Source organism: Peromyscus leucopus, chromosome 4 (genome assembly GCF_004664715.2).
Source record: "Peromyscus leucopus breed LL Stock chromosome 4, UCI_PerLeu_2.1, whole genome shotgun sequence".
NCBI classification, from domain to species: domain Eukaryota; kingdom Metazoa; phylum Chordata; class Mammalia; order Rodentia; family Cricetidae; genus Peromyscus; species Peromyscus leucopus.
This window is the reverse complement of record NC_051066.1, coordinates 139,943,418-140,013,178: the sequence shown is the minus strand read 5'-3', so window position 1 is coordinate 140,013,178 and position 69,761 is coordinate 139,943,418. Positions and strand designations below refer to the sequence as shown.

Genomic DNA, 69,761 nt, shown 5'->3' with positions numbered 1-69,761 from the left:
AGAGGGAGGTGAGAGCAGGTCAGATGGAGTGCAGTGATGGGGACAGATGGAAGAGAGAGGGGACAGATGGAGTGCAGTGATGGGCAGAGGGAGGAGAGAGCAGGGCACATGGAGTGCAGTGATGATGGGCAGAGGAAGAGAGAGGGGACAGATGGAGTGCAGTGATGGGCAGAGGGAGGAGAGAGCAGGGCACATGGAGTGCAGTGATGATGGGCAGAGGAAGAGAGAACAGGGCAGATGGAGTGCAGTGATGATGGGCAGAGGAAGAGAGAACAGGGCAGATGGAGTGCAGTGATGATGGGCAGAGGAAGAGAGAACAGGGCAGATGGAGTGCAGTGATGATGGGCAGAGGAAGAGAGAACAGGGCAGATGGAGTGCAGTGATGATGGGCAGAGGAAGAGAGAACAGGGCAGATGGAGTGCAGTGATGATGGGCAGAGGAAGAGAGAACAGGGCAGAGGAAGAGAGAACAGGGCAGATGCAGTGCAGTGATGAGCAGAGGGAAGAGAGAACAGGCCAGAGGGAGTGCAGTGATGAGCAGAGGAAGAGAGAGCAGGGCAGATGGAGTACAGTGATTAGCAGAGGAAGAGAGAGCGGGGCAGCCAGAGTGCTGCAGAGAAAAATGTCAGAGGCAGAAAGGACTCCTTGGCCAACTTGTGGTTGTGTTGTTTCATTGGAGAAGTTTCAGAAAGGGTGAAGAATTATGAATTCAAACCTCAGTGGCGCGTCTATGAGACAAGGCTGGAAGCTGTGGTTGTTCTAGAAAATGTACCAAGGGTAGGGATATGATATGCACCAACAAACAAAAACATTGTTAGAACTTGAAATTTGCCCAACCTAGGAGGAAACGCCAGTCCTAGAAGGCTGGCCGGGAAGGCTGGAATTAGTTGGCAGGAGACAAGTCTTAGGGCAAAGCTGTTTGGTTGTTGTTGTTGATTTGTTACCCTCCACCTTGCTGTGTAGCTGAGGATGACCTTCAGCTTCCAATCTCTTGACTCCAGTCCCTGAACTCTGGGACCACAGGTGTGCACCACCATGCTGGGGTTGTGTAGTGCTGGGACAAACACTCTAACACCGAGCTACAGCCCAGGTTGAGACTATTTGACAAATGCCTGTCACTAGGTGGACAGTCTTGGGGTAGAAGTCTCAGAATCACAAAGGAAGCTTCCTATTCTGTTCCCAGCAGCCCTCACTGCAGAGAATCAGGCAAATGAAAAATGCAGGTCTTGCCAGGCACAGTGGTGCACGCCTTTAATCCCAGCACTCTTGAGGCAAAGGCAGACACATCTCTGAGTTCAAGGCCAGCCTTGTCTATACAGTGAGTTTTAGAATAGCCAAGTCTACACAGAGAAAACATATATTGAAAACCAAAAACAAAACAAAACAAAAAAAAGTGAAAAAAGAAAGGAAGGAAGGAAGAAAGAAAGAAAAAATGCTTGTCTCCCTAGATATCATAGAGAAGAAAGATGTTACTAAGGAAGGAAGAGGAGGCACCTTTGACATGTATCAGACATTTAAGAAAAGGAATTTATAAAGAACTGTAGGGTTGCCCACCACCTGTTTCCCTCTCAACTTTGGGGAGGAATCTTCCCAGGGTCAGGCCTAGCCAGGGGCACCAAAACACTGGGCCAGTTCAGATCCATGGAAGCCTGTTGGATTTGAGCCCAGAGAAACACATGTTGCTGTTACAGTTGCCTTGGTAACTGGAGGGACAGGCAGAACACGGCTTCCCAGTCTTGTAGGGTGCCTCCCCAATCCAATTGCCCCTACAAGAGAACAGGCCCAGGGGGAACAGGATTAGGATACAGGAGAGTTTAGGTGAAACATCCTTCACAGATGTACATGTTTCAGTCCTGGGGTCCACTGCCTATGTGACCTTGAGCTTGGCACCTCTGTAAGCCCTGGTTTCTTCCTCTGTAAACCCAGCAAATTTCTCCTCCATAGGGATGCAGAGAACAGCAGAAAATGCAGCCTGTGCACATATGCACAGCATCACTGTGCTTGGAAAATAGTGACATCTGGTAAGGTTTGGTTTTCTCTCCTTCCCTAGCCTCCCTGGAGGGGGCAGATTTGGGTTCTGGTCCTGAGTTCTCATCCTAGTGACATCCGAGCCACTTCATTTCTTGGGAACTGATATTATCCTTTGGATAAAATAAATGAAACTGTGTCCATGAAAATTATGTGAAATGACCTTTGGGGGAAAACCCTTGTGCTATATGTATGCTGTGCATATGAGAGCTTGAGTAATTAGCTGATGGGGATAAGTAGGCATAAGTGGCCTACTCATAGAGTCTCATTATGGCCACTACCCTCCATATCTTCAAGACTTCACCCTTAATCTAGATATACTGCTATAGAATTACCCTCTCAAAAGACCACTACCTGCCAGGCAGTGGTGGCGCCCGCCTTTAATCCCAGCACTTGCAGAGGCGGGTGGAGCTCTGTGAGTTTGAGGCCAGCCTGGGCTACAGAGTGAGTTCCAGGAAAGGTGCAAAGCTACACAGAGAAACCCTGTCTCGAAAAACCAACAAAACAAAACAAAACAAAACAAAAAAAACCCCACTACCTTTTGTGGAAGGGAATGGGGAGTTATTGTCTAATAGTTATAGGGATTTCTCTGGGCTGATAAAAGGGGAAAGGGAAAAGTTTAGAAGGGATGGGCAAGTGGCTCAGTTGGTAGAGAGCTTGCCTTGCATGTACAAAGCCTTGGGTTCAGTTCCCAGTACCACATATAACGGGTGTGGAGGTCATGTTTATAATTCCAGCACTTGGAGGTGGGGGCAGGGGGATTAGTTCAAGGTCAACATTAGCTAATTAATGAGTTGAAAGCCAGCCTGGGCTACATGAGACCTTGTCTCAAAAGAAAAACAGAGCAGCAAGACGACTCAACACTCAAGGCACTTGCTGCCAAGCCGGATGACCTGAGCCCAATCCCTAGATTGATAGAAGAAGAGAATCAACTCCACGAAAATTTCCTCCGACCTCCACATGTGCACTGTGGTGTGTGGACACCACCCCCACGAACAAATAAATCACTGTAAGATAAATAAATAAATGGCAATGATTGCATAGTATTAGGATAATAATTGTCACTGAATTCTTCACTTAGGAAAGACTCAATGGTATCTTTTATGTTCTTCCTCCTCTGAAAACCTAGTCACCTCCGGCTCTTGCTCTAGGCTACCCCAGTATCTTATCTCTGCCCTTCTGTCAGTTATCGTCAATCCCTAAGGCTCCTTTTTCATACTTTAAGTGAGTGAATACTCCTTATAGCCAGAAATGGAATCTCCTCCTCCCCTAAAAGTAATTGGGTTAGTTTTATGCGTTGCGTGTTTTGTTCTTGCTTTTGAGACAGGGTGTTTTGTAGCCCAGACTGAACCTCACTATGCAGCCTAGGTGGTGACCCATGAACTCTTCTGTTTCCTCCTTCACTGTGCTGAGATTACACCGTGCACCAGCATGACTGGCAAGTGCTCAGGAAAGTATGGACTTCTGAATTCATAGCAGGTCTCATTAACTTCTTCATTCGTCCATCGAGCTCTTCAGAATGTCCATGGATATCAGGATTGGTGCCAGATACTATAAACTGTATTTTTTAAAGGTCCTCTTGGGAGCCAGGCATAGGGTGTTCCTATAACCCCAACAATCAGAAGGTCAAGGCAAGGAGGCCCGGAAGTTCAGTCATCTTCATTGAGAATTTGAGGCCAGCCTGGGGCTATAAGAGAGCCTGTCTTTAAAAAAAAAAAAAAAGACACTCTAGGATAAGGAGGGGTGGAGGTGAGGGCCTGGGTGATAGAATCAAAGAAGTTCTTTGTTTTTTGTTTGTTTAACCACTTGAGGGTAAGTTCTACTTTCAAAAAAGAAGATAATGGCTAAATTGGGTTGTTACCTCCTATTCCCAGCTCTGGGGAAACTGAGGCAGAATGTAATCACTGCAGGTTTGAGGCTACTCTTGGCTAAGCAGTGAGTTCCAGGTCAGTCTAGGTTACAGAGTGAGACCTGTTGGGGGGAGGGGGTGTTTGTTTGTTTGTTTGTTTGTTTTTCATTTTGAGCTGAAAATCTGTAATGTTCATAAGTCTGCATACTGATATTGGATGAGAACTTTTCTTGCCATTTCCCTGTGTTTCCAAGAGATTTGTGTAAAGATGGCTGGCTCCTGATCTGCCTATTGCGGTGATGGGTGAATCTGGGAGAGAGAGCCGTGCGCATGCTCTGTCCGTCTTTGCTCGCCATCCAATCCGCCCTCCTACAGGGGCAGGTGTTCTTAGTTGTCTGTTTCTTGGGGTGAGCTCAGAGGACTAGCACTGCGCCCATATGCTCAGTGATGCCTGGCATTAGTGTGAAAGGCTTGCTTCATGGTGAAATATTAGCACAGCCACTTGGTGGGCAGATGGGCCAATTCAGGCCACAATCCACCCCCCACCTCCCGCCTTTCACCCTCCTCTCTCTTTGGGTACAGAAGAAGGATTATTGGCTAAGGCTGTGACTAAATGGTACAATACTTGCCTAGCTTGTGCAAGACCCAGTCCTGGTGCCACAAAACAAACAAGCAAGCAAGCAAACAAACAAACAGCCTTGTCAATCGACTCTCTTAAACTGCCAAACCAGTCTGGCATTGCACAGGAGGAACCCTGGTGCAGTACTTACTTAATGGCATAGTTGCAGACCAGGTACACAGCCTGCTGCCAGGTGCTGCCCCACACATTGATGCTGCTGCAGGTGTGAAGAGCGCAGCCCAGCCGACTGGAGGATGCCCACACCATCTGTGGAAGCACAGAGACTGAGGCTTGGAGGAGCCCCAGAGCCCTGAGCAGCATGGTTACTGGACCCCATTCCAGCTGAGTACAGTATGTGAAGTCTTGGGGCCCCGGGGGCTGGAGGACAGGAGAAAAGGCCATGTCTGCCTTATCCTAAGGGGTTGGGGAATGGCTTGAGACATTTATTCTGTAATAGAGTGTTTCTCAAAAAAAACATTTTACTGAAACCAACAATAAGTAATATGTTTCATATTGTTACACGGTGAAATATGTGCACAGGGCGCCAAAGTGTGATGAAGGAATCAGGGGTGTTGCTTGTAGTAGAATGCAGGCATGCCTGGCAGTTCTAAGGCCCTGGGTGTACCCAGCATACCAGAGAGCGTTATGTATTTATCTGTATCATGTGCGATGTGTCACTATTGTCTATACCCTTTCATTCATGTTTTCTTAAGATTTTCCTTTTAGTGACAGCCTTTGAAAGTCATTGGAGTGTTGGAGGTTAAACACAAACGTTTGAATCACACACGCTTGAATCAATATTTCAACATCACCTGCTGTGAGATTTTGAGTCTCTGCTCCTCTCTGTGCCTCTGATGGAGGTAATAATGTCCCATGATTTTGTCGAGGTTTTTTTTTTTTTTTTTTTTTTTTTTGAAACAGCCTCATTATGGGTGGTCTGGAACTTGATATATAGACCAGGCTGACCTTGAACTCATAGAGATCTGCCTGCCTCTGCTGCCCAAGTGTTGGGTCTAAAGGCATAAATCACCACGTCGGGCTATTGTTTTGGAGATAGTTGGAAAGGCTGGGTGAACAAAACAGAGAGTAGGAGTTTTGGGAAACCGAAAATACCCAAAACATTCAAAACAGAACAGTGGAAGGGTATGATGCCTGTAATCTCAGAAGGTGAGGCAGGAGGATTTCTGTGAGTTCCAAGCCTGTGAGATACAATACATCTCAATTCATTGTCTGCACCACTTTCCAGGAATATATGCCTTACATAAAGGAAAGCTCACACTGGGAGTGGTGGGCATGTCTGTAGTCCCAGCACTCAGGAGGCTGAGACAGGAGGATGGAGAGTGAGAGACCAGCCTGGGACATACAATGACCCTGTCTACAAAAGAGAAACAAAAGGAAGCCCCCAGGGCCTGCTTGAATTCTCACTCTGCCATCCCCGTTATTCTCTGAGGTGCCAGGGTCTGCGGAGCAGCCTCTTGGCCGACAGAGGGTACCTGGGTATAGTGGGAGCAGACAGGACCGCTGCAGAGCCAGGGGCAGTGTGGGGTACAATCCTTTGGAGCTGGGAATGAGTAGTGCCGCTTTTCCTCAGACCAAGACTTCACGAGATCTACCACAGACCGGTACCTGGGGAGGCCAAGAACATGGAGGAAGGTGAAGAGAGGGTGGGAAAGTCACTCTGTCCCCAATTTGTCTGGTGAATCACTTCATTTCTTCATCACATTCCCCATCTGTAAAATGATGAATTCCCTAGAACTGGAGTTACAGACAGGTGTGAGCTGCTGTGTGGGTGCTGGGAATCGAACCCAGGTCCTCTGGAAGAGCAGCCGGTGCTCTTACCCACTGAGCCAGCTCTCCAGCCCCCGAGCTGCACTTTTTCTGAAGGGAATTATCTGTTAGCTTTCCTTTCCCTGACTGCCCCTTGGTGTTTTACCTTAGTCTCTATCATGATGTTTAACACTCAGGCATAGAGTCAGAAGAGCAGTCAGGAGTGACCTGGGAGTACTCACACTGGCAGTGTGCAACATGTCTGTGTTCTTCAACACCCTTTCTCTGTGAGCTTCGGAAGGGCTGGCCGTCAGGTCACGGACAGGGAGATGGGAAGAATTTCGTGGTAGGAGGGAGGGTATGTGAGCTTGGGGAAGGACCTGGTCACCAAGATCAGCTCTGCTGGGCTCTGAGAGATCATTCATGATTTCCAAGGCTTGGCACTGGTTCTAACTAGCCGGTGACATGCAAAGGTGCAGAAGGGCCCAATGGTCCCAGGAACTTGGTCATCAGACCAACCTTGATCCCTGCTGAGGTCATGGCAAACTCAGCATGGAGAGAGCCATGTTTTCCTAATGACCTTGGTTGGTAGAATAAAAATGTGACATATGACCATCTCTTAAATGTTTCTGTGTATGTCTGTGTGCACATGTGCACACATATGTGTTCATGCGGGGCATGTGTATACATGTGGAGGCCGGAAGTCAACCCCAGGTATCATTCCTTAGATGCTATTTACCTTGTTTTTTGAGACAGTGTCTCTCACTGGCCTAAAATTCAATGATTAGGCTGATCTGCCAGTGATCCCCAGGGATCCTCCGCCTCCATTTCTACAGTGCTGGGTGTGTACCCCTGTGCTCGGCTTTTTATGTAGGTTCTGGGGTTGAACACAGGTCCTTGTGCTTGTCAGACGAACTTTCCCAGCTTCCCCTCAGCCCTTGTTACTGGCTTATGAAACCCACAAGTCTAGCACTAGCTAATCTGCGTCAACAGAGGCCCCAGGTTTTGAAATATAGTCAAAACTTCCTCAGGTCACACATATCAGAACTCAGGCGCCCACACTCTGACTCCGAAGCTGGAATAGTGACAAGAGCCAGGCTGGTGGTTCAGTTCCAGTACATTCCATGTACTCATCTCCTCCCCTCCGCCCTCGCTCCACTCCCCACAGCCCTCATCCCCTCCCTCTCGGAAGCAGCATGGACTCTCTCATTTGTCTACCCTGTTTCGCCTGCATCTCCTAACTAGAGTGCGTTTCTCTGTGTGCAGAGCCTATCCACCCGGTTCATCACAGGAACCACCACTGTGCATAGCACCTGGGCCAGAATAAGGACTTGGCGTACTTTGTCGAATGACTAAATGAAGAAAGGGCAGAGATTCGCCGGGCGGTGGTGGCGCACGCCTTTAATCCCAGTACTTGGGAGGCAGAGGCAGGCGGATCTCTGTGAGTTTGAGGCCAGCCTGGACTACCAAGTGAGTCCCAGGAAAGGCGCAAAGCTACGCAGAGAAACCCTGTCTCGAAAAACCAAAAAAAAAAAAAAAAAAAAAAAAAAAGAAAGGGCAGAGATTCACTCACCGGCCAGAATGGATAGAGAGGTTCTGGCCCACGTATTTCATCAGCTGTGAGGGTCCGTGGGCCCAGATGCACTGGGTGGCCCAGGCTTCCGCAGACCTGGCCAGCTGCTCATCCCAAACCTGATGAAAGAAAGACCGTGAACTCGCCCGAGGGTAAATAACAACGTGACCATGGTGAGGTGCACACATGCCCATTTGCACTGTGCTTTCTCAGTCTCCTGAGATCACCACACCCCCGGAGAGATCAGAAAACAGAGGCTCAAAGGCTTTGACTCCCAGGTCAAGCACAGATCCACAGCTGAGCCAGGGTCTGTGCTCCTGTCTCTGGCCCTGAGTCCCGGGCTCGTTCTTCTCCACTAGACCTTAAACTTAAAGCCCCCAGCTCTGTTTAGAGTCCCAGGGCATCTGTAAAGGCTCTGGGTTTGGTCCTCAGCTTAAAAAAAAAAAATCAAATTCACAACTTCTTTTAAAAGTGTAAAAACACGCAGGGCAGTGGTGGCGCATGCCTTTAATCCCAGCACTCGGGAGGCAGAGCCAGGCAGATCTCTGTGAGTTCGAGGCCAGCCTGGGCTACCAAGTGAGTTCCAGGAAAGGCGCAAAGCTACACAGAGAAACCCTGTCTCGAAAAACCAAAAAAAAAAAAAAAAAGTGTAAAAACATACAAAAAATTAAGATTAAAAATAATAAAAGATTAAAAAATAAAAAGGAAGTGAGCACCTTTAATCCTGGCATTCGGGAGGCAGAGACAGGTGGATCTCTATAATTTCAAGGCCAGTCTGGCCTTCAGAGCAAGTACCAGGCCAGCCAAAGCTACCTAACAGACAGATACTGTTATAAATAAATAAATTAATAATAAATAAATAAATAAATAAATAAATAAATAAATAAATAAAATCAAAAGAAGGCTAAGTGGAGCATTCTCTATCTCTCATCACTCCTGGATTGTCACTTAAGCCACCCTGTACCCTTCCCCACCAGTCTCCAACGGGAGTATTCCCTGTAACCCAGGTATATAGATACACAAATGGCTGTGAATACTCTGTTCTGTACCCAATTCTTCATTTGACAAGATAGGCGGCCCAGCGACCATTCCACATCGGTGCCTAGTAGACCCCTCCTTATCCTTCTTCGTAGTGATAGAAGTTTCCTGTGTGGGGTGAGGGGATATCTCTTAAACAAACAAACACACAAACAAACAAACAAACACTAGTTCCCAGGGCTGGAGAGCACTCACTGCTCTTACAGGAGACCTGGGTTTGGTTCCCAGCACCCACATGGCAGCTCACACTGCCTATAATTTCAGTTCTAGAGCATCTGACAACCTCTTCTGTTTAAGGGAAGCCTGGACTACATGAGGCAGAAACAGGATAGCAAGATAGAGAAAATTATGGGGACGTGGGAAGAGAGACGAGCCCCGTCCCCTCAAAGCCTCCTAGCAGCTGAGACTTGAGGACCGGAACACAGCTAATAACATTTTCCATTGCTGACAAGACCTTGTCTCAAAACCAAGCCAAGGGTAGGAGAGAGATGGCTCATCAGTTAAGAGCACTGGCAGCTCTTCCAGGGGACCCAGGTTCAGTTCCCAGCACCCACATGGAGGTTCCAGGGGATCCAATGCCTCCTTCTGGCCTCCCTGGGCACCAGGCACACACATGGCACATGGGCATCCATGCAGGCCAAACACCCACGCACGCACGCACGTAAAAATAAATAAATAAAATTGTAACCAACAAAACCGCCAGAGCCAGGTTTCCTTCCAACTCTGACTCCCTGGAATCCTTTATGTTAGTTTTTGTTCACTCAGCAAATATTGAACAATATTCCCTGGCACCAAGGACTCAGTCTAGCAAGGAAGTGATCTGTCAAACAAGCATGACTCATGACAACCCCAGGGCATGTGGGAATGTGGAAAGTGACCCAGACCTTCTTGGGGCTTGGAAGAAAAGGGTTCAATGGTGAGGGTTGCTTGGTCTCACCTGGTCTCACCCAGTTCTGTGGGCACAAGCTGCCAAGCAAACAAGAAAGGGAGATGCTAAGAAGCCCAGCCCCCACCCACGCCCCATTGCTGCCTCCCGCTTTTCCAGGGAAAGCAGAGCAAAGAGGGAAGGCAGGAACAAGGTCAAGGCACTGAGACCCTCGCCAGCATTCCCGGAGAGAGTAGCTGGCTGGCTTCCTGCGTTCTATACCAGGCTCAGTAGGTAAACGCCTGTTGGGGCTTGCGCCACCCATACTGCTGGTGCTCAATTAATGTGTCATTTGTTTGGAAACCAGAGACCTTCTGGGTGGCAGTTTCAGTGTTAATAAATGAGTGAGTGAGTCAGCAAACACATACATGACAGCCCACCCTCCCCACCCCCACCCACCCCAGCTCTTATTCTGGCCCCTTTACAATTACCTCCTGACATGTGATATTGGGCTCTGTATCTTGTTGGTGGCCTTTAATTTTTCTTACCCAGCCCCCCAGCCCCCACAAAAGTAGACTTCTTGAGGGAGTAAGCCTTGTTCTCCACAGTACCCAGAAAAGGCTTAGCGCTCTGTCAGGCTCCAAGCAGGAAGTGGCTCATAGGGAACGCTGAAAGGAGGTCACATTTGTTAGGCTGGAGGAGGTCTATCAGCTATCTCTTTTCCTAAAGACGCCTCTGTGGGCCGGCAGCCTGTCTCTCCAGGCTTTGGGGACAATGGTCCCAGGGAGGAGTTGGGACAGGGGATATTCCTCCTCCACACTGATGGTTTTGGTTTCTGGGAGACTGAGCTAAGAGACTCGAGGACGGACTCTTTGAAGAAAACATCCCAACCAGCACTGAGATTCAGCTCCAGGCATTCCTCAGCTCAAGATACCCTGGTCCCTGCCTGTCCTCCACTGGGGCTGGGAATGAATGGTCTGGGTGTGTCAGGCAACCCTCTCTGGTGAGAGACAATAGCCTGGAAAGTCTCCCACCCCCTGCAGGTCCCCAGTGTGGAGGCAAAATTCTTGGACAGCATATTGTGTTAGAGAAAACTCCCACCTTAGCAGACCAGGCTTGCAATCCAGGCTGGAGGACCCAAGGCAAACCTGTCCTCTGACTTAATTCCTTCATTTGGAAAACAGACAAAATACTGTCTTGAAGGAAGAGGGTTATGTGAAGGACCTGGCAGGGTGTTCTACAGATAGTATTCTTTTTTCCCCACCCCCACCCACCTCCATTCACTGAGAATTTATGCCATGGCCTTACTTTCTGTATCTGTAAAATGGATTACTCATGTTCACTGTTTGCTTGGACTAGGCAGACAGATGGTTTATCTCTTCAAAGCCAGCCAGCCACTCCAAGACACAGTGAGCAATCTGGTGTTGGCTGGAAGGTGCACCAGGAAGGCTTGGGACTCACCATATACTCCATGTTGGCAGCAGGTGGGTGTACGCTGGCCCGGATGTGGTTGTGATAATCCAGCAAGGCACTCATGTCCCGGGCAGAGATATGGCGCTTCCGGCGGAACCGGGGCACCCCCAAGCCAGACAGGGACCACACAGCTATGTTCTTGGGTCGGCCCAGGACCAGTGTGGTGTTGGGCATCCTTAAGGCCCCCACTGTGTGGCCTGTCCAGAGGAGAAGGCCTGCCAGGCCCAGGATGCTGGCCAGAAGAGGCATAGCTGTCTGGGATCGTGTACCTGGTGCCGAGAAGAGCTGCTGCTGCCTAGAAGAGGTGGGTGTGAGAATGTCAAGCCCTGAGAGCTCTCCTTGGGCACTGCCAGTCCAGAGAATGCTCCCTGGTAACTTGGCAGAGATCCTCTGACCCAGCTCTGGTCCAGATACTCAATACTTCCGCCTTCCTCCCCACTGGACTCAGTAGCTTAGAGGATGGGAAGAAATGCCCAGACAGTGGCTAATCCAGACCCGGGCTCTGGAGCGGGAAGGTGCTACCACTTCAAAGCCAGGGCTCTGTCACATTTGCCCAGGAGACAGACGGCCATCTCCTCTGGCCAAACACCCTCTTTCCAACCCCATAATGTTGGGCTCAGCCGATGCCCACAGAAGCAGAACAGGCCCTTTTCTCAGTGCGGCAGCCTCAGGATGGAGGGGGTGACATGGGAAGAGCAGATGCCAGAGGGTGACAGAGGCAGAAAGGACATTGGAGGTCAGAGAAAGAGACAAGGGAAACCAGAGGAAGGAGACCGAGACAGGGACTGTAAAGGAAACGGGAGGGAGGGAAGAAAGGAGAGCTGGAATAATGGAATGAAGGAAAGAACACGAAGAAGTAGAGGCAAAGGGAAATAGAACAGGAGAGGAGGAAAGAGGAGAGGAGAAGACAAGAGAGGGCGGGAGAGGCCAGCAGAGACCAGGCATCAGGTTCACTGGGGGCACATACCCAGAACGGGCAGCCCCAGGAGGTGGCCGAGAAGGCAGGGTCTTCTGTACGTGTCCTGGTAGCGCAGTGATTTTAACAGTCCCCGGGAAGCGATGGCATCTGACGTCCCAGCCAGCAGCCCCCTCCTTGTCCAGCCAGCACATTCAGAGAGGGAGGCTCCGCCTGCCTCTCCTGTGGGCTTTACTCTCCAGCCCTCTCCTAGTCCCTTTGCCATCTGGAGTGTGCAGGGCCTGTGGCTAAGCTGCCAGCCGACTGGAGGTATAGCAAAGGGGTAGGAGTCCTGGGAGGACATGCCCATGCACCCAGGGAGATCCCAGACCCAGTGGAGGCCTCTACTTGCCAGACCCTTGCAGAATAAGGCAGCAGGAGAGAGTTCCAACTTCTCCCTAGGAAGCCCTCCAGCCGCAGAGTGGGCAGATATGATGTGAGCTAAGTATGAGCATCTGCTGTGTGCCACACCTTGGGATGAGAGCTCTCTACACACAAGCATGGCCAACATTCAGAGGCAGGTGCCACGACCCCTCCCTGTCCCACTCTGTAGAGGAAGACTCTGAGCCCCACAGAGGTGAAGGCAGAAGGTCACAGTCAACAGAGCCTGGGTTCAAATCCAAGTCTGCCTGCTCCCCAGGGCCCTGTTAGTACAAGCAACTGATGTTCTGTTCTGTATCCAAACAAAATACAGATGCATGAGGTGAGCCCTGGAGAAGGCTTGTGCCACTCAAACAGCGTGGTGTGTGTGTGTTCAGCAAGGGGGTTCGAACCCCTTTCTTCCAGTCACTGCAAAGCGTCCATGAACAACTGGTTGGTGAACTGTTTTAGCCTCACTGGTACAAATGAGAGAAATTAAGGCACCTGCCTCATCAAACTGTTGTAAGAGCAAATGAGTCAATGTTTGTGAAGTTACAACAGCAGCTGCCACACAGTGTGTTTTCTGTGGGTGTGTGCATTCGTGTTCATGCACAACCATGTGCTCCTATTTGACTGTGTACACTTGAGTGTTAGGTGTGTGCCAGTCCTGTTACCTGCACATAGGCATGCGGGCTTCTGTGTCACGTACTTCCAGGTGCATGCGTGAACACATATAGACATGCATGGGTGTGATTAGATCCCAACTGGTCTCTGAGTTGCTGAAATTGTGGGTTTGGCACTCATTTTTCTCCTCTTTGGTTGCTTGTGTTCTGCACAAATAACAAGCATCCCTTTAACACTCGGAGACAAGAAATGTGTAAAAGAAACAAGGATGAAAACCTCCTAGCTGGGGCTGCAGAGTTGGATCAGTGATTAAGAGCACTTGTTGCAAAGGAACTGGGTTCGATTCCCAGCATCCACACGGAGGCTCACCACCTCCTAGGGCATCAGGCACGCATGTGGTACACAGACGTACATGCAGGCAAAACACACATACAGGACGAGGCTGAGTCCCTGCCCAGCTGGTGGTGCAGGGCTGAGGATGGGCTGGGACACTTGAAACCCTAGCTCCAGGCTGCTACCCAGACTGTTCCTCCACAGCCCAGACGATGCAGTCGCCAAAACACACTCCTGCCGCAGCAATGTCCCTGGCCACGGCATCCCCAGCTTGGCCAAATGACCACTGGCAACTAAAGGAGGCTGTGGGAGACTGAGCTCCCTGACCTCAGCAGGACCTTCCCATCCCGTAAGGTAAGGAAAACAGACACAAACAACACTAGCTCTTGGGGACTGAGGACAGTCAAGGCCAAACCCCTCTGGCTGCCCGACCTAGACCACTCCCAGGTGCACTGCCCAAGCCTCACCTCAGAGCTTAGCATCAGTGGTCCCGGTTCACAGGGCATCTCTGAGGCACAGATGGAGACACTCTGCTCCCCTGTGGGCGAGGCTGGCCCCTTTCCATGAGGCAGGTTTTTCAGCAGATAAAATAGCCAGGGTGAGGTAGGTAATAATTAGGGGTGGCCCAAATTAGGAACTCTTGGTTAATGTCTCTCAGTGGATTCTACTCCCGCTGGGTTCAGCTACTGTCTGCTGCCTGCCTTCTCTGGACTTGACCGAGGAAGGGACGTTCTCCCAGAGTGTGGCACTGAGGCTGTATAGATTGGTGGGTCACAGGGCAGGCTGAATCCAGACAGCCTGGGTTGCTGGGCTATCCCCAAGGATTATTGTCTGAGTGGCCACCAACAAACTACTCAATCATTCTGTGCCTCAGTTTCACAGTCTATAAAGTGGAACCACAGGACTAAAGAGAGGGCTTAATGGTTAAGGGTGTGTGCACTGCTCTTCTAGAGGACCTGAGTTTGGTTCTCAGCATGCATGTTGGGTGCCTCACAACTCCTGAAACTCTGCTGGCCTCTGTGGGCACCTTCACACACACACACACACACACACACACACACACACACACACACACACACACATGGAGGGGGGTGTTAAAATAATAAAAATATTGGACTGAGGTCAGGCATGGTGGCACACACCTTTAATTCCAACACCCGGGAGGCAGAAGCAGGCTGTGAATTCAAGGCAAGCCTGGTCTACATAGTGAATTCCAGACCAGCTAGGACTACATAGTGATATTCTGTTGAAAGCAAAACAAAAGAAAAACCTCATTTATCATAGCACACCTGTGATGGTCAGAGGACAATCTGTGGTAGTCAGCTCTCTCTCTTTCTACCATGTGGGTTCCAGAAATCAAACTCAGGTTGTCAGGCTTGGCCACAAGCTCCTTTATCCACTGAGCCATCTTGCCTGGCCCCTGTTAGTATCTTTTTAAGACACTCAATGAAATGCCTGTCATAGTACAAGCTGCCGATACTTATAATAACAGCTAATAATAGCATCGGCAGGCAACATATGTGGACACATGGGAGGTGACAGGTTCTAAATGCTGTACACACCAAGTCTTGTTAAGTCTCATCCCATCTTCATGATACCAGCACCCCTGTTCTCCAGCTGGCAAGGTGGAAGTTCAGAGAGGCTAAGCAGTTTGCCAAGTTCACACAGTCAGCCCCAGGAGAAACGGGATTCTAGGCTAGGTCTCTCCCACTCCTGCGCACGAGGTCATATCTGAAATGAGAGCATGCACCAGGAGACTGCAGCTGGACAGAGGAGCCCCAGCAGTGGGCAGGCCCTCAGAGATCATCTGGGCCCTTCGTCAGTTGAGAAGAGAGGTTCAGAAGGGTTAAACAGCTTGTCCAAGAACAACACACAGCAGCTGGCAGACTCAGGACTGCAGCCCAGGTCTGTCACTCCACATCCACGCAGGAGGAGGGCAGCCATTAGAACAGAAAAGCTATAGGGTTTTTTTGTTGTTTATTTGTTTGTTTTGAAACAGGGTTTTGCTATCTAGCCCAGATTGGCCTCAAAATTGTAGCAATCCTCCTGCTTCAGCCTCCCTACAGTTTTTTTTTTAAATTTTCATTTGCAAAAAAAATAAATAAATAAAAATGTTTATGTGTATGAGTAGTTTGCTCACATGTATGCAAGCGTATCATATGTGTGACTGGTGCCTTCAGAGGTGAGAGAAGGAAGTAGGATCCCCAGGAACTAGGGTTACAGATGGTTATGAGCTTCCATGTGAGTGCTGGGCCTTTTTCAGGAGCAGCAAATGCTCTTAACTCCGGAGGCAGAGCCAGGTGGATCTCTGTGAGTTCAAGGCCAGCCTGGTCTACAGAGCTAGACAGGCACCAAAACTACACAGAGAAACCCTGTCTCAAAAAACAAAACAAAACAAAAGAAGGATTCAAGGCCAGCATCAATTACATAGTAAAGTTTGAGGCCAGCGTGGGCTTCATAAGACCCTATTTTAAGAATCAGCAACAAAAAAGACACACTGCTCACTAGAGATATGACCCAAAGCAACAAAATTATAGAGAAAAACACACGAAAAATAATGTCAATACTAGAAAATAGTCTAAAAATACTGGGGTGGGACATTGAAGGGGCTACTAATTCTTAACTGGATTCATGGTTCCATGAGTGGCTCACCCAGCAATACATCTTAGGCTACATGCTCCACAACTGGTTTAAATTTTTTTATGTTTATTTATTGTGTGTGTGTGTCTGGTCAGAAGACAACTTGTGAGTTTCCTCTTTTCACCATGTGGGTCCTGGGATCAAACTCAGGTTATCAGGGGTAATGGTAGGTGCTCAGTACACAGACACATCTTGTTAGTCCCACACTTGGCTTTTATGTCTTGTTTTGAGACAGTCTCAAGTAGCCCATGAACTCAATATATAGTCAGGGATGACCTTGAACCTTGTTTTTTATTACTATTTTATGTCCATTGGTGTTTGGCCTGCATGTATGTCTGTGTGAGGGTGTCAGGGGTCCTAGAACTTGAGTTACAGACAGATGTGAGCTGCCATGTGGGTTCTGGGAATTGAACCTGGGTGCTTTGGAAGAGAAGCCAGTGCTCTTAACCACGAGCCATCTCTCCAACGGTGACCTTGAGCTTCTGACCCTTCTACTCCTAGTCATGGGCCACCGCTCCCGGCAGCATGTTTGGCGCTGAGCACGTTCGGCGCTGAGGAGGGACCCAGGGATTTGTTCCTGCTATGATAGCACTCAGCCAAGGGCCCAATGAGCTGCACGCCCAGGCCACATTTCACTTTTTGTGTTTGTGTTATGTTAGCAAGCTGAACGATAACAATGACAGTAGTTTCCCAACCACATTTCCCACCTGTCACTGCCTTAGCTATGTACAGGAATTTTAATCTTCTTTTAACAGTGGAGAACAAAGCTTCAAAGAGAGAGGCAACTGCCCGAAGCACTTAGCAAGTACATCTGGACATCAAGATTTGACCTGAAGCCAGGCCTGTGTCCCCAGAACAGCAGAATGGAGAGGCTGCTGGTGACCGTCCCTGACCTAGGGAACGGGGCTGGAGAGGCTCACAACAGCTCAGAGTGGCTGGTGGCTTGGCAAATAAATATACATAAAATACCTCTGGGCCCCAAGGCATTGTTCTTTGCTCTCTCTGCATCCGACACTGCATCGGCTTTTCTGTGGCTCTCTCAGAGGGGAGCAGGATGGTGTAGTGGGTGAGGCCTAGCATTTCAGAGTCCAGAGCTCGGTATGACTCACACCAAGTCCCAGGCCCCCTCTGCAACTCTTTCTCGACTGTGAAATAGGAATAAGAAATCGGTGCTTCCAAGCTGGGGCTGGTGGTAGAGGTCTTGTAACCCTGGCTACTCCGGAGAGCAAGGCTGGAAGATGGTATGTTGGAAGTTAGCCTGAACTTAGTGAGAGCCTCTTTGAAAAAAGGGAAAAGTGGGGTCTGTGGCTAAGGGGGAAAGGTGCTTGCTGCCAAGCCTAATAACCTGAGTTTGAGTCCCGTGGGATCTACGTGATATAAGGAGAGAACTAAGTTGTCTTTTGCAAGTTGTCTTCTGACCTCCCCCCTCAAGCCCCCACACTAAATAAGTAAATGTAATATATATGTAATATATATTTAATGATATATATTATTATATATAAGTATGCATATTTAATGAAAATAGGGCTGGGGATGTAGCTCGGTGGTAGAGCATGTGTCTAGCATGTGGGAGGCCCTAGGTTCAGTACTGGGAAGAGAAAAAGGTGCTTTTTTATTCAGTGTAGAAATTCAGTGAGAATGAGACTGGCTAGCAGCGCAGGCAAGGTCTGTCCAGTGTTAGCCGCAAACGGAACCATTCAAACGAGCCCGTGTGTGGTCCCATGGACTGACCTTCAGGGTGGCACAGTGATTGAGCGTGACAGAGATGAGCGTGCTCATCTTTTGGAGTGCTGGTGCAGAGAAGCAGGAGGGTGCAAAGCTGTTTTCATTGATCACATACTTAAACATACATGACGTGATCTTTTATTTTGAAAAAAATGTGGTGTGGTGATTTGATACAAATATATAAAATATAGAGATCAAAACAGGGTAATTAGCATCTCCATATCCTTGATTATTAATTTTTTGTCTTGAGAGCTGTCCTACTTTGTGTGTGTGTGTGTGTGTGTGTGTGTGTGTGTGTGTGTGTGTGTGTGTGTGTGTAGGTACAAGAGTATGTGTGGAGGCCAGAGGTTGACAATGAGTTTCTTCTTGATTATTCTCTACCCCTTTTGTTTGTTTATTTTTGAGACTGGGTCTCACTGTGTAGCTCTGGTTGGCCTGAAACTCACTATATAGACTAGGCTGGTCTCAAACTCACAGAGATCACCTGCCTATTTTCCCAGTTCTGAGGTTATGGACCTGAGCTACCCTGCTTGGCTCCACCTTTTCTTTTCTTTTTCTTTTCTTTTCTTTTTTTTGTGGTCTGATTGTTCTTTATTTTATATCTAGAATCCACTTATGAGTGAGTACATACCATGACTGTCTTTCTGGGTTTGGGCTACCTCACTCAGGATGATTTTTTCTAGTTCCATCCATTTGCCTGCAAATTTCATGTTTTCATTGTTTTTCTCTGCTGATTACTCCTCCTCCACCTTTTCTTTTGAGAAAGCATCTCTCACTGAACCTGGAGCTCACCATTCAGTTAGACTGGCTAGCCAGGAAGTCCCGGAGATTGTCCTGTCTCTGCCTCCCAGTGATAGGTAGGAGTATAGGCAAGCAGAGCCATGGCCAGCTTTCTCCAAGGGTGCTTAGAGCCCTATCTCAGGTCCTTGTGCTTGTGAGGCAGGCAGGCACTTAACTGAATGTGCCGTCATCCACCCCCAATTCCTTTCTTGTAGTTTTTTGTGTCTTTGTTTGTACTGCTGGAGATTGGACCCAGAGCTGCACGTATGCGAGGCAAATGCTCTGTCTACTGCCGACCTCTCTCCTCAGGCCTTCTCCAGCTCTTCACACAAAGACCGTATGTAATTTATATCATGATCTGGGGAACAATCGTGCTGGTGACTGCATGTAAAAGATTCACCTAGGCCGGGCGGTGGTGGCACACGCCTTTAATCCCAGCACTTGGGAGGCAGAGCCAGGCGGATCTCTGTGAGTTCGAGGCCAGCCTGGGCTACAGAGTAAGTTCCAGGACAGGCACCAAAACTACACAGAGAAACCCTGTCTGGAAAGAGAGAGAGAGAGAGAGAGAGAGAGAGAGAGAGAGAGAGAGAGAGAGAGAGAGAGAGAAGATTCACCCAGTTGTATACAAGATTGGGTTAAAGTTGTTATACCTAGTACAATTTTAAGGATTATGTAAGGTTTTGAAAATCTGTTTAAAAGAATCCTCTCTTGCATTGGCAAGATGACCTGGTAGGTAAAGGCACTTGCTGACAAGCCTGTGTACCTGAGTTTGATCCTTAAAACCCATGAGAGAGAGAAGTAACTCCTGAAAGTTGCCCTCTGACCTCCACATGCATACCATGATATGTATGTATCCCTTCCTTCTGTAAATAAATTAATGTTTACAAAATTAATAAAGTGTTCTGTCAACAAGAATATAATTTAAAAATTCTAAGGAGAAACAAACACTAGAGCAGGAGAGATAATGGCTCAGTAGTTAAGAGGGTTTACTGCCCTGGGAGAGGAGCAGCATTTGGTCACAAACACCTATATGGGGCAGCTCAGAGTCACCTGCAACTCCACCTCCAGGGCGTTCCACACACACATACACACACACACACACACACACACACACACACACACACACACACACTTTTTAAAAGAGAGATGGTGCTGCAGACCTTTAATCCCAGCATTTAGAAATCCAAAGCAAGAGGATCTCTGTGAGTTCGATGCCAGCCTAGTCTATATAGTCGCAGGTTGCTGCTAGCCAGGGCTACAGTAGAGCGTGGTGATGGGGAGCTGTTCTTACCCTCCTAACATACACTTCCTAACAACTGGTAAATACCTTCCCCAACACACCACCAAGAAAATTTCAAAACCCTTCATTACTCTTGAGGGGCTGGGGTGAGCTGGGGAGAGTCAGGACTCAGGCAGGGAGAACCACTTCTTCTCCAGGTGCTGAGGGTAACTGGGTTCTCCCGAAGCACTCGGAAAGGCCAGGCTAGAGAAGCATTAGAGGGTGCTGAGACTCAGAGAGAGCGGGGAGAACAGGGAGGCACTAGGAAGTCTGCAGAGCTGTTCAACAGGGGACCATGGTGCTGTGCCCCAGACTACAGCTAAGCGCAAGGTTGAGGATGGGAGATAGCACGGGAGGAAGGACTGGACATAAGACCAGTGCTGAGCCCTTCAGGGAAAGGCGCTTTTTTTACCCTACATCACCGCTGAGGCCTGATTTCCCACAGTCCCCCTGGAACCCTCCGGAGAAGTGCCCAGAGATGTCCCTATCAAGGACAGCTCTCCTGAGAGGCAGACAGCAGACGTCAGCCTGGTGTTTGCAGAAGCCAAGCCAGAGATCCGCTCGCCCTCCTGTGGTGGTAGTGAAGGAGCTGGAGACCAGAGCTGGCGTGCTTGAGCTGCCTGCCGCGGATGCCCGAGGGTGACTGGTGTTGTCGCATAGGGCTAGGTGGCCATCAGGCCCCAGGGATGCTCCGAGGTCCCGCTGCTGCGCCATGGCCCTGTAGTCCCGGGTCAAGGCGGTGCCCTCGGGGCTGGCGGCCGCAGGACTAGGAAATCCTCCTCCTGGTCTGGGACAGCTGCACCCGCCAGGTGTGGCCGCGGAATTTGCTGTGTCGCCTGCCCGCGCAGCTGGAGCGGAAAAGCCCAGGCGTCAGCGCCCCCTGTCTGAGCACCCAGCTGCGCATTCCTGCAAGTCCCACAGCCACCGCCCAGCTGGACCCTAAGAATTCAACAGGGCGGGGTGGAAAGCGACCGTGGGACCCTCTGGGCACAGCTGAGCCACTGTCCATTTGTTAAATTAAATAGTGGCGGTTACACTGGCTTCTCTACCTCTCCAGTGGCTCTAAATATCCCTCAAAGACCATCTTTATTTCAGAGATGACCGTTTATTGTACCCCTAACTAGATGCTTGACCCCGAACAAAATAAGATTTTACATACTTACGCAAGCAACACAGTAGATAAGATATGATTCTGGCTTTTTCAGCAAGGAAACATGAGTAACTTTACTTGTCAGAGGTAGGACAGGTAATGAACACACAGCTAGACTTGAATCCATGTGTGTGTGTGTGTGTGTGTGTGTGTGTGTGTGTGTATGTGTGTGTGTGTTGGTTTGATTTTTTGTTTTTTCGTTGTTGTTTTGTTGTTTTGGGTTTTTTTTTTTTTTTTTTTTTTTTTGAGACAGAATTTCTATGTGTAGTTTCGGTGCCTGTCCTGGCTCTTGCTCTGTAGCCCAGGCTGGCCTCAAACTCACAGGGATCCACCTGGCTCTGCCTCCTCAGTGCTGGATTAAAGGCATGCTCCACCGCCGTGGGGCCACATCTGTGTTTTTAACCAATGCAATATATGATGTTCATACACTGTTAGCTGTCACTTGGTAAACTTGGCAAAGTGCTGTGGGTGTGAGGTTATCCCAAAGCAGGCTGTGTTAGAGCTGCATGCTCCGGACCCAGGACTCGAGTAAGGGGGAGGAATTAGGAACATAAGGATCTTACTTTGAACCCCTGCTCTGTCAGCTGTGTGGCTTTGACTGTGTGTCCCCGTGTTTGCATTTGTAGAAAGGAATATAACAGAACCTACCTGGGGTAGGGGGCATCCTTGTGAGAAAAAGAACAATCTAGAACATTTTGATACAGAGCCCAGTGCCTGGCATATTTCTAGAACCCAGGCATTTTCTTTTACCTAGTGCTTCTTATTTTGTTATGGATGTTATTGATTGCTTACATATTTGTTTTAATGGAGATTTGTGAAATATAACAAGCATACGAGATTTATGAGAAGTCAGAGTAGAGTTTAATGAGTATTTTTTTTTTTCTTCAAACCCAGATGTAGAAACAGAGACTGTTTAACTGTTCAGCCCAGCTCCAACCCCAACGGCCCCCTCTTTCTCCTCCAGGGTAGACAACCATCACCCTGGCATGAAGCTGACCTTGCTTCTCTCTCTGGTTTTACCAACTTCTTCCAGGCAATGACAGCTCCTTCTTCCTAGGCCTGGACCCTCCGCTGTCTGATATGGTGGTCTGAGGTCTGTAGGAGGCATGTCCATAGGAGGAAGCCGGGAGTTGGGAGGGAGTTCACGAAGGTGCTTGGGGGCCGTGAGGGTCCCAAACAAGGTCCCTGCCCTTCTCTCGCAGCTGCTGATGAGTGAAGACGCCCCCCCCCCCCACATCACCAGTCCTGCTCTCCCTTTGTCTAAGTTTGTATGTGTTGGAGACACAGACAGCGTGTGCAACCCTTTCCTGCTAGGAAGGCAGGAGATCCAGCCTCTGGCCGACACCAGCTTTCCTCAGCTGCTCTAGGAGTGGCTGGTTATTCCCTAGGCTTGGGAGAGCAGCAGCCAGAGGTGACTAATGAGGGAAACTTTGCAGAATGAGTTCAGAGGGAAGGAATTAGTGCTTGGGGTGAGCATCCATCTCGCTGGCCAGGAGCCCAGGATGAGGAGAGCTTCCTACTGGGAGAGCTGACCTGACCGTCTCTCTCGCAATCTGAATGACTTATTTCATGGGCACCAACCGAGAGAAGGGCACGGCTGGCTGGTCACTCTTCCCACTGTTCCTCTGGCTGACCACCGGCCAAGCCATCAGACCTCAGTGTGGGGAGAATTCAGTTTTCCCAAGATTCTCCCTGACCCTTCCCTCTCCTCCAGGACCTAACCTGACTTCGGCCAAACCCATTGTTCAATCTCAGCATCTTCCAGACTCTAGGGACTACAAGCCATTTTCACAGCCATTTGTAATAGAATGGTAGGGACTCCTCAAGATGAAAGTCGTAATCATTTTATAGCTGTTATTTGAGGTTATTTATTTTCTATTCGTAAAGAATCTATTTAAAGAACATAAATGATTTCCTTTTGCTCACTGCATTAGTAATGATTCTTTAAGAAATTTAATACACACACACATATATATGTATGTACATGGGTATTTTGTCTGCATTTTTGTCTGTATACCGTGCACATGCCTGGTGCCCATGGAGGCCAGAAGAGGGCGTTGGATCCCCTAGTCCTGGAGTTATGGAGAGTTAAGAGCTGCTGTGCAGGTGTGGGACTAGGTGCTGTGTTCTCTGAAGGAGCAGCCAGTGCTCTAAACTGCGAAGCAAGTATTTCTAGCCCTAGTAATGACTCTATGCACTGGATACAGCTCAGGAGAGTGTATTTACTTAGCATGAACAAAACCCCAGACCAACAGTAATAATTCATTGATTTATTCGGTAACACAATTGTTTGACTGCTTTGTAAAGGCCGGGTTCCATTCTCGACTCTATACATCAGTGAAGCAAACAGCATACATTCCATAATCTCTGGAACTGGCATCGAAGTGGGGGAGACAGAAAATAAATGCATGAGTAAGTAAATCATAAATTATAGTTTAGGAGACAAGTGTGGTGGTACTGACCTATAATCCCAGGAGGCAGAGGCAGGGGGATCTGGATTTCTAACTCATTCTTAGATATATGAGTTCAAGGCCTCTTGAGCTATGTGGGACTCTGTTTTAAAAAAAAGAAAAGGAAGAAAGAAAAGATTTATCTTAATGAGAAGATTCTCATTCCAGAGCCAGAGAGATCTCCTTTTTTTCAAATATTTTATTTTTATCACACAACCAAGTAACATGGGCTGATTTGCTTTAAAACGGACCAAAAACAAAAAACAAAAAAGGCGTATTTGCCTGAGAGAGAACCAGGTTTCAAAATTGCTTTTATTAGTTAGTTGGGCTTTTGAGACGAGGTCTAACTACAGAGCCATCTGGCCTGAACTCTCCATGTAGCCCAGGGTGGCTGTGAACTTGTGCAATCCTCCTGCTTCTGCCTCCCAAGTGCTGGGACTACAGTTGTCCACACCAAGCTGGGCTCAAGACAGCTGTGGTTTGAATCTGAATTACCACTTAACTCTCTCACTAAAGGCCGGGGATCCAGTTGCCTAGCATCCAGGAAATTGCTGGATCCTGAGGGCCCTGACCTCACTGGGGAGTAATCCACGGACAGATTCCGGGGTTTGTTAATGGTGATGTCTAGAGGTGGAAGGCAGGGGGAGACCTGGTTGGAGGAAGCAAGCCTCCATCTTCACCTCTTCCTCCTCTCCCCCACCTCTGTGAGGTGAGCAGTAACAAGATGCCTTTCCTTCAGGATGCTTCAGCCTGTCACATGCCTAAAAGCAACAGACCACCCGCCACCTGCGAAGCAAACCTCCCAAACTGGGAACCAAAGCGAGAGTTTACTCATTCCCTCCCTGGGTTTTGATTTTTGTTGAGTTAACATCTTATTGATTGACCTGGGGGTCGTGTAGCCCAGGCTGGTCAACTGGTCTTGAACTCCTAATCATCCTGACTCGACCTTACAGGTATGCACTGCCAGACCAAGCTTCTACAGGTTTTGTTGTTGTTTGGTTTGTTTGTTTGTTTGTTTGTTTGTTTTTTCGAGACAGGGTTTCTCTGTGTAGCTTTGCCCCTTTCCTGGAACTCACTCTGTAGACCAGGCTGGCCTCGAACTCACAGAGATCCTCCTGCCTCTGCTTCCCGAGTGCTGGGATCAAAGGCGTGCACCACCACCACCACCACCACCACCACCACCACCACCACCACCACCGCCTGGCTCTCTCCAAGGTTTTTTAGTAAGAATTTTACAGTTTGGGGTTTTACATTTAAGTCTTTAATCCATTTTGATTCATTTTTTTCTAAGTTGTGTAAGTGTTGTTTAGCTCTTCTATATATAGATATTATCATCCCCAAACCATTTATTGAAGACACTATTCTTTTCTAGTTGCATAGTCTTGACATATTTTTTAATGATTAACCCATGCTACACACATGAATTCACTTCTGGGCTTTTCTTTCTTTATTCTTTTTAATCATAATATTTTTACTAATTCTTTCAGACTTTCATACAAGGCGTTTTGAACATATTTACACTTTATTCCCCCAACTCCTCTCAGATCCACCTCTCACCTTCCCACCCCTTCCAATTTTGTGTCTTCGTTTTTAACAAAATAGCACACCAAGTTCACTTTATTCTTCTCACATGCTCAAGAGTGTGGGGTCATTCACTAAAGCATGGCTGGTCCACTTGGAGCCACACCCTTAAAGAAAACCTACTCTCCCTCCCTTAGAAGCCATCAGTTGTCAATAGTTTTTCAGTTAGGAGTGGGAGCTTGTGAGCCCCCCCCCAACTCCTTGGATATAAGGTCTCATGTTGTCTAGGATAGCCTTGAACTGACTTTGTAACCAAGGACAACTCGGAATCCCTGATCTTCCTGCTTCCACCTCCTGTATACCAGGATTATAGGTGCATGTTACCACACTTTGGTTATATGGTGCTAGAGATGGAACTCAGGACTCCAGGCATGCTAGGCAAGCAAGCACTCTAACAACTAAGGTCTATCCCACTCATTATTTCTGGACTGTCTATTCTGTTCTGAAGGTCAATATGTATATTTTTAGGGAGTACCATGCTGTTTTAATTACTATTGCTTTGTAATGTAGTTTGAAATCAGGTTGTATAATCAACTTTTTCTTTTGGCTCATGTCTGCCTTGGCTATTTTTGTTGTTGTTATTATTCCATAGAAATTTTAGGATTAGAAGGATGGAGAAATAGCTCAGCAGTTAAGAGCACTTGCTGTTCTTCCAGAGAACATGGGGTTCAATCCCCAGTACCGACATGGTGACTTACAACTATCTGTAACTCCAGTTCCAGGGGATATGATGACCTTTTCTGGCCACTGGGGATACCAGGCATGCACATGATGGGTGCACAGATATACACAGATATACACATATAACACATACATTAGAACTTTCAGGACTATGTTTTCTACTTCTGTGAAATATCACATTGAAGTTTTGACAATGATTATTTTGCATCTGTAGGTTGCTTTAAATAGTGTGCATATTTTAACATTCATTCTTCTACTATGTGAAGATGGGACATCCTTCCACTGATTTGTACAGAGACAATGCTTCTAACAAGTATTAGTATAAAAGACAAATAGAGGATGCAAGCCAACAGTAGTGTGTTGTTGGTTGTTTTTGCTTTGGAGCGGGGCCTGCCACCCAACTCCCACTCATGGAGGCTTATTCTTATTTATAAATGTCTGGCCTTCGCTTGACTTGTTTCTTGCCAGCTTTTCTTTTCTTTTTCTTTCTTTTTTCTTTTTTGGAGCTGAGGATCAAACCCAGGGCCTTGTGCTTGCCACTGATCTAAATCCCCAACCCCACCAGCTTTTTTTTTTTTTAACTTATCCCTTCTACCTTTTGCCTCTGGGTTTTTCCCATTATCTTACTTCTGTAAATCTTACTCTTACTCCATGGCTTACTGTATAGCTGGGTGGCTGGCCCATGGAGTCCTCCTCCTTCTCTGGCTACTTCTTTCCTCCCAGATTTCTCCTTTTATATATTCTCTCTGCCTATCTTTTCTCCTGCCTTGCTATTGGCCATTCAGCTCTTTATTAGACCATCGGGTGTTTTAGACAGGCACAGTAACACAGCTTCACAGAGTTAAACAAATGCAACATAAACAAAAGTAACACACCTTAAAATAATATTCTACAACAGTAGGGTGATGCTACCTTGGTCTTAGACAGAACATTGTTCTCTCTCTCTCTCTCTCTCTCTCTCTCTCTCTCTCTCTCTCTCTCTGTATGTATGTGTAAATGCGTGCCCATACGGAGGCCAGTGGCTAATGAGTTAATGAGGTGTCTTCCTCAGCTGTTCTCCACCTTATTTTTGAGGCAGGGTCTCTCCTGATCCTGGAGTTCACTGACTCCGCTACACTGGCTGCCAGTGGACCCCAGGGATCCTCCCATCTCTGCATCCTGGAACTGAAATTACAAAGGCACGCCACTGCACCGGGCTGTGTGTGGGGTGTGGTGGTCTAAATACAAATCCTCAAACTTGAAAGGTGAACACCACCTTCTGAGACTTCTCTCCACTGCCACTTATTGTCTTCTGTCCCCCTCTGGTGGGAAATGCAAGGACACTGCTCTTCAGTGTCTTAAAATTTCAAATCCAGTGTTTTTCATATATCATTACAAAATAAACGGTGGGTTGTGGTGATATTGTGGCCCCCAATATATTTGTGCACCCTAATAAACTTATCTGGGGTCAGAGAACATTAACAGCCACTAGATAGACATAGAGGCCAGAAAATGGTGGCACACACCTTTAATCCTATGACTCAGGAGGCAGAGATTCATCTGGATGTCTGTGACTTCAAGGCTACACTGGAAACAGCCAGGTGTGGTGGCACACGCCTTTAATCTCAGGACTTGAGATCTCATGTCTTGCTTGGGAAAGACACATGCCTTTAATCCCAAGAACTGATGGCAGGAAGCAGAAAGGTGTGAGGACCAGGAACTAAAGACTTTTAAGCTTTCAGACTTTTAGCAGCAGTTCAGCTGAGATCCATTTGGATGAGGACTCAGAGGCTTCCAGTTTGAGGAAACAGGATCAGCTGAGAAGTTGGGAAGATGAGGTTGGCTGTGGCTTGTTCTGCTTCTCTGATCTTTCAGCGTTCATCCCAATACCTGGCTCCTGGGGTTTTTATTAATAAGACCCATTAATATTCGTGTTACAATGGGTCATGCATGACCAGCTTTTTTTTTTTTTTTTTTTTTTTTTTTTTTGTACTAGTGATTGAATGTAGGACCTTGTAGATAGGCCTAGGATTCTTTATCTAGACCAGGCTGCCCTTAAACTTGCAAGATTCCCCCTGCCTCCTCCCGAGTAATGAGATTATAGGTGAGACACATCAGGATGTTTTAAAATTTGAATTGAGCTGTGTAATTGAGTAAAAAAAAAAAATCACAGTGCCTTATACATAGTGGAAGGCATGTTCCGTCATGAACTGCCATGAAGCTGCATCTAAAACTATACATCTATTAACATACATAATTGTTTATATGCTGCATGTGTTTCTTATGTGTGTACTATATCACAAACAGTGGTTTGCTGATAAATGTTTAATATAATGAGCTCTCATGAAGAACATGTAAGTATATACATATATAGATTTATTATAAACTTTCTAAAAAATAAAAATCAGTATAAAGACTGGTGCATATGACTTATAAACAATGAAACATACAACACTCTTCTTGTTTGCTTTTTGAGAAGAGTGGTCTCATGTATCTCAGGCTTGCCTTGAACTCACTATGTGGCTGAGCCTCTCTCTGCCTTTAGTGTGCTGGGATCACAGGCATGTCCCACCATATGCAGTTTATGTAGTGCGAGGCCTTGAACCCAGGACTTGATGCATTCGAGTGATGCATCTACCAACCGAGCTACAGCCCCAACTCCCGCGGAATTCTTTATTGTTAAATACAACTCACTGACGCTTGCAGTTTTATTGATTTTTGCTGGACATTTGTCTCCACAGCCCACCCATGGTTTCAATTCAGCTACCCACTGAATGACAAACGGAGTCACGTCCCGATGAAAACAGTCAATGACAAATAAAACCCTGCTTGCAGCGCTCGCCAATTTCCTTGGTGTGAATACCTTCATTGTGGCTGATTTCAAGCTTCCTGTGTGACGTCACAGAGGTGGGAAGGGGGCACAGAGGCAGGCATAATAGATGCAAGTGGGCTCAAGAGCCCAGATAAGCTGGGGGCGATGGCACATGTCTGTAACCCCAGCAGCCAGGAGGGAGGCAGAGACCGGAAGATGGCCACCAATTCGAAACCAGCCGTCTCTACATAGTGAGTTCCGGGCCAGACAGGGCCGCATAATAAGACTGTGTCTCAAAATAGACAAACAAGAACATAAATAATAATAAAAGGTAGTGAAATAATTAGAAAGTGATGGGTTTGAGTTTTTAATCTTGATTTTAAGTGTTAGTTTATATACTACAGTGGCTAAGGAAGGACTCATGGTTGGGAATCCTGATGCTGACACCCAACTTCACAGGCTAGGAGCTTAGCTATGGGACAAAACTGAGTGACTTAGTTACTAAGTACCTCATGTGAACTCCAGTAGCCTCCAGGCCCCAGGATTTCAGTCAACAACATGGTTGTTTTATTATTACATTTATTTATTCGTGTGTGTGTGTGTGTGTGTGTGTGTGTGTGTGTTTGTGTTTGTGGGTGTATGTATGAGTGTGTGAACAACTTATGGGAGTTGGTTCTTGCCTTTCAAAATGTGGATTTTTTATTTTTTATTTTTTTGGTTTTTCAAGACAGGGTTTCTCTGTGTAGCTTTGTGCCTTTCCTGGAACTCACTTGGTAGCCCAGCCTGGCCTTGAACTCACAGAGATTCACCTCGCTCTGCCTCCCAAGTGCTGGGATTAAAGGCATGTGCCACCCCCCCCCCACCCCCCCCCCCCCCGGCAACACAATGTGAGTCTTAAGGATTGAACCCAGGTTATTTGGATTGGCAGCAAGTGCTGTTACATGCTGTCTTAGGGTTTCTATTGCTGTGATGAGACACCATGACCACAGCAACTCTTATAAAGGACAACATTTAATTGGGGTGGCTTACAGTTCAGAGATTCAGTCCATTTTCATCATGTTGGGACATGGCAGTGTGCAGTCAGACATGGTGCTGGAGAGTTCTACATCTTGTGCAGGCAACAGGAAGTGGCCTGAGACACTGGGCGTGGCTTGAGCATATATGAGGCCTCAAAACCCACCCCCACAGTGACACACTTCCTCTAATAAGGCTGTACCTACTCCAACAAGGCCACACCTCCTAATAGTGCCACTCTCTTTGAGCTTGGGGGGGATCAATTACACTCAAACTATCAAACTACCCCACATGCTGGGCCTTCTCTCCAGCATCACTGGGGTGGTTTGAATGAAAATGGTCTCCATAGACACATATATTTGAATGCTTGGTCCCTAGCTGGTACAACTATTTGGGAAAGATTAGAAAGTGTGACTGCGGTGGAGGAGGTTTGATGTTTCAAAAGCCCACCCATTCCCAGTTAGCTCTCTCTTGCTAGTTCTCTCCTTCTCTACCCTCTTCCCCTGCCTGGAAGTTGTGTCTCAAGATGTGAGCTCTCAGATACTACTCCAGGACCATGTCTACCTGCCTGCTGCCATGTTCCTAGCTGTGAAGGTCATGGACTCACCCACTGAAACTGCAAGTTCCTGTGACAGTTTGAATAGCATGGCCCCCCAAAGGCTCATACATTTGAATCCTTAGTCACAAGGGAGTGTAACTCTTTGACAGAATGAGAAGGACTAGGAGGTGTGGCCTTGTTGGAGGAAGTGCGTCACGAGGAGTAGGCTTTGAGGTTTCAAACGCCCATGCCAGTTCCAGGGACTCTCTTTGCCTGTGGATGAGGGTGTACTTCAAGTACTTCTCCAGCACTATGCCTACCATGCCTATTGCCAGGCTGCCCACTATGGTGACAGTGAATGAAACCTCTGAAACTGAAAGCAAGCCCCCAATTAAATGCTTTCTTTCATGAGTTGCCTCAATCAAGGTGTCTCTTCACAGCAATAGAACAATGACCAAAATGTCCCCAATAAACTCTTTCTTCTCTAAGTTGCCTTGGTCATGGTGTTCTGTCACAGCAATAGGAAAGTAACCAAGACATCCACATTTTAAATGAAAATACATTCATCAATTTAAATGTTAAGTTTAGTTCATTTGAGAGGCTGAGGCAAGAGGATTTCGGGAACTACAGAGTAAAACCCTGACTCATAAAAACAAAGTAGTGCTGGGCATGGTGGCGCATGCCTTTAATCCCAGCACTCAGGAGGCCAAGTCTGGTGGATCTCAGAGTTCGAGGCCACCCTGGTCTACAGTGAGTTCCAGGACAGCCAGGACTACACAAAGAAACACTGTCTCTACAAAACAAAACAAAAGTAAATAAAATTTAGTAATTATCTTGTGGGATTACTTTCCGATAAAATTTATAAAAATAAAATCTCAAACCCCTGTATCTGGATTGCCATAAGGAACTCCCAAGTCCGCAAACTAGCTCTTGTTTGTATTTTGCAGATAAGAAAAGCAAGTATCCCATGGAGGTGTCTCTACGAGAAACCAAATGATGCTCTGACCGCTGATCTAATTCCTACTGAACTACATTTATTCTTCCCCAACCTCCAGCCAAAGCTCTCACAAACTTAAGGAGAGCAGGTTGCCCGGGCTAAGAGCAACCTGCAGTACTCGCAGCATGTCGCCTGGGGGCGCTCAGGTTAGAGAGGGAAGAGCGGCGCAGGTAGTCACACACCTGCACTCTGCGTAGGCCACTCATGGCCACTAGAGGGAGAACGTGCTCCCCTCAGGGGGGCGGAGCTTGCGGGAAGCACGCATGCGCCCGGAGGGAGGTGGTGGCACTAGCCCCGGCGAAGGGCAAGACGGTGGCCGAGAGGGCTCTGGGAGGCGGACGGTGGCCGAGAAGGTCCGGCATGGAGCACCTGGAGCGCTGCGCGTGGTTTCTCCGCGGGACGCTGGTGAGGGCGGCGGTGCGGCGCTACCTGCCTTGGGCGCTGGTGGCCGCCATGCTGGCGGGCTCGGTCCTCAAGGAGCTATCCCCGCTGCCCGAGTGCTACCTGAGCAACAAGCGCAACGTCCTCAACGTGTGAGTGCACCAGGCTCCGGGTCCCCGCACCCCAAGAAGCCGGTTCGCTGCCTGGGTGGGTGGGCGAGTCATCGGGAGGGATCTCTGTCTTGACAGCCGCGTTCGCGTGCGTGTCGGCACCCGGGGACCCTGGGAAAGCGAGTGACACTCGCGCCTTGCGTTTGAGGATTCCGATAGTAGAGCCGAGTTGGCGGGCGGGTCGGTGACGCGGTGGGTTGTTGTGTATGAGGTGCACTGGAGTGCTGCTCCCCCCCCCTCTCCCCCCCATTTAGGCGCTGGCCCCTGTCCCGTTTGGGAGATGTCACCTCCCTCCTGCCGGCTTGTCAGACACCCATCCCCGAACCCCTGTGATAAAAATCCCACCGTTGTCTGAAAGACTACCTCTAGACCCACTCACCACCCTGGAGAGTTTTTCCCTCTGGGCCGTATGTTGGTAAAAGAGTGAAGCCTTTCGTGCCGGTGACCTTTCTCCTGGATCTCCTTGGACTTTTCTCAGTCATCTAAAGTGCATGGCAGTTGCCCAGGAAAGCAACCCCAGCGGACTTCTTTGGGACATCTCTCTGGCTCCGCCCACTTCTCTCCTAGCCTTTTAAAATACCTACATCGAAAGTTTATTGCACAAAACATCATTGCAGCAATATAAGGAGTTTAGAAGCTGAAATTGCTTCAGTGTGAACCTACTACTAGAGCTTCCAGCATGCTGGGAGTCTGCCTAACTCTTGTTACTACTTAAAAACGCTGTTTTCTCTTTTGGCAGCTGGGTCCGGTTTCTGGCACACCTTAGCTTTGCAAGGCTTTCCTTATCAATGCCAGTGGAGGTTTTCGTGACAGGCTCTTTGGTGGTGTCTGAGAAGCTACTGGACTCTAGGGAAGAGGCATTCTGTCCTTGGCCCACCTCATCCTTACCCACTTAGTGGCTGGGCTAAGAATAGAGTGTGAGGTTGATAGTTGCCTCCAATCTCTTTGTGTCTTTTCTGCTGCTCACCCCCAGGTCAGCCCACCTTTCATGGGCACAGGGCAGGCAGACGTGGCAGCTGTTGTTTTATCTGGCCTGATGAACCAGGAGCCCAGCAGACTGGCACACTGGTCTGTTGTTTAGGGGTAGCCATGGATTCTAATGTTTTGTTCCAAGACGTGGTGCTGATTAATGGGAGGGAACTGGCAGTGATTCGTTGAATCTGGGAGAGAGTGTAAGACCTGCTTGGTGCCCTCAGCTTTATCAGCTGAGGGAACGGAGACCTGAAGGTACATTAACAGATAGAGTCAGAATCAGGATTTGAACCCTGGTCCTGTAGCTTGAAGTAAAGCTCTTTCTTAGAAGACTTAGCAGCCTTGTAGGAAATGCCACTGGTGTGGTAGGGAAGGGCTTTGGCCCTGGCAAAGTATTCCGTTTCCTGAGCCTCCAGAGTCTGTCTATAAAATGGTGTGGAATGAGGGTTAGGGGTACGTCTCAGCAGATAGAGTGCTTCCCTAGCGTGCACCCCAGGTTTGATCCCCAACACCACGTAAAACTGGGTGTGGGGGCACACACGCGTAATGGCAGTACTAGGGAGGTGGAAACGGAGGATCGCTAGTTCAAGATCATCCTTAGCTACATAGGCAGTGTGAAGCCAGCTGGGGCTATACTTAGATAAATGGCCCTTTCCTCCTCGGCTAGTTGGGAGTGTTCTGTGGAAGTGACTGTGTGTAAACACATCTAACATTCGATAGGTGCTCAGTTACTGCTTTCCTGAGCAAAGAGCACAACTGGAATGTTGCAGGCCCTGGATTTGAACCCCAGTCCACCACTAATGAACTCGGCTTTGTCATGACACATCTGTATGGCTCAAAGTCACCTTACAGAGTTACAGATGAACTAATTTCACTGCTCAGGAAATAAAGCGCGTGTAAGCATATAGTAAGGATTCAAACACGGTGGCTGTTTGGATGGGCAGCTTTGATAGATTTCACTTCACTTCCCTAACTTAGATACCCGAAGCAGGATGGCACTACTTCCTGTCTGCCACGTCTCCTCTTCACCTGCACTTTCCTCCTCCGTCAGGTATTTTGTTAAAGTGGCCTGGGCCTGGACAGTCTGTCTTCTCCTGCCTTTCATTGCCCTCACCAACTACCACCTGACGGGCAAGGCCGGCCTGGTCCTGCGGCGGCTGAGCACCCTGCTTGTGGGCACAGCTATCTGGTACGTCTGCACGGCCCTCTTCTCCAACATCGAGCACTACACAGGCAACTGCTACCAGTCCCCGGCCCTGGAGGGCATCAGGCAGGAGCACCGGAGCAAGCAGCAATGCCATCGGGAAGGGGGCTTCTGGCACGGCTTCGACATCTCCGGCCACTCCTTCCTACTGACCTTCTGTGCACTCATGATCGTGGAGGAGATGGCCGTGTTGCATGAGGTGAAGACGGATCGCAGCCACCACCTCCACGCTGCCATCACCACCCTGGTCGTCGCCCTGGGCTTCCTGACCTTCATCTGGGTATGGATGTTTCTCTGCACAGCCGTTTATTTCCACGACTTGATCCAGAAGGTGTTTGGTACCTTTTTTGGTTTGCTGGGCTGGTACGGGACATATGGGTACTGGTATCTGAAGTCTTTCTCTCCAGGACTTCCTCCCCAGAGCTCTAGTTTGACTCTGAAGCAAGATACTTACAAGAAATAAAAGAGAGACACACGGGGACAGGAGGACAATGGCTAATAGACTTCCCACCTACTTTGTCCAGTGACTGGCTGAACTCTCGATCCACTTCAGAGAGGATGCTTATTAGGCCCTTTGGTGGTGGGATGGAGTCTGGGAACCACGTTCAGTCCTCAGACTCTACTGGTGACGCCACCCATGTTGCCAGCACCCCATTCCTGTCAGATACTTCTCTCTGGCAAGACGTGACCTTAATCTGTTCCCAGAGGGCGAGCTGAGTCAGCAGAGGGACAGCAGACAGCCTCACCGTGTGGGTCACAGGGAAACCAGAGCTCCTGGACCCCCTCTGCTGCTGCGGTCTCCCTGGCTGTGGTTCTCTTGAGAGCTCAGTGGCCATGTTAACGCTGTCCTTTTAACAGTGTTTCCCCACGCCTGATCCTAAGATAAGCATTTCTCTCTGGCAGGTTCTTGATTAAACACCCCAATGCCTACAGCACGCTCTCTGGCTGTAGTACCCACCTCCTCTTTGGAATATTGACAGTTGCACCTGGCTGTGACCAGTTCCCAACAGGGGGCCACACTCCTGCAGTGCCTGGATGACTTTTATGTGGTGGACAGTGATGAGAGTTTTCTGTCCCCGCTGTCTGTCGTTGCGTGTTGGTGTTTGGAGCAGTACTGGAGAACCCGGTTTCCCCTCCTCTCCCTGAGTGAGTGCTGTGTGGCTTCTAATCGTCACTATGACATTTGGTTCTTTGGTGACAATACTCCGGTACTGTGCTCCAGTACGTGCGGAAGTTGTTCGGGGGTCTTTTGTTTTTGTTTTTTAGAACACTAACGTACCTTTTATAAACCAAACTTTTGGCTTATTGCATTAAATTTCATCTCATAGGATTGTTCCCTCTGTTAAGAATAAAGCTGGAGCCAGGGGGCAGTGGTGGCACACGCCTTTAATCCCAGCACTAGGGAGGCAGAGGCAGACGGATCTCTGTGAGTCTAAGGCCAGCCTGGTCTACAGACGAGATCCAGACCAGCCAGGGCTGCAGAGTAAGAGCCTGTCTCAAACAAAACAAACAAAAACAAGAATAAAACTGAAAAGGAGACATTTTATCATTTAGTGAATTTTGAGCTGAGAGAATCATTCTGTAAAGTGTTTGTTGGTATTGAGGCCTTCCTGCCTACTTGCCAGTGGTAGAGACAGAATAGGGTTCAGGGTCATAGGTTCATAGGACAAGTACCACCAACAAGGAGTTTTTACCCTTGAAGAGGATTATGATAATTTAAAAGTGAAATAAAATGTCTCCCTCTGAAGCAAGAAGCCAGCTGGCATGCAAAGCCATGCATATTACATACCACCGCCATGCCACCTTATCCGCATTACATAGTGGCATGACTGGGTCCTGCCTCCTTTTCCTGGTCCCACCAACATAGCAGCCCTAAAAGCGGGCATTCAATAGCCATGGCATTCTCTTTGCTTCCCTTCCCAGTTTCTAGTCATTATGTGGCCTTCACTGAGACGCTAAGGTTAGGAGTCTTGTCACCGTGTCCCACATGGCAAGCTCCAGTCTCTGAGAAGAAGGCCCCTCTCCTCTCCCAGGTGATCTCTCAAGCCTGTCACACTGAGCCCGGCCTTCTGGATGATCACCCCTGTAGCTGCCTTGACGCCTCTCCTCCAGCAGAGCTGGGCAATGACGCTACCTGATAAGCTTTGGCCTGCCTGTCCTGACTGCAGCTCAGGTAGTTAGGTGCTTAGTAAGTTAAGAGTAATTTCTTTTAATTTATTTTCTTAATTAAAAAAAAAATTTTTTTTTGATAGTCAGGGTCTCACTATGCAGCCCTGGCTTTCCTGGAACTCACCATGTGGACCAGGCTGTTCTTAGACTCACAGAGATCTGCCTGCTTCTGTCTACTTAGTGCTGAGATTAAAGATGTGCTAATATTAAAGCCACCACATCTAGCTACTAAGTAATTTTTTAAATATAAGGATATATTTAAAATACGTATTTCATAATCTGGTGAGCTACAGGTCAACTTGACCAATGACAATGTAAGATGTTGTTACCAGAGGGGAAGAAAAGCAGGCAGTGAGGTGTCACCGCGGTGCTTTGGTGGGTTGACAGTGAAGAGAAAGGCTGTTTCACTTTCTGGAAGTTTCCACCCATTTCCCCGGGATAGGAATGGGCCTGGGGAAGATGGTAGAGCTGGTCACCAGCTAAGTCTCTCAGGCTTCATGTTCACACAGAAAGGAGCAGCCACATTAAGGCTCCAGACACTTCTCATGGGGTCTGACCGGGTTTAACCTTAAACTGACTACATGTAACTCTCAGTTACTCCGCGTTCTCTACATAGTATGTGGACTAGATTACATGTGCTTTTTCTTGGTACTCCCCCGCTTTGCTCTCTGTGCCAGGGATGGGAACCCAGGGCTTTGTGCATGCTGGGCAAGGCCTCCATCCCTGAGCTACATCCCGAGTTCCTCAGAACCCTTGTCTTCTCAGGAGTTTCCTGCCCTCCTGTGCCAGGAAACACGACATGAGTGAGTGTTTGGGCAACCGTGAGATGTAGGTTGAAATGTTGGTATCGCTCCCAATTCACCGTCAGTGTGCAACCTTGCTGCCCCTGTCTGTAAAGTGGAGGTCATTCTTCTAGCACTAAAGGAAGTGACGTGTGAGGTGCTGAGCTTGTGTGCTGTGGTCTTTCTCTTGATGGCTTTGAGAATGGTCTGGCTCATCTAGAGAAAGCAGAGAAACTAACATCTTTTGGGGAACACTCAGAGCTTGGGTCTCCCATTGAAATAGTCTCATCTTTTACCCATTGTCCCTGGGTGTTAAACATGAGCTCTGGGGACATCTGACCCGAGTCGTGCCATGCTGTTCTGCTTCCCGGTGTGGAGGTTTGCTCACTCGCTTCCATGTGTGTCTGTCATTGTCCAGGTACCAGATTGTATTTAGAGAATGGCTCATGCCACTGTTGTGTGCACACAGAGCCCATGTGTAAACAAGCAAATTAAAGTGTACTGGAGATAATGGAATCCACACTATGGAGTTTGGTGTATTCCTTTCTGTATTTGTTTTTAATTTAACTTTTTTAATCTAACTTTTTGTTTTTTCAAGACAGCTCTGGCTGTCCTGGAAATTGTTCTGTAGACCAGGATGGCCTCAAAAGTCTTAGAGATCCACCTGCCTCTGCCCCCCAAGTGCTGGGACTAAAGGTATGTGCACCACCACTGCCTGGATTGACTTTAACTTTTAAATTAAATTTATTTGTGTTTGTGTGTGTGTGTGTGTGTGTGTGTGTGTGTGTGTGTGTGTGTGTGTGCACGCTATGGCACACATGCGAAGATCAGAGGATAACTTACATGAGTTAATTCTCTCCTACTGTGTAGGACTTTGAGATTAAGCTCAGGTAATCAGACTTGGCGGAAGGTGCCTTTCCCAGTAGTCATCTTGTTGACCCTAATTTAAAATTCTATTTATTATTATTGTGTGTATGATGCATGTGTTTGTGTACACGAGCCATAATCTACATGTGGAGATTAGAGGACAACTTTGTGAAGCTGGTTCTCTCCTACCCCGTGGACCCTGGGGATCAAACCTAGTCCTTTAGATGTGGCAGCAGGTGCTTTTACCCATGAGCCATCTCACTGGCCCGGACTCAGACCACTCTCTGATCCTTTCTTGAATTATGCTCACAGGAAGTATCTCATGGGTGGAGCATCTCTGGCTATTTCACCGAAGCCCTTCGGCCTAAGTATAGACACCTTTCAGCCTGCTTTACTCTTTCCTCTGTTGTTGATCCTGAGGTCTGGGTCAGCCAGGCCTGAGAGCTGTCCCCCTGGCAGGAGGAGAGAGGTAGGTAGACCTCACCGAAAGCTGAAGAACAGTGACGGTGTACTGGGGCAAGGTCACTTTGCAGCCCTGGGACCCTCCGCAGACAAAATAGCATTCTGGCCCTTTACGCCCACTCACTGCCAGCCTGACCTACTTGGCACCTCTGTGCAGTGTGTGTTGAAAGCCCTTCGGATCCAAGATTAGAACCTCCTCACGCTGTTTGGTCCTACAGCCGCAGCCACCTCAAGTTCTGCTATAAGCTGGGTGCAGACTAGTCCCCCAAAACTCAGGGGTTTTGACTCCGAGCCATCCCCTTCCTAGCTAAAGTGGCTGCTGGGATTGTAAAGATGAATGTGGTCCAGGTCTGCATTTCAGGAAAGAGCCCATGCTACCAAATGTTCTGAGTGTTGGTGCAAGGTCAGGACCTGGGAACACTGAACGCAGCAGATCCTACTGCCCTGGGGAATCTAGGAGCACGTTCATAGGAGGTAACATTCCTTTTGGTCTGAAAAGATGGAGAAGAATTCAAACACTCCCACAGGAAAGGAAAACCAAGGCAGGAACGGCAGGCACACACACACACACAGTCATGTAGATAGTGCCATGACTTCTGTCCAGAGGGAGAGCCCACCTTTCCTCATCTTCAAAAGCCCTGGAGACTGAAGAAAGACTTAGGCAATTGGTGGAACCTGTAGGCATGCCTTGCTTAGATCCAAACGGCTCTGGGCTCTATTAGAATGCCTGGCTTGGGCAGGTTCCACCACTGCTTTTTTTTTTTCTTTCTGTTCTGTGATCTTGAACTAGTAACAGCATCTCTGGGCCTCAGTCTCCTCATCTGGTAAGCAATGGGTAGACTGGAGAGCCTTGGTAACCTGGAGTCCGCTCTGTTCTCCGTTTCTCTGTTTTGCTTGGTGAAAAGTTCCTCCCGAGCTCGTTAGGACTTATTTTAGGAAACGACGTGAAAAGCAACTCCCCCTTGGGTTGAGTGGCAGCTGGCTTCCCAGTGAATGACAGGGAGCGAACTTTGGGTTGCAGCTGCTCACCGCCCACCTCCTTTTTCTCCGTGTGGACGTCCGGGTGAGTTCTGACATGAACACTTGGGCCCACACGGGCTTCCTCAGCACAGGGAAGCAAACCTAATTCCCAGCTTAGGCACCGCTGGGAGTGTTCTGATAACCTCTGGGGAATGTCTGGGGAGTTTTACCCTTGAACACACAGTGCTGAGCACAGACACTGTCGTGCCTTGGGGCAAGGGTGGCAGATTGGCACCACCCGTACCAATGATGACTTGCAGTGCTCACACTTCACCCATGCAGATCTAGCCATCTCAAGGTAAGGGTTGTGCTGTGAAATACAGACTGACTTCATGACAGCTACCTGCGAAAATGTCAAGAACCTGGATGCTAATTAGTCACATAATGATTGTAGTTCCTTACTAATAATTGAACACACAAAGAATGAATGATGTATGTTGTGTCAACTGTGAAGGCAGAAGATCTGGGTTGTGTGTCCTTGGTCAGGTCAACCTCTAAGCCTGTTTCTGGAGTTCACGCTGGGTGCCTGGTTTCACTCAGCAGACAGCTGGAAGGAGAGGAGCCCCCGTGAACTGAGCTCCAGGCATAGGGGACACAGCCTTCTGTGAGACATGGACTTGCCTTCTGTGAGTGTTACTAACTGGGCAGACAATGAAGTGAGTGACCCCAACCGTGCATGGACCATCCAGAGCAGAGTGTTCCTCAGTCTGGGACAAATAACTGAGAAGAATAACGTATAAGCAAAGATAGAAAGATGTTTTTGTTCTTTTGAGACAGGCTCTCACTTTGTATGCATGGCTGTCCTGAAACTCATGGAGATCTGTCTGCTGGGATTAAAGGCCTGGCTTGGATACATATTTGTAATCCTAGCACTTGGTAAGTGGAATCAGAAAGAGGAGTTCCAGGTCGTCCTTAGATACATAACAAGTTTGAGGCCAACCTGAGCTACATGAAACCCTGTTTCAAAACAAAACAAAAACAAAGGCACACCCTCTGGGATCCAGCTGGAGGGTCCTCTTGGCCTCACCGTCCACAGCTCCACCACCTCCCGACGATCTGTTTAGATTTGGAGCCCATCAACGGATGAAACCATTGATAGGCCAAAGTGCTCATGTCTGCTTGTCACGGTGCTTTCCTAATCTCACAGGCATCTCCTGATCCTCAGGTTGACAGAGTTGACCATCCACTGCCCTGATGTCACCACTTAGTCAGATACACTTTGCCTCGAGCATTTACAAGCGAGGAAGTGAGGAATTTAGCCCAGAGCACCTGAGTTCATACCCTAGCTCCACCCAGCATGCTGGCTGTGTGATGGTGGGCAAGTTCCTAGACCTCTCTGTGCACTGGTTTTCATAGGGATGTGGGAATGAATTAACACTGGAGAAGTCACAGCACTTGGGGGCGACTATATAAATGGCTTCTGGATGCACATCGAGTCCTAAGCTGTACCCTTGCTGCCACTGATACACAGGAACAGTTTCAGTTCTGACGGGTTTCCGGGTAGGTTAGCGGTGCAGTGTGGATACGGAGAGCCGTGTCCCCAGGGTCTGGCTCTGGTCTGGTGGGTGGGTTAACTAAGAGGAGCAGAAGGCAGGGGAGCTGATTTCGGGGACAGCTAGCAGAAAAGGTCATTGGATCTGTGGCGTTCACGTGGCCCGGGTGGAGTAGGGCCATGTTGTTGAAGGTGCTGACGGCTACAGGGAGCTGAGGGCTGCCTGACGCTGACTCCAGCAGCTTGATGGGGCTCAGGGTCCGGGAGCCTCCTCTCCAAATGCTGCCCATTGCTGACCCTTGCTGCCTTCTGTCTGTCCGTGGTGGCCACCCAGTGTACATACTCATGAGTGTCCGAGTGCCCAGGAGGTAAGAGGGTGGGGCACCGGGAAACTGCCTGGATTAGACCGTAGTGTCCAGGAGCAAAGATAGTCAGGCCCTGCCCAACAGGCTGCAGTACCCATATCTCCCTGACTTTGCTTGAACTCTCGGGGCATACCTCGACTGTTGGGTACCTCTGTGCACCCGCTGGGCCCCCCTGTGCATTGTCAGCTGCCTCTGTGCCCCACTCAGGTACCCCTGTGCATCCATCAGGTACCCCTGTGCCTCCCCTGGGGTGCCCCTGTGCATCTATCAGGTCCCCCTGTGTATCCATCAGGTCCCCCTGTGCCCCCCCCTGGGGTGCCCCTGTGTATCCATCAGGTCCCCCTGTGCATCCATCAGGTCCCCCTGTGTATCCATCAGGTCCCCCTGTGCATCCATCAGGTCCCCCTGTGCATCCATCAGGTCTCCCTGTGCATCCATCAGGTCCCCCTGTGCATCCATCAGGTCCCCCTGTGCATCCATCAGGTCCCCCTGTGCATCCATCAGGTCCCCCTGTGTATCTATCAGGTCCCCCTGTGCATCCATCAGGTCCCCCTGTGCATCCATCAGGTACCCCTGTGCCCCCTGGGTGCCCCTGTGCATCCATCAGGTCCCCCTGTGCATCCATCAGGTACCCCTGTGCCCCCTGGGTGCCCCTGTGCATCCATCAGGTCCCCCTGTGCATCCATCAGGTACCCCTGTGCCCCCTGGGTGCCCCTGTGCATCCATCAGGTCCCCCTGTGCATCCATCAGGTACCCCTGTGCCCCCTGGGGTGCCCTTGTGTATCCATCAGGTCCCCCTGTGCATCCATCAGGTCCCCCTGTGCATCCATCAGGTCCCCCTGTGTATCCATCAGGTCCCCCTGTGCATCCATCAGGTCCCCCTGTGCATCCATCAGGTGTCCCTGTGCATCCATCAGGTGTCCCTGTGCTCCCCTGGGTATCCCTGTGCCCCCTTGGGTATCCCTGTGCCTCCTTGGGTATCCTGGTGCCCCCTGGGTATCCCTGTGCCCCCTGGGTGCCCCTGTGCCCCCTGGGTATCCCTGTGCCCCCCTGGGTGCCCCTGTGCCCCCTGGGTATCCCTGTACCCCCCTGGGTGCCCCTGTGCCCCCTCTGGGTATCCCTGTGCCCCCTTGGGTGCCCCTGTGCCCCCTCTGGGTATTCCTGTGCCCCCCTGGGTATCCCTGTGCCCCCTCTGGGTGCCCCTGTGCTGCAGGAGCAAGGCAGGGGAAGCACGTGGGTCAGATACTGATTTTCAGCTGGTGTGATTAGAAGCACTGGCCCTGAGGACAAGCAGACACAGCCTTCAGATCCTATCAGCTTCTTAGCTGCGTGATCCTGTGCCCAACCTTTAGCCTCTCTGAGCCTGTTACTGCACTGTGGGACAAGTATGATGCTTTCTGCTGCACTGGTCTTTGCTTGGCTTAATGAAATCATACATGTGTAAACATAAGCTTTAAAATTTTGGGTACTGGGGTTGGGGATTTAGCTCAGTGGTAGAGCACTTGCCTAGCAAGTGCAAGGCCCTGGGTTCGGTCCTCAGCTCTGAAAAAAAAAGAAAGAAAAGAAAAGAAAAAAATGTTGGGTACCTATGAGAACTACTTTTTATTGAAGAAGTTTATCTTTGCCTAGTGAGTCTCTCTCTTGGAAACCCAGGGACTATAATGCCCAAATGTCCCCAATAACCCTGAAATGACTTAGTGTCACCCATATAATAAACTATGCAACATTGAATAAAGTGAGTGACTGACATTTGTCATTTTATTGGGGGGGCATGGTCTCACTACATAGTAGCTCTGGCTGGCCTGGAACTCTTTATAGACCAGGCTGGCCTCAAACTCACATACATCCGCCTGCCTCTGCCTCTCAAGTGCTGGAATTAAAGGTGTGCATCATAACATCCAGCTGTTCTTGACTTTTTTTAGTCTGGTACCCAACAATTACTTTTCTTCTTTTTTTTACTGGATATTTAAAAATATTTTATTTTTACATTTAATTATGTGTATATGTGTGTGTGGTTATGCATATAGGTGCAGTGCCTACAGAGAGCAGAACAGAGCGTTGGGTGCCCTGGAGCTGTAGTTACATAGGTACTGGGCACTGAACGTGGTCCTCTGTGAGATCAGTGTATTCTCTTAACCGCTGGGCCGTCTCCAGCCCCAGTGCCTGATATTTGATTGTGTCATCTCACATCTGGGTCCTTGACACCTGGACCAAGAGCAAGGGCTTTAGTTCCTAACATGTGTGGCTTCATAGCTCAGAACCGCCACTGTATAAGTCAGCTATTGCTGTACTGATGCTTGATAACAACTATCCCCAACCCCAGCAAACTCATTGATAGACAGCGAATTTGACCAATGAGTATCTATCTGCTGGCGGACTGTCTCCAGCAGCTCAGTCCTACTTCAGCTGGAGGTCAGTTGCGCTTATCTGTAGGACACACAATAGGCTCATGTTGTGAGTATTATTTTAAGTTGTGTTACATTTGTTTATGCTGTGGAACATTTGTTTAATGATGCAAAGGTGTGTTGCATTCTTTTATGTTGCATTTGTTTAACTCTGTGAAGCTGTGTTACTTTGCCTTTCTATTTACATTACAATTCATAACAGTAGCAAAATTACAGTTATGAAGTAGCAATGAAAATAATTTTATGGCTGGGGGTCACCACAACATGGTGGAACTGTATTAAAGGGTCACAATGTTAGGAAGGTTGAGAACCATTGGTCTTGGTCAGGTTTTCTCTGCCAGTCAGAGGATTAAAAGGCAGGAAAAAAAAATCTCAAGAGGAGGGTAGCAGTGGAGAAATCTTGAGCGCAGCGAACAGAATCAGCAGTTGAAGAAGGGTGATTGTCAGGGGTGAAGAGACACTCATGCCCCCAAAACACAGGGAAAAGAACCTTCTTCAAAGCAGAGGGGGAGCTTGGGAAGCCAAAAATCCAGTCTCTTCTTCGGGGCTGGGACTTTTTTAAGGCTCTGAAGGGTCTTCGTCACCTAATTTGGGGTAAAGACAGGATGGATGATTGGCCCACAACCATTGTGTAACATGTCCTGATCCAGCCTTGAACCTGCTGATCTAGTTCACCAGCAGGGGCCTACAGGCAGGAGAACAGGTCTACAAAGCCGGTGTCTTAAGCTGCCAGGCTTTTGTTTCAGGTCAGGAGGGTGAGGAAAAAGCTGGCTGCCTTGGAAGTTCGCCACCTTTTTCACCTAGGCATAGGTGAAAGACACCTCCGGGCTATCGGTCTGACTGCCAGGGAATCGAACTCTAGTTCCTCCCTGTGACTGAGTTTTGGGGGCTTGTGGGGTAGAACTCAGGGCCATGCTGAGCTAGGCCTCCAGCCCCGGGACTGAGTTTTGACTATACAGATTCAGGCCATGCAAGTGGAAGGCAGAGCAACAGTGTGGACACAATGAGGCTGTGGAGGAGGGACTTCCCAGAAGTCTCCACTCATCTTGCTGGTGGGGGTCTTGTTCTCGCCTGAGTCCCTGGGGTTATGTACTTCCTGTTAGAACACCTGAGAACTCACCCTCACAACTCAACATCCTCCATCTCCTCCCAGCACCCACGTGGTGGCTCACAACAGTCTGTGATGCCAGTTCCAAAGGATGTGATGCCCTCTTCTGGCCTCTGCCAGCGCCAAGCATGTGGTGCACAGACAGACATGCATGCAAAACACCCGACACATAAGGGCAAAAAGAAAAAGGACAGTCCCCCACAGACATGCCACAGCCTGACAGTCCTTCACTGAGACTCTTCCCGTGACTCTAGGTTGTGCCAAGTTGATAATTAAAGTGAACACCACTCTCCTGCTCCTGCCAATGACTCAGCACTTCTGTCCCAACAGGAAAGGCAAAGCCTTCAAAGATCCATCGCTGGCTACAGCGGCTTCCCCGACTGCCCCAGAATCCTACATACTGTGCTCTTCTGCAGCTCCCCGGGGGCCTCGGGTGTGTTCTGGGCACGTTTGTGGTGACTCTTCTCCTTATCCTCCAGCCAGAGATCCCGAGCCCACAGCACACTGCTCCTCTGCCCTGCTCCTCCTCCAGCACACAGAGGGGGCTCACACATCGTGTCCTCTCCGGTCTGAATCCTCAGGCTCCCCAAATGGTCATCTTTGCCTTCCCTCTGGAAGTGAAATGGTTAGCATATTCTTTCCAGAGCTCCCCCCTCCCCAAGTGAAAAGTCAGTCCCCGTTCTCACTGCTAAGAACAAGAAAGAGTTGTGCCTAGTTTGGGATCTGGAAGGCAGCCCATACCCACTCGTGTGCGCTGCCAATGCTTACTGAGTGGCCACAGCACTGCCAGTTTTGAATGGGTCCCAAAGCAGATTCAGGTTGCAGCTCAAGATGCTCTGCCAGCCGAGCTTCGCCTCATGACCCCGCAGGTCCATTGATCTTGAAGTTGTCTTGGAGGTAGGCACGCACTACGACACTCCCAGAAGAACTGAGTGGGGAAAATGTCTGTGTCCTGCTATCACTTTGGCACAAGGTCACATCCCCCTCTGCAGATAAGAATTATCCTTTTGAGAAGTAGCTTCTGGCAGGCCACCGGGCCCTAGAAGAGACTGCACTCCTCTCCATGAGACACCAAGTAACTGCAACCCAAGCACTTGGTCATGAACCGGTGTCAGCTGCTCTCAATCGACCCTTCCAGGCCTGCTCACCCAGCAACACTGCCTCGTCAAGAGAGCGTGAGACGGCGTCAAGAGTGCCAGCTGTTTTACAGTGTTGCTGCCTCTGCCTCATCCTACCCCTGAGTTCTCACGGTGGATTCACTCCTTGTGGTCAGTTGATGGAGGAAGAGGAACTCTGGCCTGACACCAAGTGAAAGTGGATGGTTGTAGCCCCGAAGAAATTCCCTGGTAGGCATTGTAGGAAGCAGATGCTTCTAGAAGAGGGAATTCTAAGCAGTACCTCTCAGAAGGGGTTCACTTTTCCAGATGGAGACAGAGGTCTAGAACTACGGCCCCATATCTATGCATGGGATCGGTGGTTTGCCTGGATGCTCAGGAAAATGGTAAGAGCAAGGCTGGAAGATTGGAAGTAGGTATCCACGTGGGAGGGACATGTGGGTGGCGCTTTAACAGTAAGCACAGGATGGGAAGATGATCTGGTCCAGCAGAGGAGACCACTGGCTGTGAATATTGGACATGATGCTCTGTTTTGAAGATGCCAGGCATTCTCTTTCCTTTGTGCTCAATTGCTCATACACAGACTGTCCATGGTACTGAGCTACAGGTTGTAAGTGAACATAACATGGCCTTCTTCTCATCAAAACTGATTTAAAGTTCTTGATATGTCCCCATTTACCACAGAAACCTGCTATCCAGATGGAAGACTGGCTAAATTGAAAGCCTCCACCATGGAGGGAACAGTGCTTTTAGGTACTCATTCTGCAGGTGGGTTTGCCTTCCCTGACCATGGCAGGCACAGACTCATGAATGCCCTGTTTGCAATCTTGCTTCTCATGAAATATTTGATGGTATAGCCACAGAAATGTGAGTGTGGTTAGACCCACACAGCGTGATGCTACGTCATGTGTTCTTTTAGCCAGCAGCTGGAGTTACAGGACACTCAAGTGGCCCGCTGAAGGCTGTGTTTCAGGGTGGCTGGGAAACACCAAGTGTTAGAATTCTGACCTATAGGATGCAGCCGATGCTTGTGTGTGTGCCCCTGCAGTGGGGCAGTGGGAAACCCCGAGTCCAGCAGTGCTGAGGTGGAAGTGGGAGTCTTTACTCCCATGATTACTTGTATCCAAGTCACAAAACTGTCGCTTTCTGTGATGGTTCTCTTCATTGTCTATTGGACTGGATTTAGGATCATCTAGGAGACACACCTCTAGGCCTGTCTGTCTGTGGTGGTGTTCTCAGAAAGTGTGACTGCAGAGAGAAGACCCACCCTGAGTGTGTGTGTGGGTGGAACCATGTCATGGCTGGGGACTTGGACTGACTTCAAAGAGAAAAAGGAAGCCAGCTGAGCACCAGCGTCTGTCTGTCTGTCTGTCTGTCTGTCTGTCTGTCTGTCTGTCTGTCTGTCTCTCTCTCTCTCTCTCTCTTTCTCCCTCTCCTTTCTCTCTTTCTTTCTCTCTCTCTCTCTCTCTCTCTCTCTCTCTCTCTCTCTCTCTCTCCCTCCTTCCCCCTCCCTCCCTCCCCCTTCCCCTCCTCTGGATACAGTATGAGTAGCTCATGTTCCTGCTGCCTTCTTGTTACAATGGGTCTCAAACCATAAGCCAAAAACGAACCCTTCTTTAAGTTGATTTCTAGGTATTTTCTTATAGCAGTCAGAAAAAGGAGCTTGCTTCCCAGCCTGAAACTTTATTTGAAAATTTTTTTTTTTAAATTTATGAGTATTTTGTCTCAAGGAGGTCAGAAGAGGGCATCTGATCCTCTGGAACTGGAATTACAGATGGTTGTGAGCAGACGTGTGGGTGCTGGGAATCCAGGCCAGGTCCTCTGGAAAAGCAGCAAGTGCTCTTAACGGCTGAACCATCTCTCCAGCCCTGTGGATTTTGATGGTTTAGAGATTATAGTTCCAAGTGGAAGTACATCAATGGTGCCATTGAATTAAACCCTCCGAGTGACTATTTGGGGCTTATACCATTGGCACTATAGACAAAAACACGGTTTACTTTCCTGGCTGGGCATATCGGTCCTGACTGCTAAGGCACACCGGGTTGCTGCTCCACCATGGTGACACAGAAGAGAATGTATGGAAAGGGACTGTTTTCATATCCAACCATAAAAGATCAACAGAAAATTACAGCCACCCAAGGACTATTGGGGTTTAAAGTCATTTGCCAGATAAAATACCCAAACTGGCTGAGGCACAGTTGGAAGCAGAGAACCTATGGGCAATGGGAAAGAGAGAAGTCACAAAGATCAATGGCGGCCAGCCTAGGGGTCATTTCAGAAACTGACATGAGGATTTTCTTCCATGCGTGCGTGTGTGCGTGTGTTGCAGGCTAAATAGAAGGTGGCTGGCAACAGTTACACTTATATCTAATTTATGTACTACAGTATGTGAGGGAGGATTGTGAACGCTGGAAGTAAAGTAGGCCTGAGTAGAATCCAGCCTCCTGCCTCCTCCAGAGACGAGACTGACGGAAGGGAGGAGGAGCATGTCCTCTTTCATCATGGGTTTAGTCCACTGGGATCCATGTGTTATTGTCCATGAGTAGAACTTTCATTAGTACTGAGAAGGGTCTTCATGGATGTTGATAGACCAGTAGGGCAGACAGCGCCAGACAGTTTCTGTGTCTACAGACTCCACCCTGCCCTGTCTTGGCCATGGCTATTTTATGTGTGTTTCACACACCTAGTGCCTGCAGAGGTCAGAAGAGGGTGTCTAGTCCCTGCATGGGGAGTCGTAGATGGTTGTGAGCCACCATGTGGGTGCTGGGAATTGAACCTGGGTCCTCTGTAAAAGGGACAAGTACTCTAAACCCCAAGCCATCTCTCCAGATTTTTGAGACAAGGTCTCAGGTAGCCCAGGCTGGCCTCAGATTCGATACCTGAGTGAGGGTGACCTTGAACTTGATCCTCTTGCCTCTACATCCCAAGTGCTAGATAGTAGGTGTGCACCACCAGGCCCAGTTTATGCAGTGCTGGGGAGTCAAGGCCAGGGCAGCTTCATGCATGCTAGGTAAGCACTCTGCCAACTGAGCCACATCCCCAACCCTATTTTTTTTTCTTGTAACCTTTCTTGAAAACATGCAAATTCCTATACTTTATTTTTTTGGCAAAATAAATAAACCTATGCCCTCTCTGGAACAAGCTATACTCTCAGTCTGAGCATTTTAATGTTTCTCCCCCCTGGAAATTATGGTGGGAACGTGTGCCCTGGCCAACCCCTAAGAGGAATGTAAAGGAACGGATGCAAACACAGTCTATAAACTGTGAAGTTCTGTGCCCAAATGAAGTGGACTTAGGACAATGGCTGCAGCTTTTGACTGTATGTGAGGCTGCACTCTGTCCTCCCTCAGCATCACGCTGTGAGACAACAGGCACTTGCCTCCTTGCCCAGCTGGCTTGCTCTCCCAAAGAGCTGGACCTGAAACCTCGCACCTCCGCCCTCCTCTCCTGACTTTGGAAATGAGAGTTGGGGAGACCACACGGTTTAGAAATGAAAAGCGATTGCTCTTCCTGGATGCTTTATTGGAGGCTCTAAGCGTGAGCAGCACTGACACCCAGACTCTTTCCCAACATGCAGAAGGCACAGGAAAGTGAGACCGGAGGGGGCAGTGTGGAGGAGAGACCCCACTGCATGCAGTATGGGGAGTCTCTGGGAAACATGGAAAGGTGGAGGTGGTGAGGGATGCACCCCTGCTCATGAGCTGAGACTGACCTTCAGAGGGAAGGCCAACATGGCTTTTGCTGAAAAGTCCCACCTGGAAGGGTGGGAACTCAACTCAAGGTAGGAGTGGCTGGTGGCGGCTGCCCTTTGGGATTTCTGAAGTGCCAGACTGCACCAGCTGGCCAATGAGAAAGGGAAGGGGGTGAAGGGGGTGCCCATGGGGTTAGTTGGTCCGAGCCATGGGTGGGTTTGGGGGTGCCACTGCTTGGCTTGAGCCAGTGCTGTCTCGCTCAGTCCTTGTCCAGGAGAAGAATGAGACCCCTTTCGATCTTCAGAGGCCTCCCACAGGGACTCTGGCTCTCCAGTCCCAGACAGAGGTACTGGTTAGATGAGTTGAGTCTCGGTGTTGGCTTTGTCCTATAGAAGAGGTCCCTGCCAAGAGGGAAGGGGAGGCTGGGGTCAGGCTCTCTGAGTCCCCAGCACCTCCCAGAACCTGGGCCCTGCTGGGTGGAACGTCCTGGGACTCACCTCAGATCCTAACCAGTCCCCACAGTAACGTCTTGAGACCTTGAATCAGAAGCAAAGGCATTCGGGTTTCTCTCGCTTTTTCTCTCTCTCTCCTCTGGTAGAGCCGTGGCCTCAAATCACGGCGTTGGCAATGTCTACTTCTAAACTAGGAAATGTCGTCACACTGACAATAGAATTACTGGGAAGAAGGGGCAGGAAGTTCTGTCCAGTGCTCATGGGACAGTGAGTTACTGAGAGGGAGTTGGGAAGCACACAGCACAGAGACACCGCCAGTCACACACCAGGCCCCAGCCCGGCTCTAGATGTATTTTTTCTTGAGGTACCAGTAGGCAAAGTAGCCCATCCCACCCAAGGAGCCCATGAGGAAGGATGCCCCAAAGAACGACGGTGGCTTCCGCTTGACCAGTCGGAATGCGTTGGGGATGACGGCTGACAGCAGTGTGGTGTGGATGTCCCCCAGGACTTTCCGGAAGGCGAAGCGTCTCTGGACCCTCTCAAAGAAGGACTGCAGGTTGGGCCGGCTGCCATCCTCCCAGTATTTCTTGGACAGTCCCAGGAACTTGAGGCGGTGCAGCGTGGCTCCCAGGAGGACATCCGCCAGGGTAAAGGCACAGCCACAGAGCCACAGCTCACATTTCTGCCCTGGAGAGGGAGAGGACACCTCGCACTCAAGCCCTGGCTCTGATCTGCCTGCCAGTGTCTCCTGAGGCCACCCCTCCTGAACCTCTTCAGTGGCTGCTGCCACGTCCTTCCCCATACCGCCTTCTCTCTTAAGTCAACTGACTTGTAAATTGCAAAGATCTACCTTATTTCCTTTTCCTTTCTTCCTTTTTTTTTTTTTTTTTTTTTGATAAGGTTTCATGTAGCCCAGGCTGGCCTCTAATTCACAATGTAGTGAAGATAACCTTGAACTTCTCATCCTCCTGTCCACACCCGAGTGTTAGGATTATAGGCTTATACCACCATACCAAGTGTGTGCAGTGTTGGGGGGGGGAGAGTGGGGGAGGTAATGGGAGGGGTCAAATCTAGAACTCTGTCCAAGCCAGGCAAACACTCTGCCAGCTGAACTACATTCCCCCAGCCCTTTCTTTTTCTTTACTTTTTAGTTTTGGAGACAGGATCTAGAGCTAAAACCAGCCTTACACTTGTGATCCTCCTGCCTCAACCTCCAGAGTGCTGGGATTACGGGCTGCACCACCCGAAACTGTAGACTTACAGCCTAGCTGTTGGCCGATAGCGCCACCTAGTGTCACTCCCCATTCCAAATGTAATGTGTCCAGCAGGGACTTCCGGATTGCTGCTCCCCAGCCCACCACACACCCCCTTTGCTGTACTATCTCTCCCTCTGTTCAGTACCAGAGCCATGGTGCCACCACCAACTCTTCCTTCTGTTGCCCCCATAGTCAGTGAGCTGGTACTTCTTATTAACTTCATCTTCAGAACACATCCAGACTCCAGTGTCTGCCTCCACCACCCCGGCCTGAAAAACCACTCTCTCCTACCCACATGGTCACAATGTTTTGTTTTTTTTTTTTTTTTAAGTGACTCCCCTTGCCTCAGCTTCTGTCCCCCGAAGCCTACCCTCATCACAGCAGCCAGAGGGATGCTGCTAAGATCTAAATGGGATCCTGTCAAAACTGATGCCTCGTGGTCAGAGCAGAGCCCTGTGGTCCTACCTGTGTGGTTTGCCCCAACTCCCTTCCGGGTCTCGGATTCTGCTTCCCCCTCGACTCTTACCCACCACACCGATCTCCTTGCAGATCCTCATGTCAAGTCTGCTCTCACCTCAGGGCCTATGCCTTGGCTGTCTCCTCTGCCTGGAGCAGTGTTCTCCTACCGAAGTGATGGGCTCAACTTATCTCCTCCATAGGCCTTTGCTGTCTTTTCAGGGGGCTTCACAGACTATCAATTTAAAACTGAAGGGCTGAAGGTATAGCTCAGTTAGTAGCGTGCACTAGGCCCTGGGTTTGAGCCCCTGCCCTGAATAATCTGGACACGGTAGAACACACCTGTAACCCCAGCATTTGAGAGATTGGGAGCAGGAGGAGCAGAAGTCTGTGGTCATTCTTTGCTGCAAAGTGAGTTCAGGATGAGTCTGGGCTACTGGCTAATGGGGCAGGGTGGCGTGACAGGGACACTAGGCTAGGGTTGCTGCAAAGGTGTGGGTTGGTGTGTCAGGGTCAGAGACTTTCTCTGCACCAGGCAGAGCCCCCGACATCCCCTTGCAGGGCCAGGTGACGCCATGGGTGCTGACAGCCACGACACCATCCTTTTCACACACAGGAGTAATGCATGTCACCTGCTGCCCACCCTGAGCACTCTGGATGTCTCTCGCCTCACAGTGTCCCAATAATTCTGTCATTCTCCCCACTCTATGTATGGGAGACTGAGGTCCCAGTGCAGGGAGGGACTTGTCAAGGCCACTGCTCCAGCCCTAGAACCTAGGTCTGCCTGACTCCCCAGCTCTTGACCCTGACAACTGGGAGGGCTCTGGGATCTCTGGGAGAAAGGGACTGGGGGTTGGCAGAGTGGGTCGGGAAGCAGGTGGGCTGAACCCTTTACCCCTGCTATGACACCCACCCTCGTTCTCAAGTTTCCTCTTCTCCAGCTCTGCCTCAATCTGGTCAAGCACCATAGCCAGCTCCCCAAGGATCTTCTTCAGGTAGCTCACATCATCGTGCTCCAAGATCTTGGCCTACAGGCGGAACAGGCATCTGCTCAAGCATGAGCTGGTCTCGGGGGGTGCATGATATCCAGAGATGGAGTACTGCCTGCCCTCCCCCTGCACGAGCCTGCCTTCAGACACCCACTCCAGTGTATGGCATGGCCCACCATCACAGTGCATCCTCACCCAGGACTGAACCTGTCCAACTGAGCTTGCCCACACTCCCTGGCACAGGGCCAGAGCAGTGCCACCACTGCTGTGTGCTAGGTGTACCAACGTTCTTTTCCTAGAGAATGGCTCTCTGCCAGTGAGGAGCTGTCTTGATTCGAAGCACACGGAAGATGATCCACATCCCATCAGGCAGTCTGTAGTCAATGGCAACTGATATGGGGGTATTGAAGCCTGCTATATGTGTGGTGCCTTTTACATCCCCATGTCTGTGGGGTCAGATGAAGCTTAGTCACATCCCCTTCCCTACCTTTCCCCTGTCCCTGGAGTGCTCTTACATACTGTCTGATGCAAGAACCTGTGCTCAGGGCTCTGTTTTCAGAGACAGCACAGACCAGAGGCAGGGGTGGGGTGGGCTTAGCTGTGGCTTTCCATGGCCAAGCAGACACGATATGGTAGATGAGACATGATTGGAGGATCAAACCAGTACTTTTTCCAAGTCAAAGCATCTGCTGATCCTCTATCTAGAACCTTCTTCTACTTGGAGGGAGGGGACATAGTCAGAGCACTCACCATAGCTGTCCCTGTCTGTGGGAGGGAGGGCATGCAGGCAGGGTGCTCACCATAAGCTTCTTCTGCTTTGAAAGGTAGGGTTCAGAGAGCTGTGGTTCCTCTTCATGGTCCAGTTTCATGAGGTCTGTGGTGGCATTGGCCAAATGTCCTGGAACAGAACAGGAAAGGTCTTGTCTCCCTGCTCCCTAGGGCCTCTCCTTACCACATGGCTGGAGAGGGCCACCTGCCTGGGGTACAAGGGGCCAGTAAACCTTGCTGAAGAGGACACTGTAGCCTTGAGGAGGAGGAGGAAGAGGAGAAGGAGAAAGAGAAGGAGGAGGAAGAAGAGGAGGAGGAACAGTAGGAAGTAATGCTGGAAATGTGTAGAACCTGAAACCCAGAGCTGTTCACCTTCCCAGAATTCCCTCCCCCAAAAGGAGCCAGTCCCAGCTGGAGGTGTCCTCAGAGCTCCTCACCTCAGATCAGGCCCTGTCGGCTTTTCCTCCAGCGCTCTCACCTTTACACGCTTCTTTCCGATCTCCATCTCCCAGTGTGCACCTGTAAGCTCTCACTTGGGTGAGTCTCACAGGGTTTCCTGTGTAGCCCTAGCTGGCCTAGAGCTTGCTGGATAGACCAGGCTGGTCTCAAGCTTGTGGTGATCCTCCTGCCTCTGTCTCCTAAGTGTTGGACTAGAGGTTCGCATCACCCCACCTCTCCCAAAGGGCTTCTATGTACACCCTCCTGCCCCTGCCCCCTGTCTTCAGCTCATCCTGGGCCCCTTCAGGTAGTGCTCCAGCTCTCAGCTTGCCTTCAGGAACCACGGGATCCATCTCTCTCTCACCTGCTCTATCTCTCATGGGGCTGCCCCTATAACCCTGTCCTCACAGGGTACATCTCAGACACTCAAATCATTTCCCATGTGCCAGACCCCTCTAAACCTCCTGGTCCACATCTCATTTCCTGGAACAACCATGTCCTCTATTCTTTTTTTTTTTCCTTACAATTTATTAGTTTTATTTTTATATGTATGGGTGTTTGGCCTGAATGCCTGTCTGTGCACACGTGTAATGCTCTAAGAGTCCTGAAGAGGGTGTCAGAGCCCCTGCAACCTGAGTTACAGTTTTAGCGGCCATGTGGGTTCTAGAAACAGACCCTGGGTCCTTTGCAAAAGCCACGCCCCTGGGCTGCCACAGCCCAACACCGCTCATCTACGGCCTCCGTGAAAAGCGTTCCTTGCGCAGTGCAATGCACGGCCTATATTGTTTGCCGGATGTGGTCATTTGATGTTGGCGTACTTATCTGTCTCATAACCTCTGAGCTCATGATCAGCTATAGCTAGATGAGACTCATCTCTGTTCCCCAAAAGCCCAGCACAGGCCTGGCCCAGAGCAGGGCTCAGTGAGTGTTGGAGAAAGGAAGGGGATGGGCAAGAGTGTGAGAAGCTGCAGCCATCAGGTAGCTGTCCTCGAGGTCTCTTCACCTACCCCCCACCATGGCCTGATGCAGTCAACACTGTCAGCTCTTCCAGCTCTGGGCTATATTAACTCTCACTGACGTTTCATGAATGTGAAGGTCAAGCCAATCTCTCTCCATGGCTGCCCCTGTGTCTGTCTTTAGACTATGGAGAAGACCTTGGAACACGTTCACAGTCACTGCGGGCTGACTTTGCTCCTCTGCACTCTGTGAGGTCCCCCGCCTTCCCTGTGGGATCCTAAAATTATCTCTGCTTCCTCAAAGGGATGAAAACTGGGCCCACTCTGAACCCACTGCCTTCCAGGTTCCATCAGATGGCTCAGGACAAGATCAGGCCTTGTCACCTTACACCTCCTCTCTCAGGGCCTCTGTCTCCAGGAAGTCCAGAGCTGCTCATGTCAGGGCCCATAGCTCTTTCTCCGTAAAGTGCCCCCCTCTTCCAAGCCTGCTCCTCGGATTCACACGAGACCCTGCCACTGTCCTATGCTCCACTCTGCCCAACTCTACGTCCTTTGGCCACAAACCCAGGTGCTAGGACCAACATCTTCTGTTGCCCTGGGACCTCTGTGTTGTCCTGATCCTGATATTGGAACTATATTTTAAAAATTTTTTTTTGTTTTCTTTTTTTTGAGACAGGGTTTCTCTGTGTTGTTTTGGTGCCTGCCCTGGATCTCACTCTGTAGACCAGGCTGGCCTCGAACTCACAGAGATCTACCTGGCTCTGCCTCCTGAGTGCTGGGACTAAAGGTGTACGCCACTGTTGCCCAGCTAAAAATTTTAACTAATTGATTTGTGTACAGGTTATATATACAGATTAAAAACTCAAGCAAAGGGAAAGATGTGCAATAAAAATAAATCTCCTTAGTCAGGTGTGGCAATGAATACATCTGTAATCCCAGCACTTGGAGGCAGGAGAATCAGAAGTTCAAGGTCATCCTCAGCTACGTAGTGAGTTCGAGACCAGATTGGACTACATGAGACTACATGTCTCAAAAACTTCCAAACAAAACCAAACTGTAATTACCCTCTATCTTTAGACTCTCAGCTTTACTCCCTGGAGACTAACAGTACTGCAGTTTCTTGTACTCCCTGAAGCATCCCTTGCACCAAGAGTCCAGGGCATTCTTTAGTACTCGCTAGAGCAGGTGGCACACTGCAAGCTTGTCCTCTCTGCTTTTTGCCAGTCATTAGCATATCTTTGAGAAGATCCCATGTGTCTATTATTTTTCAGTATAAGAGCCCCATAATGGATTTACTCTGTCTTCAACTCATAGACGCCAAGGTTGTTTCCGGTGATGTTTCTCACCACGCTGTGGTGAGAAATTTGTATACACTTCTTGGTGCACAAGTTCAAGTGTTAGCTTGGGATAATCTTCAAGGCATGAGCCCTTTTGGCCTTTGGTACAGAGCGGCCTCACCCCCCGATCCCTGGCTGTCCAAGTCTCCTTAGCTTGTACTGTCATTACTGGACCTTGTCTTTGCTTCCAGGAGTGATGATCCCAGGATGGAGGAAGCTGCGTTTATCTCTATCTGTGGGCAGCCTCACCCAGGGCCCCACTGATACTGCTGACATATAGGGGCAACAGCATAGAGACAGCTCCTGAGTCTTCCTCAAGGGCTGAGATTCACAGCCTCGCTCCTCCCTGCCTTCGCACAACGGCGAGACAGAGGGGGATGGGAGGGGAAAGGAGGTCCTGAGCATCTAGGACTTATTAGACATGGTCATGGCTCTTCTGCCTACAGGACCACCAAATTCTATACCAGAATCCTGATGGAAATCCCCACGAGAAAACTATTGATGGGTCATCTGACTGGACCTAATTTTCATTCATTGAGTATGGGTAGGCTGCTAGTTAGCAGAGTACATGGGTGACCTTGGATCAGAGAACAGAGACCCACTGGGTGTCTTGCCATGCCTGGGCAGCCTTCTGTGGAAACCTTAACCCTGATGTCACTCATGCTCTTGGCTTCCTATGCAGGGCCCTCCCCTTGACCTCGGGTGTCTGCAGCCGGGACTCCCTAGGAGGTCTCACAGACCCGGGAGAGGAGCCACTGGTGGGCCATCTGTGCAGTTATCTGAATGGGGTGGCAGGAGGGGGGTGCGCACAGGAAGGAAAGACAGAAAGAAGGGAGAGATGGAGGAGGGGAAGGAGGGATGAATAGACCCAGGGACCACAAGGAGGAAGTAATGGAAGGTGAATGGAGGGCTCTGTGGGGCAGGACTCACTGCGGATCTCAGCCGTGGCGTACTTGGGGATCATGGAATCCGTGGTGAGCTCAGGGTGCAGGATGCAGCCGTGTGTGTAGGCGTCCATGGGCAGGGCATCCAGCAGTTCCCGGTATTGCAGCACTCGGGCGTGTTGTGGGCTGCCTGCCTCAGGCATCAGGGCCACCACATGCTCTGTGGGTACCACCAAGGGCTAGAGCAGGGTCCGTGCCTAGCCCCACCCATGGGAACCCTGAGCCCCAAATGCCATGCCTGGAAGTCCCAGACCTATCCTTCTGGGACTCAGCCACTGGCTATTGGGAATCCTGGTGACCCAGTGGCGACTCTGGGCTTCGCTAAGCTATCCCTCATGGGGCCAGCAGCTCCCAGTGCAGGATAGTAGCCAGGTGGAGGGAGGATGTGCCCAGTGCTGCCTGCTTTCCACGGGCTGAAAAGCTGGATGCTTAGAACTTAATCCTCCTTGACTTGGCAAATAATTATTCACATCCATGCTTCTTTTTTTTTGAGATGGAATCTCACTTAGTATGCATCCCTGCCAATTCTCAAACTGGAGATTCTCCTGCCTCAGGCTCCAAAGTACTGGAAGTACAGGGTGTAAGCATGTGCCACTATGCCCAGAAAAAAAATATTCTCTAAAAAAAAAGTTGTTTTGAAGTTGGGTGTCATGGCACACACCTTTAATCCCAGCACCTGAGAAGCAGAGGCAGGGGGATCTCTGTGAGTTTCATGCTAGCCTGGTCTGCATAGTGAATTCTAGGCCAGATAGAGCTACGTAGTGAGACCCTATCTCAAAAAAAAAAAAAAAATGTTTTGAGTTGAGGTGGGTCTCATGTAGTCCAGCATTGCCTCACACTGAGCCATGCAACTGAGCCTGGCCTTGAACTCCTGATCCTCCTTCACCTTCACCTACTAAGTGCTTAAATTACAGGCATGTGCTATCATGTTCTACTTGCTAATTCTTGCTCTTAAAAATAGTGCAAGCCTGGGCGCTGGGCCCACTGTCCCAGCCGCCTGAACCTCTGTCCCAGGCAGCAAGCTCCTGAGCCTTAGAGGCCAGAGGGAGGGAGAGGTAATGGAGAAGTTCTGGGGTGTCTTGTGTGTATCTTCAGGGTTCCAAGTTGCCTGAGAGCATGCCAGTGGGGTTCCTGGTTCTAACTATGCTTAGAAGGTTGTAGGGTACTGGGCCCTGAGAAATTTGATTCTGTCTATGGGAGCATGAGGGAATCCTGAAGTCCAGGGCTGAACCTGAATCTGCAAGGGGTCCTGGGGAAGGAAGGGAGCTGTACCCCAACTGACCTGGGTTATCTGGGCCATGCCCTTCCCTGGGGTGCCAGGGAGAGATGTGTGGCCCTGGGGGTATCTGAGCCCTGACATTAGCCTGTGGTTTCTTTGGGGGAACACTGAGTCCTGCCCACGGCTCAGTGGCTTGCTTAGGTTCAAAGATGGTGTCTGAGCCCATGGAATCCCTGTTGCGTACCCCGCTCACACCTATGGGACATAGCGTACCTCCTGTGAAGGTGCGTTCCACGTAGTCAATGATCTGGTCGTAGTCACTGATAATGTTGTCTCGGTGGATAATGACTGGCACCTCCTCACCCAGGTTGAGCCGCATGAACCAGGGCTCCTTGTGCTCGCTCTGTGGCAGGCTCACATCCCTCTCTTCACAGGCCAGGCCCTTCTCTGCGATCACCAGCCGCACCTGCAGGCGCCAGGGTCAGAGCGGGGGAAGGCGGGTGGACACAGGGGACACTCTGCCCGGGTGGGGGAGGCGTGCAGGAAAGGAGGTCAGAGGTCACACACAAGAGGGGACACTTGCTTGCAGCCCATTCTTGGGCATTTGGGTAGGGGGTTATGGCTCAGGGTCATGTGCTTGGGGGTTGAAGAGAAATGCAGCCCTAGGCTGAAACACAGGGTAGTGCCGCCTGGCGGCCAAGGGGCTAACATGTTGGGCCGGGGTTCCAGTTGTGCATATGTGGGCGAATTGCCTCAACCCCCAAGGCCAAATGAAAGTATTAATAGTTCCAAGTTTGTGTCTAGCACACAGATGGTGCTCAGTTCATGTTTATTGTTACCATGATGCAGACACTCAGGGGTAGATCTGGCCAGGAAATTCACAGAAATTTCAAGTGTCATTATAACCACGAGCTAAATGTCTCAGATGATTTGGAAGACAAAGTGTGGTAGAAGATAACGTGCCCATATCCACACAGTCCTGCTTTGCTCTAAACACTGTCTCATCTCCATTGCCTGGTTGGATGCTGTCAACAGCCACCAGAGGACAAAGCAAGGGGGCATCTAAAGCCAAGAGAGGGCTGGCATCGTGCCCCATGTCACACAGCTGCTTAGCAGCCAGCTGATAACTAGAAGCAATGGTTCTAGACCAGGGTCCTCTTTTGGGGGGTTTCCTCTAGGGAGCTGTGGGCCTAACCTCTCCTGAGTTTTCCCTTATGGCTCTAGAAGGCCAATGTAACTGGGCACACTCCCGACTCATGCTGTGTCTGGGGACCTGGAAGATGCCCAAAGCTCTTGTAACCCAGTTGCCCTCACAGGTGGGGTGAGACTCGGGAAGGAGGATGGTGTTGACCCAGATCTCTGGGAAGGGGATGGTGGTAACCCACTCCTACACTGCCCTCCCATCTTTTGGCTCCAGTCCAGAGCCAGGAGGCCACCTCCAAAAGAGGCAGAGGCCATTCTCGAGCATCATGTCCACCCACACCAGAGATGGCAAGTCCTGGGCTGAGCACCCTGACCCCCTCCGAGATCCCAGGTATCAGAAGAGGAGTCTAGGGTCAGAATCACAGGCTTGTGTCTGTTCCAACCCAGAAGGTGGCTTTAAAAGTCCTCTTACTTTTGGGAGCCTCCTGCTGTACGGAGTCCCGTTGTGTCCCCTCAGAGGGCTGTGGGAGGAGTCACAGCCCCACCCTGTATGATGCTCCCATACACTGTAGGGGTGATGTGTCTTAACTCCTTGGATTAGACCAGGTGTGCTAGCTAGTGTTCTGTCAACCTGACACAGACTGGAGTCATTTGGGAAGATGGACTCAATGGATAGTGTTCTGACAACCTGATACAGACTGGAGTCATTTGGGAAGGCGGACTCTCAATCAAAATGCCTCCGTACCAGCCGGGTGTAGCCAAGTCTGCAGTGCATTTTCCGGGTTAATGGTTGATGTGGGAAGGCCCAGATCACTGGGGGCAGGGATACCCCTGGCCATGTGGTCCTGGATGGTATAAGGAAGCAGGCTGAGCAAGCCATGGGGAGCAAGCCAGTAAGCAGCTCTCCGCTATGGCCTCTGCCTCAGTCCTTGCCTCCAGGTTCCTGCCCTGCTTGCGTTCCTGCCCTGACTTCCTTCAGTGACTGAAGACTGTTCTCAAGACTGTTACTTGAGAGTCGTAAGCTAAGGCAAACTCTTTCCTCCTCAAGCTGCTTTTGATCAGTTTGGTTTTTATCACAGCAATAGACTAAGACACTGGTTTGGGAGACGGAGAGACTTGGAATTGAAGCCCCACCCTACTGGATGTTTGCTGTATGATCTGACAAGTCACTCGACCACTCTGATCTCTGTGTAGCCCTGCTGTCCTGGGACTCACTCTATAGACCAGGCTGGCCTTGACCTCATGGAGATCTGAATGCCTCTGCCTCCTTAGTGCTAGGATTAAAGGTATGTGCCACTACCACCTGGCTGACTACCCTGATCTCTGGTGGTATAGTTTATTTCTGTAAGATATGGACAGAGTCTCAGCACAGTTAATCCATGGTCCTAACATGGACACACACACACACACACACACACTGCACTCCCACCTGGAGCGCTTCATGGTTCACACTCACAGCTAATGTGGACACCCTTTCTTCTGTTTGGTGGCTGTGCAAAGAGAGGTCATTCACCCTTGAACTTCCAACACTCACTCACGGCTTCATTTGCTCTATTCGCCAAATGCTAGTTCTATAGAACTGGGCTAGACATGGGGACCCAGCTCATCCTCCTGGCTCTGCTGTGTGACCACAGCTGTCACTGACTGCAGAGCGGGCAGCCTGGGGCAGCATCTGTTTGCTCTAGGTGTGTGAGTGGGCAACTGTGTGTGCATGTGTACAGTGTGCTTGTGTGAGCGTAAAGGAAGTGTGTGTACTCGGCCTGGCACAGTGTGTGTGTGTGTGTGTGTGTGTGTGTGTGTGTGTGTGTGTGTGTGTTCATGGGCAGGGTGTGTGTGTGTGCATATGTGAGTCCACTTGTGGGGGGCATGCTGTACTGTGTAGAGGCCCCTAAGCTTTGAGGTGGAGCTGGGCAAGAGCAAACCCCTGGTCCCTTCTTCTTGTGTATCCCAGTGGCCTTCGGCTACGCCAAGCTGGGGGAGGGAGGCTCCTGGTCAACCTGGGACTTCCCAGTGGCTGGAAAGAAGACCAAACCAAACCAGGCCTTTGTCCTTGGCCTTGGCCTTCTGCCCTGTCAGGGCACTTTTCACCAGAAGCCACACTCTGGGCTGTGCCCTGAGGCTCCCTTGAGGGAGTCAGGTATGGGCTTCTGCCTAGGGAGGGACTATCTTTAGAGACACAGTAGCCCTGCTTGGAGCTGCCTCAGGTCACGCTGGCAGATGGCCAAGGAGACTTTCACCTTTAGCGGAGCTGAAGGCCAGAGCCATGTGCCATCTTGCAGGGGAGAGAACCCAGGCCCAAGGGAAGGGCACACAGCCACCACAGCCATCTGCCACTCCATCTCCTGGAGACTTGGCTAGACCTAGGGGGTCACCACTCTGTGTGACCATCTCTGGGGAAATCTGTCTCCTTTGTGGGCACCTGGAAAGTGTTTCCTGGTGCCTCATTGGGGTGTCTCAGAGTGGGATGGTTGTGATGGTCTGGGTTGTCTTTTCTACACAGTAATGTAGTTGCTGTGTGACTTTGTAAAAGGCACTCAGAGTCTCTGAGCCTTATTTATTTTTTCCAATGCCCCCTCCCCTTAATACTATTTATGAACAGCTGCCAATTTACCGAAGCAAATACTTTTTAATTTAATTTATTATTATTATTAATTTTTTTTTTGTTTTTTTGAAACAGAGTTTCTCTGTGTAATTTTGGTGTCTGCCCTGGATCTCACTCTGTAGACCAGGCTGGCCTCGAACTCACAGAGATCCACTTTGGCTCTGCCTCCCAAGTACTGGAATTAAAGGTGTGTGCCCCCACCACCGCCAAACAATATTATTATTATTATTATTATTATTATTATTATTATTATTTTGAGACAAGGTCTCTAGCCCAAGCTGACCTCTGCCTCTCTAGATAGCCAAAAATGACCTTGAACTTCCATCCTCAGGCCTCTGTCTCCCCAGTGCTGGGGTTACAGGTGTGTGCTACTACACCTGGTTTTTCAGACACCAGCGGCTTATAAATTTCCAGTGCTGTTCATTGGGCACCTACGAGCCAGGCCTTGCACTAAGTGCTGGAGGTCCTGTGGTGAACATAACAGACCCCCGTTCTGCCATTGCTGACATTCCCACAGGACAGATGGAGGGAGGATGTCAAGACAACAGGGCAGCGCCATGGGTACAGCTTCGAAGAGGATGGAGCATCTCCACAAAACTCCAACAAGGTAATGGAGTGGTCCACATGGGGCCCTGGGCAAGGGAGCTGCAGAGGAAGAGCAGCCGTTGCAGAGGCACTAAGCAGAGCCGTAGGGACATGTCTGAAGCAACGGGAAGCCAGTATGGGTGGGTGAGGACCAGGGATGGAGTACAGGGGGCTTAATGAAGAATCCCAGACTCAGGTAGGGGGCCATGTGCAAATAAATGCAGGCAGCCCGTGAGGACAGGAATGCCATGTCTGCAGTGACAGAAGCTACCTGGCTGCCATCCTCTCTTCAAGGATGTGGGCCATAAGGTCTGGTGTGGGTGTGGCTTCACAGTTGTAGTTACTCAAAGTATGTATATATTCACTGGGACTTGAACACGACCTGCTGCCAGATTGTGTTAGATCGTGGGCTAGTGCAGAAAGACACGTCATTACATAAAAGAGTGGTATTAAAAATATTTCCATAGCTGACCTTGAAAATGACTGGTTCCCTTTCTGCTCTAATAACCCTATCGTGGCACATTCTTCAACTGAAAGCAGCATGCTGAGAAGGGTCCATGGGCCTTCTGTAACTGACTGCCAACCAGGTTAGATCCCTTCGGATCATTGTGAGGACTCTGAGTCTCTCCTGGAGGGAGCAAAGAGCTACTGTGGGTGCCTGGGCCGAAGTGTGCTGAGCATGCCGCAGGCGGGTCAGTAGGAAGTGCCCAGAAGTTTGTAAGGCAAGGTAGTTAGTTGCCCTTCTAGTTTTTGCATGATGTCAGGACTGGTCCCTGGCAGGACCCAGATCTAAGACTTTTAACATTGGGAGCTGAAGGCTGGGATACAGACTTCTTATAGGTGCTGCCAGGACAGAGGCAGGACCCACAAGAATGGAGCGGAGGAACCTTGAATGTTGCAGGGGCCCAGGGTGGCCTGAGATTTGCTCTCATAGGAATAGCAAAACCATCAGCAGGCCACTCTCTTATATCTTTCTGCTGTGCCAGGTGCTGTACTGAGAGCCTTATGTGAACTAAACCACACGTTCCCTACAGGGACTCAGGGATGTGGGACCAGTACTTGGCACTGTCAAGATCTAAACTTTACAAGAGGTAACAAGCCCAGAGACTATGAGTGACCTGGCAAAGCTACTCAGTAGCAAGTAGCTTAGTTCTTTAAAAAAGGAGGGGACAGTTATAAGGGGAGTGGGGTGTGTGTGTGTGTGTGTGTGTGTGTGTGTGTGTGTGTGCAAGGCAGAGTACACTAAGGAGGGAAGGCTATTCTTTCTGCACGGGGAAGGAGAGATCCTGACAGGTTGTAGCTTTGATTTTTTTTTCCTATGGAGGAAACTGAGGACAGAGAGGGCCAAGGGTGTACCTAGTTAGTGGAACTGTAGTCCTCTGACTCCCTGATTTTTGCCCCTCTCGGCATCCCTCCTGTCCTGAGAGGCAGGGGAAGCCAGAGAAGGAACATCTTTAGAAGCCATGATCATAATCCCTATATTCAGTCACAGCTTCTCCCAAACGCCTTGGTCTCCAACCATCACCCATGATGGTGCCTGACTATCCCCTGTCAGTGCGCAGCTGTGTGAGGCAGTTACTCCATGTGTGACTATGCATAACATCTTTCCACCTCACATCCTCAGACGGAGGTGCTATTGTTGCCCACAAAAGACCAAAGTGAAACCTAGAGAGGTTATGATACCACAGGGCCATGAGGCTGAGAGGGACAAGGACCTCGAATCTGGCTCACGACACAACCGGTGTCTTCATGGCAGTCAAGGATGACAGAATCCTCGGCACATGCTTTCTAGAAGTCCATGTATTGCCTCCTTTCAGTGACCTTTACCCTCAGTTTACCAAATGCATAACTGAGATATCAGAGTCAAAGTAATGTCATATTACTTACATATCATAACTTACATATCACCCTGCTAGTCAGGGGCAGCCCAGCTGTCTGGGCCCAGAGTCTATGCCTTGGGCTCCTGCCTGGTCTTGCTGCTACAGATCTCCAGTGCCCCCAGGGGTTGCCATGAGTCTCTGCAGTAGGCCATTTCTGCAAGTAACAGCTCAGTACCACCGAGGCCAGGTTTCCCAGAGGCACCTGTGGTGAGAATCTGCTGCAAGCATGGCCTCGGGGCCAAAAGGGATGATGGAACGCACCTGCTGAGTTCCTACTGCACACCAGGCTCTTACCACACGCCTGAGTTCTGGAAACCCCTCCAGGAAATCTACAGGTCTAGAGAGAAGGGCCTGCTCGCAGGCGGGATGTTGAGTCACAACCAGGAGAAGTGACTTGCCCAGAAGCGGCCGAGAGAAGAACCGCCAAGCTCATCCTCTTCCTGTGTGCTGCTTCCAGGCCACTGTGCCTCTACCCTGGTGGGGGAAGCAGGAGGATGCCTAGGCTAGCTGCAAAGACACCCAGCTTTGCAGGATGTCGCCGTGAGCAGTCCCTTCCCTAACTCAAGCCCACCTATGCCCTGTGCTCAGGCTGAGGGAAGAGCAGGAGACCCTCTCGAGGGACAGGAGAGGGCTGCCTCTCCCTGAACCACCTCGTGCTCCAGTCACTCAGGCCTGCTTCTTGAAGGTCTGGCTTGGGGAAGGTTCTGGGATCTGGAGGTCAGTCTGACCCATCTCCAAATCCTCAGTGTCTTCTACAACCCAGGGCATGCTCAGCAAGCAGGTAGGTGCTTGGTAAGCACATGCAAAATGCATGGACAGGTCTCAGAATGACCTTGGCTAACTTTGACTTTTCTTTATCTAGCATTTTTTTATTTTACTTGATGCTGAGACTTCAGCCCAGAGCCTCAGGCAGGTTAAGCACAAGCTCTTCCACCGAGCTGATCCCCAATCTCATTTCCTAACACTTTAATGACTCCTCACACCCTATCAGCAGACCCTCCATCCCTCCCCAGACACCAACCAACATCAACACTCTGTGCACAGTCTCACTTCATCTTCACGGTAGTGGTGTGCGTCCCATTGTACAGATCAGAACACTTAGCCTTTGGAGAGGCAAACAGAGGCATCCAAAGCTCCATGGTGGCCCAGCAAAGAAGAGCTCACTAGACTCTACTTGCCCTCAGACTCAAGGACTCTAAACGGCGTGACCAAACAGTGATGGGTGGCCCAACCTTCTCAGCATCACCTATGTGGGCCTCTAGACTAACCAAGCCATCTGGGGCAGAATCCAGCGAGCTGTGTCTTAGCCAGGATCACGAAGTGATTTCAAGGCTCAGTGGGGTGTGAGTAGAGCCAGCCTGGAATACTGTTGTGTCACTCCTTAAACAGCCCTTCCAGCAACTCTACCGAGGGGCTGAAGTTCCTGGTGGCTATTGTTACCGCTATCACTATCCCATTTTCCAGGTTATAAAACTGAGTCTGGGCCAAAACGCAAATGCAAGTCTTGTTTCCAAGGCACTTATCTTCAGCAACCCCCACCCCCGTGTGTAAAATAAATGTATGGAAAGAGGGGAGGAAGAACTGGGTAGTCAGATTACAGCGCTGGCTTGGCTCTAGCAGGACCTAGCTCTGAGCTCTGGCCATGGTGCTGAACCTACAGGGTACATACAGGGCTATCGCCCAGGGTGAGAGACTGAGTCCCGTAGAGGCAGCTGGGTATTGGGGCGCAGTATCTGGTCTCACTCCCACAAAGCGGGAAACCCAGTGATAGCACTAGGGTGTACTCTCAACTGCTCCTACCCCCAGCAAGTCGGGAAAGGGTCTAAGGGGCCAGAGCCAGTCTGTGCCTTTAAGAGCAAAACACAGATCTGATGGGCTGCTCTGAGGGGATGGATTAACTCCTTCCTTCTCGGAGCAAGAGAAAAGGGTGACGGCTGGGACAGACTTTCCAAGCCCAGACTGAAGAAGACCCCCGCCAGAACCGAGGGCCTGGGAGCTGTGTCTTGGGAGCTCACGGTGTCTGGGACAGCGGGTGGGAGGGAAGGCTGGCCCAAAGTGAGGCTTCCTCGGTTCCGTCCCTGATATCAGGCCGCTTGCCGGCAGGGCCGGTCTGTCCCCGGCCTTTGTCTCTCGGTTCAGGTGTCCCCAGGAGGGAACGAGGCCTAAGGAAATGCTCCTGGAACTGGGGCTGGGCTCTGCGGTGGACAGGACAGACCCCTCCGCGGAAGCTGGTGCCACCTGCCCCTCGTGGCGGTCCCCTCCCAGCCTCCCGTCCGCACCCTGCGCCCCCTCTACCTTCTGCGAACTGAAGGACTGGGTCCAGTGGTACAGAACCAGGCTCTCCTTGGGCCAATGGGCGGGGCTGGATGCCTCGGGCGCGTCGGGGGCCTCCACCGGCTTGGCTGCATCGCTTTCCAGCGCTGAGATGGGCCACCAGCTGCAGTTGGTGGGGGTCAGATTGTTGGGGGTCGCCATGACAGCCCGCGATCGGAGGAGGAAGGAGGCGGCTCGGCGGAGGCTCGCTGGCGCCCAGCATCACATGGCCTCTCCGAGCCTGCCCCTCTTCCTCCTCCCCCTCCCCGCGATGTCATTACTCACTGGGTGCAGGGGGAGGGGCAAGGGGATCCCGGGGCTCTTTCCTCCTCCTCCCATCTGTGGGTCCTCCCTGAGGGCCCCAGGGAAGGAAGGATGCAGGAAACCGAGGCGAGTGGACCGCGCCCCCCAGAGCACTCACAGCTGGCCGGTCACCTGCCGAAGACTCCACCATCATAATACATTTGTGTCTCTCAATCTTGCAATAGCGTCTCTTAGTTTGGATAAATGGCAGTATAGAGGTCTATTTAACCCTTTTCATAAGTAGTGTCAGGAAATAACCCTATTTGAAACTGCTGTTTTCTGACTTTCCCCCTCCTAAAGGGCTTCCAACAGCAGAAGGGAATAAACTACAATTTATTAAGCACGTGAGCGCTTCCTCTAGCAGGCACCTCACTAAAGGTTTTACAGCTGTCCACCCTTTGGCCTGTTTTACAGAGGAAGAAAGGAAGGCTCCGAGAAGTGACCTTGCTCAAGGTGACTGGGCTGCTGACTGGTGGGGCCGAGATTCAAGCTCAAGGCTAGCTGTATGCAGGACAGGACCGGCTGGTGACTTAGCAACCCTGCAAGCGGCAGCTCAAGCCCTTTAAAGGAATCTCAGCTCTGTGGACATGACTTTCCCAGATGAGAAAGAAGGGAGAGGTACCATTAGTGCAATCCTAGGTTACACCTTTACTCCAGGAGATGTAGCCAGGTAGGAGTCTGGAGACAGCCCCTGTGCCTCCCTCTTTAGGTATCTTGAATGTTCTTTGGAACTTTACGTGAAGTTCCTTCCCACACCCATGCTTCTCTTGGAGAACAATTTATCTTTTTTTTTCTTTTTAAGATTTATTTATTTATTTTTATGTGTATAGGTGTTTTTGTCTGCATGTGTATGTCTGTGTACTATATTGCATGCCTGGTACCCTCAGACACCAGAAGAGGGCGTCAGATCCCCTGGAACTGAAGTTACAGACAGTGTGAGCCACTGTGTGGATTTGAACCCCGGTTCTCTGGAAGAACAGCCAGTGCTCTTAACTGCTGAGCCACATCTCTTCACTCCTGGAATGATATGTCTTAATTTACCTTTGAGAAGTGGACCCGAAGACAGTAGATGAAAATACACTTGCTGAGCCAGGCAGTGGTGGCACACACCTTTAATCCCAGCACTCAGGGAGGCAGGAGGCAGATCTCTGTGAGTTCAAGGCCAGCCTGGTCTACAGAGTGAGTTCCAGGACAACCAGCGCTACACAGAAAAACCCTGTCTCAAAAACAAACAAACAAACAAAAACACCCCCCAAACAAAACAAAAAATAAAACAAAAACAAAAAACAAAGAAGAAAATACACTTGTTGGCCCCTTAAGGAACGGGAGAAATTCCGAGAAATATATCCTTGGGCAATGCCTGCAAATGTCACAGAGTGAATTTACACAAACCAATTTTACAGAGAACCACTGTCATGAGCCTCATTGTTCAACCCTGCTCTAAGGACTTAATGTAACTGGCAGAGCAGGCCTCTCAGTTTGCTACTTTGGACTCCCATGTACCTCACCTCACAGACTATAAGTGTGTGTTAAAGAAAGGGGTTTCTTCCTTCTACTAGGTGAGCAAACTTCTGTGGCTTCCATTTTTCCCTTTCTGCCATGGCTGCCAGGAAGCTTGGACCTGCATTTTCTAAGTCTTGTCACGGCACTAGCCTCCCTGTTCAGGAAATTCTTTGTCATGTCCTATGATTTTTTTCTTCTTCTTTCTCTTTGGAGAGTCTTGTTCACAGTTTGATTTTGCAGAGAAAGATGTACTAGTCAGAGTTCTCTAGGGGGACAGAACTGACAGAATGAATGTATGTCTCAAAGGGGTTTTTGTTAGCTTGCTCCACATGGACAGGCTGGGCAGTCTGGTACGCTGTGCATACTGGAGAGCCTGGGAACCCAGGTGCCGCTTAGTCAGTGAGGCTGGATGTTACAGCACTTCTGACTTGGTGCTGAAGCCTGAAGGACTCCTGGAGAGCCACTGGTCTTTATGTTAGAAGGCCAAAGAAGCCGGGGTTCTGACACAAATGAAGGGTGGCGGCAGCGGCGGTGGCGGCGGCGGCGGCGGCGGCGGCGGCAGCAGCAGCAGCAGCAGCAGCAGAGTGGATGCACTCTCCAGCAGGGCACAAAGGCAGGCAGGCAGGCAAAAGGCAGCACTTCCTCTCCTTTAGATCTCTTTATATTGGGCCACCAAGAGAAGGTGCTCATGGCAGGGGAGTGGCGGTCTCTTCCCTGCAGTTAGTCCTTCTAGGAAATACCCTCCTCTGTACTAGTCAGGGTTACTGTTGCTATGATGAAACACCATGACTAAAGTAACTCGGGGAAGGAAAGGTTCATTTAGAGTACATATCCTGAATTGCTGTTCAGGGGGGGAGGCCAAGAAAGGAACTCAAACCAGGCAGGAATGTGGAGGCAGGAGTTGATGCAGAGGCCATGGAGGAGGGCTCCTGAATGGCTTTCACCCCATGGCTTGCTTAGTCTGCTTTCTTATAAAACTCTGTACCATCAGCCCGGGAGTGGCCTCCACCCACAATGGGCTGGGTCCTTCCATTAATTAAGGATATTCCCTACAGCCCTATCCTATGGAAGTGCTTTCTCAATTGAGGTTCCCTTTCCTTTGAGATGACTATGGCTGTGTCAAGTTGACATAAAACTAACCAGCACTCCCGCGCAGATACAACCAGAAGCTTGTCTCTTAGTTGATTCCAGACTCAATCAAACTGACAATCAAAATTGGTGCGTCTTGTGCAGAACAGTCAAATGATTGTGATTGTAAGGAAGCATAACCCCAGATGTTTAAAAAGGCAGAAAATCTGCCTCCT

At 49.8% G+C, this 69,761-nt stretch overlaps 3 protein-coding genes across 5 annotated transcripts; 1 reads left to right on the top strand and 2 right to left on the bottom strand.

Annotated features, from left to right (window-relative positions):
- Positions 1 to 1,476: 1,476 nt before the first annotated feature.
- On the bottom strand, positions 1,477 to 11,634 carry R3hdml (R3H domain containing like). The gene is made up of 5 exons (XM_028868620.1): positions 11,200 to 11,634; positions 7,836 to 7,954; positions 5,989 to 6,121; positions 4,647 to 4,762; positions 1,477 to 1,765 (listed from the first exon to the last, which is right to left on the bottom strand). Exons 1-5 carry the CDS (start codon positions 11,458 to 11,460, stop codon positions 1,633 to 1,635), a joined length of 762 nt encoding a protein of 253 aa, XP_028724453.1. The 5' UTR covers positions 11,461 to 11,634; the 3' UTR covers positions 1,477 to 1,632.
- Positions 11,635 to 28,704: 17,070 nt separating this feature from the next.
- On the top strand, positions 28,705 to 37,309 carry Fitm2 (fat storage inducing transmembrane protein 2). The gene is made up of 3 exons (XM_028868416.2): positions 28,705 to 28,811; positions 31,060 to 31,642; positions 33,684 to 37,309. Exons 2-3 carry the CDS (start codon positions 31,314 to 31,316, stop codon positions 34,297 to 34,299), a joined length of 945 nt encoding a protein of 314 aa, XP_028724249.1. The 5' UTR covers positions 28,705 to 28,811; positions 31,060 to 31,313; the 3' UTR covers positions 34,300 to 37,309.
- Positions 37,310 to 49,126: 11,817 nt separating this feature from the next.
- On the bottom strand, positions 49,127 to 66,917 carry Gdap1l1 (ganglioside induced differentiation associated protein 1 like 1). Of its 3 annotated transcripts, none has more exons than XR_003734450.2 (7): positions 66,634 to 66,917; positions 58,402 to 58,594; positions 56,896 to 57,069; positions 53,267 to 53,364; positions 52,391 to 52,505; positions 49,811 to 50,452; positions 49,127 to 49,714 (listed from the first exon to the last, which is right to left on the bottom strand). XR_003734450.2 is itself a non-coding variant. In XM_028868415.2 (6 exons), exons 1-6 carry the CDS (start codon positions 66,811 to 66,813, stop codon positions 50,109 to 50,111), a joined length of 1,104 nt encoding a protein of 367 aa, XP_028724248.1. In that variant the 5' UTR covers positions 66,814 to 66,917; the 3' UTR covers positions 49,127 to 50,108. The 3 variants fall into 3 exon arrangements, 1 of the variants encoding a protein (XP_028724248.1); XR_003734451.2 differs by having other exon boundaries at positions 58,402 to 58,646; positions 66,634 to 66,713; XM_028868415.2 differs by having other exon boundaries at positions 49,127 to 50,452.
- Between the last annotated feature and the right edge of the window lie 2,844 nt (positions 66,918 to 69,761).

Coding starts and splice junctions, on each gene's coding strand:
- R3hdml (XM_028868620.1), bottom strand. CDS start 11,460: ATGCCTCTTCTGGCCAGCATCCTGGGCCTGGCAGGCCTTCTCCTCTGG. Junction 6,122..7,835: donor CTCTCTATCCATTCTGGCCG/GTGAGTGAATCT, acceptor TGGCCTCCCCAG/GTACCGGTCTGTGGTAGATC. Junction 4,763..5,988: donor TCTGCTCCCACTATACCCAG/GTACCCTCTGTC, acceptor GTGCTTCCACAG/ATGGTGTGGGCATCCTCCAG.
- Gdap1l1 (XM_028868415.2), bottom strand. CDS start 66,813: ATGGCGACCCCCAACAATCTGACCCCCACCAACTGCAGCTGGTGGCCC. Junction 58,595..66,633: donor AGTCCTTCAGTTCGCAGAAG/GTAGAGGGGGCG, acceptor TGGCGCCTGCAG/GTGCGGCTGGTGATCGCAGA. Junction 53,365..56,895: donor CGCCACGGCTGAGATCCGCA/GTGAGTCCTGCC, acceptor GTTCTGTTCCAG/GACATTTGGCCAATGCCACC.
- Fitm2 (XM_028868416.2), top strand. CDS start 31,314: ATGGCCACTAGAGGGAGAACGTGCTCCCCTCAGGGGGGCGGAGCTTGC. Junction 31,643..33,683: donor AAGCGCAACGTCCTCAACGT/GTGAGTGCACCA, acceptor CTCCTCCGTCAG/GTATTTTGTTAAAGTGGCCT.